Here is a 58,095-nt window from a genome sequence, read left to right on the forward strand (position 1 = left end):
AATCCGAATTAAACTGTAAAGCTGCATTTAATCGCTGTGTGACCTATAACTAGCCACCCACATTAAACATTGTACCTTCAACACACTACATAGGGGGGGCTGTGTGCATCAGACCTCATCACAAAGACCCTCCTCCCATCTGCCGCTGTGTGCGGACCAGTCACGCAGACCCTGGGAAAAGTGGTGGTTGGGGGGAAGATTACTATCCGGCTAGATAACCCTCCCTCTTGCCCTTCCAATACAGCTGTCACAGCGTGCCAGGCGTGGCCCAAGTGCTTTTGTTGCCGAAAGAGCGCCCTGAATGCGCAGCCCCCTGTGCGCAGATGGTGTGCGGCGAGCTTGCATACACACTGGGGAGGATTAAACATTTAAACTTGCTTTTCGCTTTAGTAACTGCATTTTGTGGTGTGCAGATGTGGTTCCCTTCCCTATTTTTGGTTCAGGTGCTACAGGACAGCAGAGCTGCATTATAATAACAGAGGTGCTGTGTCCCCCACCCCCCATTCCAAAAACAAGCAAATATGAAAGTGAAGTCATTGTCATTGTGTGACACTGCAGCACAGCACATGGTGGCACAACGAAATGTGTCCTCTGCTTTTAACCATCACCCTTGGTCAGCAGTGGGCAGCCATGACAGGAGCAGCGTGTGGGGACGGTGCTTTTCTCAGTGGCAACTTGGTGGATCGGGATTCGAACCGGCAACCTTTTGATTGCGAGACCGCTTTCTTAACTGCTAGGTTATTAATTTTTTTGTGGCGAACCACATCTCTGCTCAAACAGAAGGATGTAAAAGCATCACTCTTGTTTGTGATGGGCTCGTCAGGGATTTGAACCCGGAACCTCTCGCACCCTAAGTGAGAATCATACCCCTAGACACACACACACGCACAGGAAGCTGCTGTGTTTAATCTATCTTGAGCTGTTTAACACACCGTGGCTCTTCGGCATGCACTATATTTGGATGGTTTTGGTTGCGAATAATCAAACTCTTCTGGGTTCGAGTTAGATCGCATTTCCTGCGTAAACCAGTCACACGGATCCACCCAGCGACTGCCGCCACTGCAACAAACGTACGAGGCAAGCTTAACTCCCCACGCTTTTCGTAAAGGTGGCTTGTGAAATCCAGCAAATCTACGCTTGAGCACAGTGAAGGACAAAGGCAATTACGGATGACGCCGGTCGCCTGTTCCAAGAGACGGGGACTTTGCTGTGAAGGTCTTCATGGGCATGTGCAGCAGATTGACCCCCTGCTGAAGTTGTTGGGTAGTCTCCTGGTCCGGCCACAGTGTGTTTGGCCCATACAGACTGATTAAGTGCAGAACCAAAATTCCTTTCAAGGTCAAGCCGTCAGCCTGTTCTTCACACACCTTGATAGAGCTACCCTTACTTTATCCTGGTTTTAAGCCCACAATACATCAAATGCTTTTGGTTCAAGTTCAAGCATTGTTGTCATTTCAGCTACATACATGTTAGACAATACATAGTCAAACAAATGTTACATTCTGAGATAAAGTGCAAGAGTGCGACATCGACAAGCTGCATAAAGTGCAAGTAATAGTAACATAATAATGTAGTACACTTAAACATGCAATGTTTGCAAACCCGTGTCTATATCTGGACCATTTACGTGTGCAATGTTCCTCCCTGATATAAAAATGGAGCAGCATTCACCCTGATGCACTGCATGCTATCGATGGCATTTTCATGTTCCCGACTGGGTGTGAATCACAGGACTTGTCTGTCTTTAAATGTTCATTCCCAATATTTAAGGACTTGTCCGTCTTCAAATGCTCATTCAAAATCACACGCCACTGTCATGTTCTTGGAAATAAACATGGGGCGGAGTCACGGTTGGTACAGGCCGCATCATGCGGTCTTTCATATTCATGGAGTAGGACCATTTCATTCAATACAGGCATAAACATATTTTACAAGAATGAAAGCATCTGTTCGGGCTTGTTGGAAGGAAGCCTTCAAACTTTTGTTTTGGCTCCACTAACATGCTTCATAAAATATTCAGGTTGCTTTTTGAACTGCAGCAATCACCGAGCTTTGTGTCCCTTTATTTTTAATGTTAAAAGTTCCCAGCCTGCTTTATGTGGCCTCGGCAAGCCTAGAGATCAAATTCGGTCTTGTGCGCCGAGAGCTCTGCTTTGGACATCTCTACCCTTTAATTTTTCCAGCCCCTGCAAGCCAAGACTGTCCATGCAGAGGACAGGGGATTACTGATCATTTGATTGTCCTTTTGCAGACATTTATTTATCTATATATTTATGTGTAGTCCACAAAATGGGTTACAAACTATAATAAGCATTAAGTAATAGTTTTCATTCTTCTCAGGTTGAACGTGGGGATGATGTTGACAGTGTATTACTTGGTGAAGCCTGGTTAAATGGGGAGGGTTGTGTCAATGCACCTCCTGAAGCAGACTTCTGCGTGTGCATCCCTTGTACAACACGATTGTCTTTTGTCCTCTGCAGTGTTCTAGCATTTAAGGGGCGCAAAAACAATTATATGTGTTAAGCCCTTGGGAAACAAAGCCACACTCTGCCCATTGCCAGCTTAAAGAATAAAGTGTTATCCACTGGCATGGGCAAGCACACCTGGATATGTGCTAAAAGAAACGGATAGACTTAAGCCGAAAAAAAAAAAAATCTCTTCTAACCCAGACGTCATGCTCCAGGAAGGGGATTATGTTCTCTACATTTAACAAAATCCAGAACAACACGCATACAGTCAATACTGAGAATTGTTTTTCCGCTAGCATTCAGATATTGTTCCATTTTTTTTTTGCTTTATTGGGCTCACACAATATTACTAATAATAAATGTTTTCTTGGAAATTGAATACCAATAAGTTTTTGCAGGACCATATACAATTCCATCTTAGCTAAATTCAGTTTTTGTTCTTCCTGGGAGTGGTTTGAAATTTCATTTTGAAAGTTAAATAATTAAATGAGGTCAAATTGCATTTGAAAGAATTAGCCATTGTTTCTGAAAAATCCTATGTGGTGTCATCTTTCACATGCACTCACTTGAAAATGGGGATGAAGTCCAACTGGGATGTTATTTTTACCGTTTTTTTCTCAAGTTTCAGTTCAGAAACTGCTTTAGGGGGTGTGGCTGTGCCATTTCAGGCCCGTTCCTTTAATTTAAAGAATTATGTGGCCCTTGTCCTCCCACATTCTTAAGTATCGTATGATAGCACAATTGGCCACCTGCTTTTGAACAATCGCTTGAGGTAATATGTGACACATACAGTCACATTCCGCAGTACAGCTACATTCAGCTTCTGAAATTTTCACTGGGTGGAGACATGGGTGGAGCCACGTGCTGGCCTCCCCCTTTCCCACCCCCTATGTCCAGTAGTGACTTTGTAGCTAAATTGATCCATTTTTCAGACTCATTATGACAAATCTAGTGACATTTTTGTAGCTAGTTTTTCGTATCCGTATTTGGTACAGAGCATCGCTTGACGCGAACGTGCATATGCAAATAAACGCATTCCATTGAAATTGCCAATGCCATTTAGTGAAATCTAGCAACTTTCTGTGTAAATTTCTGTACATTAAGCATTATGTTGTTTTTGTGCTCAGTTTTATGTGTATATTTTTGTATTTTAATTTATAATACTGCACTTCTAAAGTATTTATTACAGTTCATATTTATTCATAATAATAAACAACATATATTCGAATAATATAATTATACAGATCAGTCATGTTTGAGAATAGATATTTCAAAAGTAAAAGTACTGTCTGGTTAGTTAGTTCCTTCTCCACTCCTCCTCCAGCTATGTTTAACTAGAGGCAGTGGTGGCCCAGCGGGTAGGGACACGGACCAGTAATCAGAATGTTGCCAGCTGAAATCCGAACCGTCAAGGTGCCACTGAGCAAAGCACCGTCCCCACACACTGCTCCCCTGTCATGGCTTCCCACTGCTCACTAAGGGTGATGTTAAAAGCAGAGGACACGTTTCGTGGTGTCACCGATGTGCTGTGCTGCAGTGTCTCACAATGACAATCACTTCACTTTCACTAGGATGCAAGACTGTGTCTCTTCTTTTTGAGAATATGCAAATATACTTGTGATATTTCCAAACACGCTTATTTAATCTGCACCATTCATTATGGATTAAAACAGTTTACAAATGAACAACTGCACATGTTATATCTCCATTATGACTTTATTTTTTAAACAAACAAAAAAACTAAAGACAAAACATAACAAGAAAAAATGCTGCAATAGAAAGTTGCTGCTTTGCAGCTACACAGTTAGCTGAAGAGCTTGTGTGTTTTGATTCGTTAATATTTGTCCAAAAAAAAAAAAAAAAAAAAAAAGCACAGAAGCCAAGCGTTGGTTTATACCCTTCGTGAAACAGTGCTTATGTCACTGTACACATCGTACAGTTCTGCTAAAAGGACAATAAATAGGAACTGTCAAATGTTTAACTGCATTATATGGAAAAAAAAACATATTTGAAAACTCCTCAAGTGATGCCATTACAACTGTGCATGTCGACTCGACATAATGTCTAGGTAGCCGTTACATTGATTATCCAGTCGCAATAGTGCAAGTTGAACATTAAGTTGGTAGTAGTTAAACACAGTAGTCTTCGATGTTCTTGATGTTATGGTACCAGGTTGGAGCTGAATGGAAAAACTGGAGAGAAATTTACCTCTCAACCTTTCATCAACACACACGTAAATACGCAGACAGAATAATTGTGGAAGAAATGCTTTCTTTAGAAGAAACCTGATTTAAATCAGCATGCAATGACACTTACACCGATAAATTATGCCAAAGGAAAAAAAGGTTTTCGGATTTTACTGAAGTCCAAAATTCGTTTATGGTTATATGATACAAATGAGAAACAGAAGACACCAAATTGCTTGTTCGGTTTTTAAAAAGATGTTTAGTGTCTATAATTCCACTCTTTACAGTGGTGAACACAGCTCTCATTATAAAAAAACACAATCTTCTGTACACAGCACACACACACACACACACACACACACACACACACAAAGTCTAGAAAAAGAATCCTTTTGTTAGAATTAAAAGTGCTTAAATAAGAAAATCTTCCTTTCCTTCGTTTCATTTATTACAACCACACCAAACAAAACTGAGATCTGCTTTTTTCAAAGGGAACCGTAACACTATTCATAAACCTGAGCTTTCTGTAACTTTCAGTTGCACGCTTGCTTTGTGCGCTTGAAGAAGGGGCGGGGCGGATCTTCTATTGCATATAGACATACGGGTTGGCTTTGTGCTGCCCGGCGCTCATCGCACAGTTTGGCATGAGGTTCCTCTGCAGCACGCCCTGGCCCGGTTCGTAGCTGCTGCTGGTGTGCCACGGTGGCGAGTCCATGGGCTCCCGCTTGATGGAGTGCAGAAGCCCGTGACCTTTGATCTCGTAGCCCAGCTTGTAGTCCTGGTGAGGGTAGCCTTTGTGCTCCATGCCGCCTGTATTATATGCGTGCCCGTCAACGCAGTTGCCGCTTTGGCTGCTGCAGAGTGGGTCGGTGTGCGGCAGCCTCTGCGGAGGACTGAACTGTGCCGCCGGCGGCTCTTTGTTCAGGACGCACTTTAGAGCCCGCCCCGCCCTGCCGTATAAGTTCTGGTAGTGTCCGTTGAAACCCGTGGTACCCATGCCAGCCTTGTCCCTCTGGCAGGGTGAGTATTGATCGTAATATTGGTCCTCGGCCTTCATCTGCAGGACACCGCTGCTGTCGTAGCCGTTGCCATAGCAGTCATCGCTGCCGTAGCGATGGTCCAGGTGCTGCCGGCAGCTCCACGGCCGGCCGTAGGCATCGCAACCGTTCTCTGAGTCAGAGTCCTGCTCCACCTTTATAGGCATCTGGGTCAGCAAGCGTCCATCGTAACACTTGCCATGATCCTCGTAGCCGTTCTCACTCTTAATGCCATCAACACAGTAGGCATCTGCTTCATCACCGGCACTCTGCAGAGTCCCATATAGCTTGGGCATATACACGTCAGTCCTGGCACCATGGTAACCCGGTGACATCCTGTATGACTTGCTAAAATGCCCAGCTTTACCCAGCCGCCCACTGCTAGAGGACATGTTGACGCCCTGGCCGACCCGGATGGCACCGGTGCCGGCTCTTACCACCCATCCGTTCTCCAGACTGTGGCCTTTTGTGACGCCCATTGAGGTTTTGCAGAAATTGAGTGGCTCGTCCTGCCCACTGAAGAAACCTTCTGCCTTGCACTTGAGGCCCTCTTTGGAAAGAGGGTTCCAAAGGGCGTGGTGGCGCAGCAGCTCGGTGGGGCAGTTCGCCAGCAGAGCCTCTCCTCCCTCGCCCATCGTCGCTGCTGCAGTGTTCCTTCTCAGATGTTCCTCTCGATCACTGGATTAGAAAAGGATTAGAAAAACAGTCACTTAATCATCCTTCATTTTATAACTTGCTTTTTCGTAATTTCATTTAAAAAGCAAACATTATACATTATTGTATTGTTAAGCCTATGTGATTGTAGTGCACATTGTAATAATCAGATACTGCATTTTTCATTTCATGAGCTATCAGCTGTAATAATGATATAATGAATATAGCATATGTTAAATGATGAAAACTAATATTTGGAAACTGACCAAGTTACTGTCTTGGTTAGGGTTCACTGACTATTTGGTCATGCCTATTCTAAATGGTCTATATCTAATCCAGTCCTATCAAACGCAGATGTCCAGATAAAAAGAGTCCCCCCCTCCACCATCATGTGATCCATGAGGCTGCAGAGATGTAGTTTAGAAGGAACAGCAACGGTCCACTGGCTGTTAGCAGTTACATCTGAGTTGTTCAGATGTCCATCACTCAGGTCCTGGTGTGAGAACAGTGACTCATTCTGGGCAGACCTCAGGCCAAACTAGCAGCTATAAATCAGAGAGACTCGCTACTTCATGTACTACAAAACATCTCCTTTCTTCATTGTATTGGTAGCACAAAGCACACAGCTGATATTACTTCTCATCATTTACATTTTTACGGCATTTATCAGACGCCCTTATCCAGAGCGACTTACAATCAGTAGTTACAGGGACAGTCCCCCCCAGGAGCAACTTAGGGTTAAGTGTCTTGCTTAGGGACACAATGGTAGTAAGTGGTTCATAGGCGAGTGTGTTACCCACTAGGCTACTACCACCCTCATCAAATGTGCGGGCACCTTTAACAGAGGATCTTAATGCTGCCACTCACATATTTACGAATATTGATTAATTTTATTAACCAACCATGGTATCTTTTTCTGCATTTCTTTTCATTTCTTTTAATTTTATTAGCCATAAACTGTAGTTCTACAATGCATGCATGTGTAGAATTTGAGACTTCAGGTGACCTTGTGCTTGCCTTTCTGGATGGGTGCTGGCTGAATATTGTACTATGGCCTAAAACAACCCATCACTGTGTGAAGAATGGTTCCACAGTTAAAATATTTGTCCCCTTTGCAGATGCTAAATGGAATATAAATTGAATTGTGGAAAGAAAATGTCCAAAGAAAAAAAAGTGAGGTCATGGCATTACCTGTGCTCCAGCGTGGCAATGAACCCACTGTTGCCACCCTTCTGCTTGCCCCGCATCATCATGCCCTTCAGCTTCATTTCTGTAATGGAGGGCAGCAGCAGCGGTACTGCCACACAGAACAGCGCCAGCTGGGGAGGCAACGTGGTGCCCGATGTTGTCTTCTTCTTCTGCCCGTGAAGGAACTTGAGCCGTCCCTGGAACTGCATTGTCTAAGCAACAGAGGACCACTGTGAGCACAATGTCAATTTTCCTCGAACAATACGTTTCACACATTCTCTGATGGCCACCATCAGAACCAAACAAAACTGCTTCAGTGGCAATGCAAAAAATGTACTTCAGTCAGCCTGATTCGTACTTGTGGACAGTTCATTTTTTCCACTTTTTTTCCAGATGCCAAGAATGCCATTCACACTCATCGCACCATAGATTCAGCCCAGCTTCATAAATTTCCCTGTTGACCCCATTTGAGCCAAGCGTGCTACAATGGCTTTCCTTCAATGGCCAAAAAAATACACTACCTACAGAAAGTTACAAACAGATCCTCACTGTTAATGGGAGAGTAAATGGGACAGGTTGAATCCACACATCCTTTGGTCATTTCAAGCATTTTTAGTTCTTATTTCTACCGTGAAGCCTTTGTGCTTTAGTTTTGCACACAATGCAGCACGCCACACCCATTTTTGGGTCACACATGTTCACTCTAGTGGAATTATTGACCCCTCAGGGAGTGGTGTCCTAATTGGTTGGTAACATTCTCTCTCTCTCTCGTTAGTGCATGTGGTAGCTTTAGGTGCGTGAGAGGTCAAATGTACGGCACTTACGAGGAAGCCTGAGGTGCTGTCCAGCAGACATCGGACTCTGGAAATGAAGCAGCGGTTGAGGAAGGAGGAAAGTTCCGGAAGAACGCCATCCGCCTCTTGGGAATGGAAAAGGTTGCTAACCATGAAGTCCTCACCTGTGAAATTGGGGACACCGCTTTTTAACAATTTGAGCCTTTTTCTGCGCTTTCTCCCCCCAAAACTGCACACATGACATGAACAATCTGTGATTAGATTTTTGAACAGGGAGTAATAAAATAATATGAATTACATGCACAGACTGACAATTAGGCAGAGGATCGTCACCGTTTTCAATATTACGACACCGTTTAAGACTAATGGCTGTGGTTTCCTGCAGTCACTCGGCCTCTACTGCTGTTCAGATGCAGAATCCCTCCGAAGGGAGCAGTGTGCTGTGTGGATGGTAATTATTTACACACCAGTTCCCGCTGCTAAATGGTGATCCTGGGCGGCCGCCTGCTGCGCGGGGTTCATCGCCCAGTGGAGCTGTCGCCTGAACTCCTGCCGGTCGTCCACATGAATATAATCAAAGACGTTTTGGTGCATCACATCCGTCTGCATTGGGGACAGGGAGATGAAGACATGACACGTCAGCGCTGTGACCCATTAAGCCTCCCGTGTGAAAGAGCAGCACAGGGTCTCCATTGTGTCGGCAAATAGCGGCGCCCTCGCGCTTAACCTCTCCGCCAGTTCAGTGAGCAAAGCTGACACCTCACACGTAGCCACCACGACACCAATGACTGCTGGCCAGGGGGGGCAGGACTGCCAACTGGCCCACTTCTGTTTGAAGCTGTTGCTATGAGAATGGGATGGATATGTTGACAGTTAAGGCCAAATTCAAGACCGGTCCACTAATGCTGCAGCAATTTTGTCTTTGTGTCTGTATCTTGTATAGAATTGCCCACCTTGTCCTTTTTGCCCGTCTGACTTAAATTTTTTTTTTTTTTATTGAGTTGCCTGTTATTGCGATTTTCAGCTCTCATGCTCCCTACTTCTGCCTTGTTACCCGGATGTATATATTTTTTTATTGTTCTTGCAGTTTTGTGTTCCATTATCTGTGCAACAGGAGCACTCGGATGAGATTTTCTGCTGTGACATAAACGAGAAGTAGAAGTGCAGACACTGAACAACATATTACTTTCAAAAAGTGTTACACAGATCAGAGCAACACAGTGAAATTCAATGGACTTAAATTACAGTGTCGCTCTGATAAGATTTATCTTTTCATGACACGGACACTTTCTCTGGTGTGGGCACAATGACTGCTGTTCATGACTTGGGTCGTGTGATATCCACCATAGATGCGGCACTGCGATTGACAGCCCTTCTGAATAAACTGGACAGCAGCACACAAGCTGCGACGGTTTTACGCATTTCTGGTTTATCTTACAGTGCGTCTGACAGTCAACGGTTGACTCTAACTTCTGCACTCAGACGTACGAGCTCGGCCCCGGGGCCTCGGGTCATGAGGGCTGCCCTTGTTTGTTAAACATTGCGTGACACCGGCAGCCGAGCACAAGTGTGGCCCTGCCCAGCTCCCCTAAAAAAGGAAGAACAAGAGAAAAAAAAAAAAAAAAAACAGGCCACATTCGTAATTCCTTTCTCTTTCCAGCAATAGCTTTGCTTTCTGTCAGGAATGACAGATTCACTTTAAAATATTCAACCTTCCCCCATAATTTCCACATTCGAGGCACGCAAGGGTTTTGAATATTTGCCTTGCAAAACAATTCTGCCGAGCGAACGCACGGCAGCGCCACCACGGTTTCCACTGTCAGACAGATCGGGTGACAATTGAATGAAAAAAAAAATCTCATAAAAAAAAAAGGGGGGGGGATTCTGAGTTGCTGTCTCAAGTGAACTTTTAATTGATTTATTTTTTGACCAGATCAAACAAGCAACGCTCTCCTTCACCCTCTGTCTGGACTTTCTTGTGGTCCTGCTCTCAAAATATCCTCAGCCCGATGTCCTTTTTCAGCAACTTTTAGGCCACGCCTTTTCTCTTGTTTGCCGCACATTTTTGTTATATGCGAACGAGGTTAACACTTCGGTGAGAAACTCGTTGAATTGTGTGTTGAATTGAATCGTTGAACTGATCCGCCGGTGCACAAGCATCCCGGCACACTAACCTGCCGAGTTTCTTACTCGCAAACAGGCAGCACATCGTGTGGTGAATGCGAAACGCGTGAACATGCCCGGTGGCCACGGGAAGGGGGATTAATACGTAAATGAATACCTTCAGACGCCCCTGCGCTGACTGAATGAGTGTCGGTGAAGATGGGCCGCTGGGGGAAACGCTTCTAAGTCAGGCGAGGTGCTCCCGCCGTGGCGAAGGGGTTTTGTGGCATGCACTTAAGTGGATCCTTCAGACCACTTAACGTGTTCATTTCATTTTAATGACGGTTTTATTGCCGCAGCCACCTCGCAAGCCAAGCAGCAGAGGCAGAGCGGCGAGCCGGAATGATCGCTGTTGACTCAACCCGCTTCCTGGTCTTGTGAGAGCCTGACCTGTGATGATGTAAGGTGCTTTATGCATGGATTTCGCCAGGAAAGAGATTTAAGCAGCAGGGCATGGGCAGGCCTGGCTGATCTCATCAATAATTAATAGTGCTGGCAGAAGACCTGTTTGAGGCTGGTTGGAGCTGACCTGGGATGTTACCTCCTGACCTGATGCAATGGCCTGAAAATCCAGATTATGACCTCACGCTCACCTCCTAGTCATCTGGAGGAAATGCTCAGGTGAGGATCATCCACTGGACAAAAACTAAGGTGACAGGTGCCATCAAAAAAAGTCGACGGCAGACACTGAAGTGTTGCACCACCGTGGGCTACGGCTGAGGAGAGGACAGAGCAAGCATCTCCAACTGTGGACACACGGTAGTTTACAGAATGCCTGCTCCTGTCACAAACACATTCACTTCTGGGGGCAGTTGAATGTAAACTCACATGTCAACTATTGCAAAATTCACTTGTGAAGTATGCACTGAGGTATATTTATACTAATGCTAATTAGCTAAATATATGTCACCTTATAGGTCAAAGGTCAGGTTAGATGGTGCTCTTACTGTTAATAGAATGTGCTATAACAGCCAGGTTGAAGTTTAGCACAAACTGGGTCAGACTCAAGCCAGCCATACATTGTGATATCCTAACTATAGTGCTTGCTGTAAAATAACTCAGGTTTTTTGCAGTTTTTCCCTCCTGTGTGGCTGAACCGTAGAGTGTTTGTGTGTGTGTGTGTGGGTGGGTGTGTAAACCTTTCATTTTATGGATTTAGGAGAGATTTGAAGTGAGAGCACATGCAGTGGTCCATACCTGATGGAAGCCCAGGTAGTCTACAATGGTCGACGAAGCATAGAAAACCATTCCATCACTGCTCACCACCAGGGCAAACCCATTCAGCGACTAGAAACAGAAGAGAGAAGAAGTCATGAAATATTTGTAACTGTTGAACAGCATCAGCATCCAAGCATCTAGCCAATGTGATGAAGCCGCGGGGCGCTGACATGATTGATTTAAAATGCGGATGTTTGTCCTTGATCAAAATGAGACTGGATGCAATTGCTCACTACAAAACCCGGCAAACCACTCTGCCCTTCAAAGCTGCACTCCAGAGGTTTTTAATATTGTGAGTACACTGCGCAGTAGGCAAACTAGCAAATGTCCAATGAATTGGAATCTCAGTAGAACGTTTACAACAGGCCTCTTCCTCATTTCAGGCACTTGGGAGGGGGGGGGTTAAGGCGGTCGGTGGAAGTTGAGGAGCCGGTTCCACAAACTGCAATTTATTAAGTTTTCCCAACGGCTTTGTTCTGAGGCCAAGTTGCTGGTGATCGCGTGACTTGCGCTGCGCTACAGCCAGCTCCTGTCACCTCCGCTTTACCGTGAGGCAGGCCAGGTCAGCGCAGATGGCTTGCCTCCATGGCTGCCGTGGCTACCTCCTGGCCCCAGGTCACCTGCTGCTGTCAGTCGTCTCTCTGTCTGTGTGTGTGTGTGTGTGGGTGTGTGTACAGACAATGTAACAACAAACTCTCTCTCTCTCTCTCTCTCTCTCTCACACACACACACACACACACACACACACACACACACACACACACACACACACACACACACACATATATAAAAATTACAGAGGAAAATAACAAGAAATCTAACATTAAGAGTAGAATGAAAACATGCGAGCAGATGCATGTAGCAAGTGCATGGAGGTGTTTGTAGTGTGTATACAGATGTGTGTAGAGATTTCAGTGTATGTGAGATGTTTCAGACTGCAGTAGCACTGTGTTTGGGGAGCTGTCTAATTCACCTTCTACTATTTCACTGCACATAAACACACACATGCATGCAGATGCAATTGTGCATTCATGTCCACTCATAAACACTGACACTCATATACAATGATGACTGGAACAGAACCAAAAAAACAGTTGCAGTCTTCAGCACTGAGCAACAACTTCATTTTTTTCTAGAAAACAGAATTGTTCAATTGTAAACTCACAAACCACAAAATACTTTGCTTCCTCATATCATTTCCTCCACTGTAACTGAGGCCACTACATTAAACTTGTAGATCATTTTATAGTTTTTTTTTTTTTTTTTTAGTTGGGATAATACAGGAGGGTTAAAAAAAAAAGTAATTGTAAAAAATAAACATGCTTTTGGCAGCACATGCTGTAATAAAACATATATACATTCAAATTGTCAAATGCTGTACTTCTATCCACCCGTTGTTGATCATTAACATGACATTAAATAAGTCAGTACTTTCAAGGGGCAATAGAGGAAGAATGAGGAATAATATGAACAGTGAATGTTCAAAACGACACTTTTACTATTACCTTACGCTGCATCAAACAGGCACGTGTACTTCAGTGTAAGCTATACTGATAGTATTAAGTGTTTCAGTTCAATATGCCACTGCAATGATATTAACAAAATAATACCACACATACTTACCATACTTACAATAATAAAAAATAACAATGCAAAAAGTTGAACATTTGAGGCTCCAAATCAGGGAGCTTTTGCTGTGATGGCAGCATTTCACACTCTTGGCCATTTAGAGAGCGGCAGCTCAGACGGTCAAAAATGTAATGGCTGAATTTTGGAAAGACTTCAGATGTAGTATTAGGGGACCTTTAATGAGCATCTCATGAAGTGGCTTTTTATGATGACAACGGAGAACAAAGAAGTCATGAAGGTAAAGACATATTTTGCTTCCTCCTTTTACTAAAATACAAAATATTTCTTCAAAATTGCCTCCACCCTCGACTCCATAACTGCCACAGAGTAGGTGTGGCCACGTTTGACTTGTAGTGTATGCGACGCCGTAAACACTCCTGCTTGTACGGGACGAAATGCGCAATGAACCTCAAGCAACGGTTGCATCCACTCATTCATTCATACATGCATGTTTGCTGGCGGGCATGCCATCATTCATTTCTATTGTCAATGAAAGCACACATTTGAGTATGTCCTGCTTTGAAATGCTCCGTTAAATAAATAAATGCACTGGAGCCAGTTGCAGCAGTCCTAGATATATGATGCATGATCACTCTAAGTGAAGTGATTGTCACTTGTGATACACAGCAGCACAGCACACGGTGCACACAGTGAAATTAGTCCTCTGCATTTAACCCATCACCCTGAGTGAGCAATGGGCAGCCATGACAGGCGCCCGGGGAGCAGTGTGTGGGGACGGTGCTTTGCTCAGTTGTAGCTTGGCGGCTCGGGATTCGAACCGGCAACCTTCTGATTACGGGGCCGCTTCCTTAACCGCTGCGCCTCCACTGCCCCACTTTGGTAAGCAGGTGCAACTTTCCATGATCAAATCCATCTGGAATTCGGTGACCCATAAAACTGGAAAACAACGCTTCCTAAACTCTGTGCACCATGTGTTTTAAGGAAATTTAGGAAGCGTTGCTTTTCCAGTTTTATGGTTCTTTTTTCCTTAGGTCACCAAGGAAAAAAGGCAAATGTGCCCTCTGTGTATTAGGAGGCTGGGCTGATCATCATAGGAGTCCTGACTGACACAGCAATGGTGGCTTCCCACCCCCCCCCACACATCTTTCCACGCCAGCGCAGCACACATCCTGGTGCTTTTTCCTGAATTTGCATTGTCACGCGCACATCAAACACAGTCGGTCAGGGTCATTGTATGCCGAGAAAAGTGGTTTTGAGTCATTCGCTGGGAATATATATATATTTAAAAAAAGAAAGAAAAAAAAAGAAACTAAGGGTTGACTCTCTGGCATCCTTGTGGAATCCAGACCACACAAACCCTCGGGCCCCTCCAGGGGCGGAGTCACCATGGAAACCTCCTCACAATGGCAAAAGGGCTGGAGGTAGCTCTGCCTCGAGTCACGCAATGAGGGCAACTGTCTGCCATGGTCAATTGAGACTTTTATTCACTCTGTGTGTGTGTGTGTGTGTGTGTGTGTGTGTGCGTATTAACTCAACATCACAGTAATGTGAATGAAGAGTGAGTTTATTCATTCTGATTCATGCACTTTACATAAAACAGTACTATATCAGTGATTTCAACTAGTTGGTATGCACTGTGCACACACATTCTATTTGCTCTCAGCCTATGAGGCTGTATAACCTTAATTAAGCAAAAGTTAAAAAAAAAAAAATTACACATTTACAGTCTTTTTTTCACTTTATTACAGAGTAGAAAGTTTAAAAATAATACATTAATTTCACATTTATACACTCACCTCCAGCAGCAGCTCACTCTCGGTGACACAGGGCTCTGACGGCAGAGTGTCCTTCCGTGCATCCTGGGAGGACGGCGGGCTGACGTGCTTTCGGGACGGTTTATCCTGACTGGCTAAAACGAAACAATGGAAGAAAGAGCGCCATGTTAGCGTGATGAACAGTTATAAGGCTGTTCTGCTTCACCAACACAGTGGTGACAACATTCGACCAAATCATTTGTAACATGGACCACAATAGTAACACACTGACACACATTAAGATGGCTTTAACTTTTTTTTAATAATAAACACAAGCTGAGGGGGTTATTGAGGGAACTTTGAGAAAATTACAGGGTTTCTCTGCCGAAGAACCACTATGCCAGAACACATCCATGGACGATTATTAAAAATGACACATGCTGCAAATGTCTTCATTTAAATTCAGTTCAAAACTGCCAAGTCCTCACACTGTTGAAATATTTATTTTTTCAATTTGAGAAAAACTTTCTCAAAGTAACATGTTGAACATTTTTTTGGCTCCAAGTACACAAGCATTAGGACAAAATGTCTTAAATGTGCAAAGTGTTCATTTTCAGTACTTTATAGGATCAACCGCCACATGGGCTACTCTTTATTTTGGAAAAAACATTTTAAACTGGCCTTCATAGCATCTGATTTTCTGATCTGATTGGCACAAAATGGCACACACATTAGCAATAACATTTCCCAGTGCTTCTTAAAGCCCCAGTGCCCCCACTGATAAAGAAACGATATGCCTACACCCAGAGAAAATAGCCCAATAGCTGTACAACACCATTTGAATTTTAGATTTTACTTTAAACACTAAAGCGAGTCTTCCCTACAAATAAGACCACTTAATTCCTTTCATTTTTAGACCAAAACACTGGTCCCTTTTTCTAAGATTTATGCATGTTATGAAACTCATATGTAATTTAGATGAGCAGTCTGAAGCATGGATTGAATACAACACCATTTGAATTTACACTGTGGGTGATTAATGATGAAAATTAAGCTAGATTAACTAGATATAAGTTTGATGTCATTATCTAAGAGCCAACCTTTAACAGTCAAAACCCACAATTTCCACCATTCACCACTTAATACCCCAAAGACACCAGCTTTTGCGGAAAGCAAAAGCAGAAATCCATTTGGGTTTTGTGATGACCAATAAGTCACAAGACAATGGGCGGGTCCATCAGCTCTAGCACCTTTTTTCACTGTGGCTCTACTCAGTCATTGACGTGGCCAGTGGACACACATATCTGAAATGTCAAGTGAACACATGTGCCCAATAAAAAGTCTTCTTCAGCTGTAAGAGTTTCTACGGTGATGAATAACATTGATAGTGGAAGTGATTATTTGTCATATGTGATGCACACACATATACATCATCAACATGTCAGCAAGTAATATAAATATAAGCTCAAATAAGCATTTTCCTTCCTTTTTTGTGGACATTTTGTCCCCACTAAGATCTAAGTACAACACACATGCATGTTTATTCCTGTTATTCCTCACGCAGCCCCTATTCATATTAGTATTTTTTTTTTTTTACTTTTGTCGATTGTTTTTATTTATTTATTTATTTTTACAACTCTTTCATGACATAACAAAATGGGATTTTTTTTTAAGCATGGCCCCATCCCCAGGGGTCTGGAGCTCTGCCCCTGAGCAACCGTCCCCACCAGTTACCATCACTGTTGCAATCGCCAAGTAGTTGAGGAAATTAATTGTGACATACTCTTCTCTGCCAGTGTGTGTGTGTGTCTGTGCATATACATCATTCTACTTTGTGTACATGAAATTACTCCTTCTTCAAAATCACCCCCTGCTCTCTTGTTGTCCTAAAAAAAAACTCAAAGAGGATGTAGTGGGGATGATGAATTATTGAGGCCACACTTCCCAACTCAACGGCAACTTTCATTTATTTCCTTTAGGTCTTCCCGCCCCCAGGCAAGCATACAAAAGCTCACGGGTGCATGCTGAGATGTTGTTACCAAGCACTGAGTGTTTGGTGACAACAGGAAGGACCTTGGTGGCAGTGGAGTTAGCTCCAGCCAGTGTCTCAGCAGCGGGTAATGCAAACAGACGCATGCCACCACATCTAGCAGAAGATGCCAGATGATGGGGGAGGTGTGTGTGTGTTTTTGAGGTGGCCTAACTCCAAGATAGGGAACTTGAGTTCCTTATCAAGTTCCCAATGAAAATGTTTTATGCAGAACCTCAACATTTTGTTCATTTTGGTGCACTTGGTCCACAATGACCAGAAAAAAGATGTCTATATCTCACCAGAGTCCCATGAGTCCTTCTATTTGTACTTGTGTGTGTGTGTGTGTGTGGAGTTGAAAAATAAACTGATGAATATACCCTACAGAGGGGCAAAAAAGTAGTTGGCAGCCACCAACTGCAAGTTGCAATTTTGTTGTTTTTTTGTTTGTCTCAAAAATATTAATATATATTCTTTCTTTCTTTCATTCAGTAATTTGTTTATTTATTTGTTGGTTTTTGTTCTATTTATCAATTTATTTATGTAAACCAGGTTGAGGGAGATTGTGAGTGATTCCATTTTCTAATAATTGCTTCTCTCCAAGCTGATTGCCTGTTGTAGATGGGCTCGTCCCAGTCTTGTGCAGGTGTCCAATCTGGTCCCTGGTGTTCTTATACAGATCTCTGGTGTTGGCCATGGTAGAGGTTGGAGTCTGATTGTTTGAAGGTGTGGACAGGTGTCTTTTACACAGATAAACAGGCGCCATTAATACAGGTAACGAGTGAAGGATAGAAAAGCTTAATAATGCAGAAGTAACAGGTCTGTAAGGGCCAGAATTTGTGCTTGTGGGGGCTAGATACTTATTTTCTGCACCATTATACAAATAAATGATTAAAAATCATACATATCTGAATTTTTATTTAATTCTCTCACAGTTGAAGTGTACCTATGATTACAGACCTCTCTTATCTTTTTAAGCGGGACAACTTGCACAATCCGTGGCTGCCAAATACTCAGAGAGAACCTAGATCCACATTGAGCATTTAGATTTTTACGGGATGGATATAATTGAATCCTTGTCATGTCTTAAATACATCTCCTGACATGGTTTCCTGGCCAGCTCATCCCCAGGAGGCCATCTTGTGTGAACTGGCATCACATAGCTTTATGACAAAGGGAACAGCGTAACCGCACACATCCCACACATATACCAGAAAATATGCAAAGTAAGAACTGAACTAGTGTGGCAGATAAAAGAGAGTAGTACACATGCAAATGAGCTTGTTCTCTATTTATATTTCAGTTTTCATATGTTTATTTACTACCACAAAAAAAAATAAATAAAATAATTCCAGTAACACCCCCCAGCCACCCGCAACATCAGTACCCGCCCCCCACGGCCTTATTTCCACCAGACTTTAAATGCCACATGCCAAATCATTAATTCACCCATCTCCTTGTGACAGACCGGTCTGCGTTTCTGGCTCACCATTCATCCAATGAGCAGCGAGGGGAAAGTGTCTGACTCCAGGGATGTTTCATTTGCGTGGATCTCAGTGGCTTTGTTTCTGACTTGACGGGTGCTGAACCTGACATGCACGTGTCATATGGCCGAGGAGGTCACATAATCTACGGCAGTGGGCACCTATCTGTTTTGTACTGTAGAGAGTTTTCTCCAGAACAGCCATCCCATGTGCATCATAAGCCTATAACAAATTGCAGTCGTTTGTTGCGTTGTCAGACCTCTTTTGCACTTCCTTCCCTGACTTCCAGTCCCTCATAAGGGGTTAAAAAAATCCTATTTTTTTCCTGAATTCCTCTGTCCTCATAAGATCTCTGTGCGGGCCTCTATAGACTTTTAAAACCTTTTCATCTGTATGTAAGGTTTTATGGCCTCAGCCTGGCTCCACCACCCTTAATAAACATGGCCGTGGTGCCATCTTTTGACAGGGATCATCTTGTTTAACAAATTCCAGACGTGTACAGAAGGGCTTCCTTCCTTACATGCACACGCTTACACACACACACACACACACACACACAACTCACACTTTAACCAGCTCATGGAATCCAGCAGAGAGCAGAGACAAGCCGAGGAGGAAGGGGGGAGAAAGGGGAGGAGAGAAAAGGAACACAGAGGGAGGAGCAAGGGGAGGGGGCTTGGCGTGGAAGGGCTGGGAACTGGTTGACCAAAAGCGGCGTTGTCACGCGAGCGAGCTGTCTGTCAATCCCCCTGCGTCCCTGACAGGCTGCTGGCATGCGGCCAGGCCCTTGCGTGCAAGCCGACAAGCCACATTAGCCTATAAAGAATTTCATAATAACAACAGCTGGTAAATATTGATGACTGCTGGCAGCCGCTGAATGCTCTCTGCAAAGGTTAAGCCTGCACTGTAATGGAACTTAATTCATCGTCATACTTTATATCTCTTTCTTTTTTTTTACTCCCCTTCTCTCTCTTTTTTTAATTCTTTATTCATGAACCATGAAATTGAGGACATTCTGACTAAAAGAAGGAAGGCAGCGGTGACTGTACATCCTAGAACATCGAAACCAGGAGTTCCACATTTTTGTCTCTTGGATTGTTTTCAATTTGGGGTCCATGAGACTTTATTTGAAAAATTAATCCTAATTCCAGAATGCTAAATTTACAAATTTTTTTTGGATTGTTGAATTGTTGTAGAATACTTCTCTATCATTAATCGTTTTACTCATCGGTACAACAGGGTCAAACATGATTCTAAACCAGTACTAAAGTAGCCATGCTGATCAGTTCATTGAATGCCTTTTTATTTTCCCCTGTACCGGATTCTAAAAGGCACCAAACTATACATTTGAGTTTTTAACATATGAATTGCTAAAATATCCTTGTATTTTGCTTCAAAAAAGTATTTTCTGTCTGAATGTCCACATGCTATTTGGTTAGAGCCAGTGCACAATAAGACAGTATAATCCGTAGTCAGATGAAACATCCTCAAGGGAACCTAAATAAAGCAAGACTCATAATCAGGCGTACACAAATGTCGGACGGGGTCACACACAACAATCCCAATCAGGAACGGCAAAAGCGAATATGTCACTGCAGATTATCCAAGATAGATAACAGAGGGGTCGAAAAGTTTTCTCTCCCATTTCCTTTTGCCCCCTCCTTTGCACACACCCAAAAACTTCCACTTTATATACAAATGAATAAAAAAAAAACTGTGTACAATGTGGAGATACGGCAACATAAATGCTTTTGTTCCTGTGATTGCCGTTTTGCTGCTAACATCTCATTGGTACGATCATATCGGCCTTCTGTACTATAAATATCCATGTGTACATTGATGGCTGCAGCTACGAAGAACTTGCATCAAAAACCATTATTTCCTAGCAGGTCGTAGACTGTGGCTGAAAAGAAGAGCAGGCTAACAGTAGAATACAACAGGCGGGACAACAGTGCGTTTCATAAAAATGCAAACGAGACGGAAATTTACTAGTAAGCATAACAGAGCTCCAGGAGGTTGCAGGGATCGTATAAAGAGTTACAGGAAAGGTGCATTGTGTGTGATGTGTGAAAGGAAACACTCTTCCCTGTGTGAACTGGTCGGGCGTCTTGGTTTACACTTGGGTGTTTGATGTGTATTATGTAGATAAACCCCTCTTCTCCAAATTTGTATTATTCCAAGGAAAACGGTGAGCAGAGATTTAAAAAAAAGTTACAAAGACCCCGGGTCTGCAATCGAGTTACATTTCATGAGGCTCAGGATGCGGATTTTTCAATCGACCTCTACGTGAATACAGTCTGAGGTGATGACAGTGATATGCATCCAAACGCTCGAGTCACCAACCAATTAAAAGACAGCAGGGCAAAGGGTGATTTAAGGGACTTGAGGAGCATATTGTTGGCCTTGAGCACTCTTTGAGAACACGGGCCGCTTCCTTTCAAACAGACAGACTCCTTCCTTTCACAGCCAGGGCGAAATATAAAAGCGGAAGAATGGGTTTGTTCATGGGCTCTTCCTCGCCCGGATGACCCAGAGCCGCGATGACGGCTGTCGCTGGCAAGGGTGGTGACAGGCGTTGTTGCAATTTATCGCCTGAATCTGAGCAACCCCCTTCCCCCACCGTTGACATTCACGTGTCACGGGTAAGCCTCCTGATGTAACTGCAATATCTGCACTTGTAACTGCGCTGGAAGCGAGTGGCGGGATTCCGCATTGTTATACAACCCCGTCTGCTGACCTCACACACAGCCTGCCAACATCGCCTCGGTCTCTGTGTGTGTCTGTGTCCAGGCATTTCAACCTAGATTACTTCTTTCATTCAGGCCACATCCAGAATGGTGGTGCAGGGCGCTAGAGCGCGACCAATTTCTCAATGGTGCGACGAATAAAATTGGAGGTCGCACCAGTGTGAACAGGCACTGGGTGGAAAAAATTAACAACAGACGCATATTATGTCCATGTTGTATTCTAAATCAATCAGAGATTGTAAAGGTCAGGGCCTGCCTCTGATTGGCCATGGTCCAGATATTGGTACGTCTGAAAGTGTCAGACAGACAAAGGTGAAGTAGCCTGGACCCATCAGATAGACAGAGTGGATGTAGCCACGGATAAGAACTTTAATCAGCCATTAAAAGTTAGAACCAACATGACTGTACCAACATACTTCACGTTTATACATTTTTGAACATCGTTTTTCATGGTTACAGTTTTTTTTTTTTCAACAATGTCAGCTTTCAATGCCAGTGCAACCAGAATGTAATCGACAGAAGCTAGTGTCCGTTTCACTGCATCAGCATTTACATTCGCACTAATCGAAACACTGACCTGTCCACTAATTTACTGCGCAAGCCCGAGCCCAAATAAATCCTGAAAAAGCATCTATAAAATACATAACATGCAGCAATATATGTAGTGTCCCCTCTCCCCTCTGCCTTTCAGCAACAGGCAGCAGCATACAGATCAAAAGGCCGAGATGATAATCAAGTTCAAGCACTTTTCATTTAGATTTTCATTTATCTTGTTTTAATTTCAGCTCAGTGAAGCACTTTAAGCAACCAAAGCTTTCAAAGCACATCATTCTAAGCTTTTATGGAGATGTTGAAGGGCAGAAATCATCTCTTTCATATAATTATATATTTTGTGAGATGTAGTCATGTATGTCACAAAAGGATAATTTTTAAAAGTGAAGTAAAAGTGAAGTGATTGTGAAACACTGCAGAGCACACGGTGACACAACAAAATGTTTCCTCTGCTTTTAACCATCACCCTTGGTGATCAGTGGGCATCTATGACAGGCGCCCGGGGAGCAGAGTGTGGGGACGGTGCTTTGCTCGGTGGCACCTCAAACCAGCAAACTACAGGTCCGACTCCTTTCCCACGAGGCTACCACTGCCCCTACTGATTAATAATGCACCCTGTGCAAGAAAATTTACTCCTTCAGAAGTAGTACTATGAATATGACCTTTGTACTAAATCTAGTGCAGTCTTGTGCAGCTTTAGTCACATTTACTCAGTTTTTAAGATGTTATATAGTGCCACCACATGTTATTTCCCAAGAGTTTTATAAAGGCATTGTTCATTATACTGCATGATTTAAATAACCCATGTGCTCCTGTAGTTAACCTATAACATCTTCCTACTACGGCTACAAACAGCTTCTATCCCAGATGTCCCCCAGGTGTAGTGCATAGGTCTAAGCACATCACTGTGGCGATGGATTACATTTCCTAAAGACTAGTGTAATTCCATCCCCTCATAACATCACCTTCAGTGCTTGATAAAGGGAAAGAGGTCATCCGGAGGCAGATCAGAGTCCATCTTGGTAAACTGCCCAAATCACACACTGGATAATACAGGCACACCCTCTGCAATTATCGTTTGAAACATTAGGAGCTATGGTATCTTATTCCTCTTCACCACTAAGAACATCTGACCAGTGTTTAGCATAGTGCAATTAACTGGTGCTGACAATCAAAGGATGTTTTCAACTGGAAATGTTACTAATTTTACCAGAAGTTGTCCATAAAAGGCTACTTGGAGACTCTAGCTGGGACGAATTTGCTGCTTGGTCTGAAGCAGCCCCTTCCCAATACCTACATTTTCCTTCAGATGGAATTTCGAAAAAGGAATGTTACTGCACCCTGTTATTCGGAGCAGTGTAACTGTAGCACATACTGCTGTTCCACTGGATATAGAAGGAAAGTAATCTGCTAAAAAGATTATCAGCCTTCACAGCCCATTGAGAGAAATAATCACGAGCAGATGGCAGAGGCAGGTAAACGCCATCTGGGAGTGTTGGGCCTTGCTAAAGTACTTGCAACGCACGCAACCGCAATCTGAACGTTCCTTTAGATTCCTTCAGCCCACCGAGGGAAGTTACACCGACTTGAGTCCCACTTCATTGTATGAAGGCAGAATGAGCGACGACTGGAGATCAGCCCAGTTGGCATTGACATTAATCAAACTCCGGCTGGGTGGAAAGAAACGCACACTGCCTGGACCGTGTCCAGCGCATCTCGCCGCGCACAGCTGAGTTTCCCCGATCATCAGAGTGCCTACAACACTGACGAACCGTCACCCAACACCGCTGGCCAGGCCCCATCTGAGAATGAGGCGCTAATGGTCGTCATGAATTAGACATGGTATGGATCACTGCTATCACTTGATCCTTCAACCTGTGGACACGTTAGCCATCCAGAGGCTGGTTAATTACTGTTACTATGGCACCTATCTGTCACAGTGTGGTCACAGCGTGCTGCCTTTGATGGATATTAGTTGGCCTATTTATCTTGATTCCAAGTGTTCTCCTGTATCAAAATAAAGAACTAAAGAAAACAGGGGTACATTCCTTGGAATCATATCTGTGCAACAGAAATGGTCTCTTTCTTGCAAATGAATGTGGCCAAATTTTGTTTTTTTTTGGGAAAGACAGACCAAGGGTCAAAAACATTCTTGCAGTTCCAAGTAGGTCTACCACCACAGTACACTAGCTATCTAAACAAGTTAAATTTATCTCTGGTATCTATTTTTTGTCAAATAGTACACAGAATAGATTCTAAAGCTGTGTTGTGTCTAAAATGGGTCAATTTGGGCTACTGAATATGGGCCATTCCCCCTTATTTAAACAATTCTATGCTAGTGATGCTAGTTTACTAATGGTCGCTAACTGTAGTTTTTCTACTCCATGCGTTTCTTATGTCTCTGAGTGGCCAAGTCCCAATCCCACCACGCCATGTGATGATCTCATTACAGTGTGGTCCAGGGATCGAATCCTACATCCACTTACCCCGAGCCCTTGGCCTTTGCACGAAAGCCTCGGGGGAATCTGCCATCACTTTAATGCTCACATCTTGAAGCACCATCCGTTAGTAGCCGTGCCAGACAGCATGGCGTAGGCAGTGGATATTCAGTTATGAATACAGCGCAAAACTATTACATCTGAAGCCTCGGCATATTGCTTTCTCTGTGTTTGTTATTGTTGACGTCTGTCTGGGAGATGGAAAGCTTTAGAATGTGTGGAAGGCTGCCACGTCGTGCACGCTGAGTCTACCTCTGCCGGTCCTTTAGTTCTGGACAGCGGTGCATTGCTGTTTGTTTGCGTGGATTACCGCGACTAGGCAGAGCAGCAGAAGTGCAGTGTTATTTGGAATATGCCACTGGCAGAAACGGGCTTGAGTCCCCAGATGAGTCACGGAGGTATGTGTCGGAGCCGCGGCTCTGCAGGCCCGGGCCGCCAACGCTTTTGTATGTGGCCTGGCCTGCACAGCTGTATCCTGAAGAGGGAGGGAAGCAGATGAAAAGTCGGCCGACCTTGAGCTGGCAAGGCGATGACCCACCGGCAGCTACTGACACGGAAAGGGCCCTTGGAAAGCTGGCGGCCATTCAGCTTCCAACTGCTTTTGGCCTGGGCGCCCTTCTACCCCCTTCCCTCACAATGGTAAATGCTGTAATTATCTTCAGTATTCAATAAAGCCCTCAGTTTTTCTGGCAACAGTTAGATGCTTCAAACGTTTCTTTTTTTATATATATATATATATTGTGCTCGGCCTGCAATCCAATCACTCCTAATCTTGAACTCAACTGGCGGGGAGGAGGATATTTCTCAAGCCCCTGAGACCCCGCTGCAGGTGCACCGTGACTTTAAATCACAAGATCATATGAAAATAAAACAGCACAAAGTATAAGAAATCCCATGCATGGTCATAAAAAAGAACTAAGCCATGCCGATTGCACAATTTACATTCTGAAGTTGATATATTCTGAGACAAACAGTTGTGAAACCTGTATACATGCACATTATTGTTTTTCTTGCTATGATTAAATAATGATATAACATGACATGAAACAGCAGTGACGGAAGGGAAGGGATGTACTGGACAAAAAAGCAGAGACAAACTGCAAAATGTCCAAATAATAATTCATCAACCAGTCTGTCAGACTGAACCACTGAGGGACAGCAGATTAACCTTGAAACAGAAACAGAAATTACTTAAAACATGACACCTCATAAAAAAACCTGCGTTAAGGTAGAATAAAGGAGGCCATTACATCAGCAGAGGATTTGGGCCTTTGAAGTCATCAGGACATCCTGCTTGAGATATCCCTGTTGCATGAGGGATCAAAAAGCAGGGAAACTGGATAAGTGGCACGTGTGGACTAATTCACAACAAACTTTTCCACCAGTGGTAATTATCGTCAGGTCCGTAATGAACTTCTTAAAGTGTTCTGACCAAATAAACAGGTTTCGGTGGCTTGCAGGCAGTCAAACACTGCGGCTTGCCTCTCTGGAACCGAGCCCAGCACTGGGCAGAACCACTTGGTTGTGTGCCCTGAACTGCCTAGGGGACACACTGCGTCCCACTGGTGGGACACAATCGTCCATTCAGTGTCATTATGTGACAAAAGCCTGCTGTTGTGAAGTAATGCTTTTATCACTGATTTGATGGCCGTATGAGTCATAACTACAGGGATGGAAAAATACAGGGAAGATTTGAAAAAGTTGATGAGAAGATGAGAAAAATTTATAATTAAGTAAAATTAAGCATTTAAAATTGTTTTGTTTATTTTCACCACTTAACAGTCTTATTTAAAAACATGACATATTTAATTTATTTATTTCTGACATATTTAAATAATACAAATGGCTTAATAGATATTCTTTTTTTTTCTTCTTCTTTTTTTTTTTTACAATAATTCATATGTAAATCAATAGGATATTTAATATAGGTTATTCATCACTACAATTGAAATAAATATGAAAAAGGCTCTCTTGTCCAGGAAACATTTTGCAGAAATATATAAATATGACATCACTATGTCTCTTAAGTAAAATTAACATAAGATAAATAACTTTTGCTGTATAATTTTGCATGCCAGATGGATTTGATGCTGACTAATTATGGCTTTCAGAGCAATTCATATTATGCAAAATCTATTTTTTAAATCTTGCAGTGGTGTAAGGTTAATGGAGCTGAACCTCAGAATGTCTTAAGGTTCCTTATATATTAAGTACAAATATGTATGTCTTCAGTGAATCACTCTGTACATCGCTGTGTGCCTATTTCCTCCCCCGTTTCCTAAGCAGCAGAAGTTTGATTTATGACACAGCCACAGGAATTTCTCTCAAATGACTTCAGTATGTTTGCAGAGGCAGAGAACACTGCTGATTTCACAAAGTATTAGCCATATGAAAACACCCCTTCTGTCACTGTGAGCCACTCACGCAACCCTCCGTAACAGCGAGCTGGATCCATGCTGGTTTGTTTGACTTGGTCAGGGATGTGTGTACGCACCTGAGGCTGTGATAGGCTGCGCGGTTCACCATCTCCTCTCTGATTTTAGCAGTTGGGTGGACTGGGATACGTCCACCAGCAAAGCAAAAGCACATGTGCAAAATATCTCAACAGATCTGTCAAGGCCTGTTGGGGAAAGAAGGGTCCCATCACCTGTTCTACCAAGAGAGTTCATAATGCACACACACACACACAAAACCTTGTTGCTGTATTGAAGGTCAAAGGCAGGACTTGTCCAATAATCTAAAGGTGCAAGATCCTCCACACTTCAGTCTTCAAGGAACTTGGCAACCTTGTCTACAAAACAGCCTTCAGCATAAAACTGCATATATCAGTGCAAAACTGCACAATTAGAAACAAAAGTAGCCTAGTGGTAGTAGCCTAATGGGTAACACACTCGCCTATGAACCAGAAGACCCGGGTTCAAATCCCACTTACTACCATTGTGTCCCTGAGCAAGACACTTAACCCTAAGTTGCTCCAGGGGAGACTGTCCCTGTAACTACTGATTGTAAATCGCTCTGGATTAGGGCGTCTGAAAAGAGTGGCACTTCAGTGGGCCCAGCTCCTTTAATTATGCTACCAAAATGAGGATCGCGCAGCTGCTCGCGTCCCCCTTCGCTCAGCTGTGCGCTTGTCTGTTTGCAGCGCTGTGTGTGGTCCCCCGGACCTTTACTGACTGATTAGGTTCCACCTCTGCTGTGGCCCTTGCTTTATATGCTGCAGCGCAGCATCGAAGGCTTAAAACGACCCACATCTGGGACCGCTGATGTTCGGGTTTTGAGTCTCCGATGTGCAGCGCTGAAGCTCCTCGAGCTATGACCACAAAAACCCATAAGATCCAGAGTTTCATTATTTAAACCCGCTGAAATGTCATAGACAGACTGAGCAAAAACATGATTGCGCATATCTTTAACTCGCTTGTCTTTAAAGCCAGAACAACCTATGTGGTCAACATATGTAATTTTGTTTTGGGGAATGATTAGATATTACAGCCGCAAGTAACAGATAACAACCTGGCACACAATGTATCAGTTATGAAGCATATGAAGTTGTCATATGATATTAAATATTAGACACACTTGCCCATTATCCCCCACATGTGCAACCCTAATTGTCAATATTCTATTGTCAGATTTTGCCTAAGGATGACTTTGGATTATATTGGTTGCAGAAATGGTAAGTAAGTACTGACCTACTGGAGCTATACAGATGTATGTCTGTGATAAATAAAAAAAATAATCTGGGCGTCCTCAATTAGGAAAGAATGTGAAAATGACAGCTAAGGTAATGGTGAACATGGCAAGAGAACAGTAACATAAATATCTGTGGAGAACATTATTTATACCAGAGCATGCTGTATGCTAACGTATGAGTCTACTTACTGTCCCAGGATATGTAAAGCAAAAAAATGAGTCCAGAAGATCACAGTAAGAACTATAAAGCACACAGACTAAAACCATAAGCCCTCAATGAGCCTCATGGCTCCACATAAGACGTGTGACAGAGAAAGAAAGATGAAGAACAACACCTTCATGGGAAAGGTCCAGATGTTGGTCCCCATTTGGCTGGCCTGGTCAGATTTCACTGTGGCCTTTGGTGGACCCAACTGGACTACGGAAAGGTCTTAGTAAAGTAGGCTCAGCCCCGACTCACTCCTGACTCCATATGGGCAGCGTATGGCCCTTGCTTTAAGGGATCAGGCTCAAGGAGCCCTTCTTCCCCATTGAGAAAAAAAGAGAGAGATGGAGGTCCAACACAACATCACTGCTTGTAGAGCATGGAGTGACATTTAGCCTCTAGATTTTGCAAATGGCTCCATGTTAAATGTTGTCAACCACCACTAATGGATTTACTGATGATCATAAAATGCAGGAAACAGCTGGACTGAACAAAACCCTGTACTGAGCATAAATGTATTTGACTGGACCTACAGAACTTCATGTCAAATTTGCTTTGACGATGGTTCTTGCTCTGAAGGACATACATATACCGAAAGCCGCCATGTGTAGGCAACATTTACATTTTTGACATTTATCAGATGCCCTTATCCAGGGCGACTTACAATCAGTAGTTATAGGGACAGTCCCCCCCTGGAGACACTCAGGGTTAAGTGTCTTGCTCAGGGACACAAGGGTAGTAAGAGGGGTTTGAACCCATGACTTTGTGGTCTTCTGATTCATAGGTGAGTGTGTTACCCACTAGTTCTGAAGGAGAATCCAAGGGATGTTACACACTTTCCCCTATTTGATTATGTGTGTTAGTTCAGCTAGAACCTTCCAGCTGCATGGTGGGAATAACACTGCATATACCCCACCGCTGTGTGACCATATCATCCCTTTGAAGGTCAAAGCAGCAGGTCTACACCGAAAGCATTTCAGAGCTGGGTAGGTGCTGTGTCGAGTGTGTGAGCCACAGAGATTGATGGCAGTGAGGGTTAAAAAAAAAGATTAAGAGTAAAGAGATTCATGACATCCCACACAACACACACATAGTGCTAGCTTAAGCATGCAGGTGGTATCTTTGAGTGTGTGTGTGTGTGTGTGTGTGTGTGTGTGAGAGTGAGAGAGAGAGAGAGAGAGAGAGACAATGTGATTACACCTGATCTGTGTTAGCTGTGACAGCTTTATATCGGGGGGTTGTGAGGGAGGTGGCCAGGTGGGAGGGGTTGGAGGTTACAGCTCTGGGATTCCCAGAGCGTGCTAGGCAAATCCTGAAACTGCACGGATTCCCGGGGCATGGCGTGCAGGGGGGCGGAGACTTTAGGTCCACTCCTACTTTGCAGCTGTGTGTGCAGCTGGCAACCTGCCCTCCCTTCTAACCCCCCAATCCGATGCAAACCTACCAGTCCGGCCATCCCACCAAGGCCTGATGCATCCTTGGGATTTAACTAAAGCGTCTTTGTGTGGCTAAATTTACTTTTATCTCTGATTTTTTGTTTTTATCCCAAGCAAGTAGTGTTCAGGGTGGTAGTAGCCTAGTGGGTAACACACTCGCCTATGAACCAGAAGACCCGGGTTCGAATCCCACTTACTACCATTGTGTCCCTGAGCAAGACACTTAACCCTAAGTTGCTCCAGGGGGACTGTCCCTGTAACTACTGATTGTAAGTCGCTCTGGATAAGGGCGTCTGATAAATGCTGTAAATGTAAATGTTCAGTTTTGATTTGTTTCATTCCCACATGAAAAATAGTAAAAAACTGCACAGCCTATAAATGCCATGACAATGTAATTGGATTTTTTTTTTGGGGGGGGGGGGGGGGATTTTTTGAGGAAAAGCTCATGGAAGCTCCAGTGAGTGATCTCTGAAGAACACGTCCGGCTTGGCAGTAAGGAAAGGAGCCATTACATCTCAATCAATGGAGAAAAAACACACGTAATTGCCAGTGAATGACAAGTCCACACCTGCTTCTGCCCAACTTCTAAAGGATATTTTTGTACTGTGACTGTGTGTGGCTGCAATTATGTCTGAAAGAAAGTCCCCTGTCAAAGAAAGAGCCGTTTGGGGCCCTATTTTCACTGGCCTAAAAACAACGTAAGTCACAGGGAATGTTTGTTAATGTAACATCATCTAAATAAACAGAAGTGGCTGCTTGCTAGTTATCTGCATCTTGCACAGAAGGAACTACCCACCCAACACTATTTCTGACAGCCAGAATTGAAGCGTTCTGATCGTTGTACTAATGAATGTGACTATGCACTATGTTTTAGAACGCCCCAGGGAAATATTGCTCTTTGTGTGTTTGGCTAAAACTCGAGACTCAGGAAAACTGAATATTAATCCCAACAAAGTCTCTTTATGGTTCTGGCAACAGAACCATATACAGAACCAATGCCCAGAACCGCCAAACCATTCCTGCAGTCTTTGAACCCATCCCTACCCCAGGTCAGCACTGATGGAGGAAAGTGAAGACAGCAATGCGACGGGTGCCAGACACTGCTGTAATTGGCCGTTCCAGAACCTATAAAAAAACACCCCTGAGAAACCTGTGAATGTTCCCGTCTTTTGTCCCATGATTAAATGCTCCGGTGCCAACACAAGCAACACAACAGAGGTCTTCAGACGAAAAGGTGCCTGGGGCCTGAAGGAGGGAAGAAGTGTACAGCGCCGGCGCTGACAGTCTGATTTCACTGAGAGGAAGGTGCCAGATAGTGCTCTTTGCTGCCATGGGGCCGTTTGGTTCATATCATTCCCAAGTTCGATGAAAAGTTTCTGCATGAACACAACTTTAAAGGCCATTAAAACCTTTTCTTTTAATTAATGTTAATGAGACATTGTGCCAGATGATTTCAGGTTGTAATTTGTTTGGTTTTGGGGGAGTCGCCTATGTTATTGATGTTATTGAGGATAAACTATTAGTTCTGTGAAAATATACTCTGCCTCACAGGGTCCCGTGTTCTATTTATTAGACCTGTAGAGCAAGGCTTCATTACAGGGGCAGGAAATCTGGTGGACACATCCTAATGTGCGTCTTTACAGTGGCCTGTGTATTGGCCTGTGGAATGAATCACATTCTTCTGAAAGGATGTTAATTTATACAGTTAATACTTTATTGGGGTGGAAGATATACCTTTTTGCATTAAGAGAACAAATAATATTACACAGTATTACAATAGTGCATCTAAAAATGTAAATTACTGAAGACAATGATACTGGTGACCAGTGGAGCCCAAGCAGAGTTGTTGTGAAGAACTGTACAGAGAAAAACAAAGCCCACTGGGACAACACTTCCTATCATTGTTCTTTGAACATCTTGATTCCCAAAATATTGAGGCCAAGATGAGCTCAGTGCCTCATATATCAACCCAAACCATAAAGTCAAAGAAAAGAAAGCTGCAGGGGAGTTGCACTATGGGAATTGGGCATGTAAATCCTTTAAGTTTTATGATGTGTCTTTGAGTTTGGGTTTTAGGTGTAATAAAAGAAACTTTTGTAAGTAAAAGAAACCTAGAAGTCCACCCAAACAGCAAATATAAATAAATAAAAAATAACTCACGGGTGCTACTCTTTTAAAAGAAAAGAGTCATAAAATGATTTTATAGAATGTCCACAGGTGAGGTGGCCACAGGTTAGTTCCACAAGCCCCATGGGCTAGGAAACCAATGCACAGACACAGGCAGGGAAGCCACGGCCTTAAGCACCACAGTCCGACAGTGAAGAGAACTCCATGGCCTAAAGCTCTGTCTTTTAAGGGCCACACTGGTAGTAAATGGCATTTGAACCACTGGCTTCATGACAAGTAAGTGGCAGTATTTCAGTAAGAATTTTGCTCCACATGGGCTTATTGTGTTAATTGTTTATGTAACAACCTCTATGTCCTAATTAAAATATTAAAATTGAAATGACTGCCCATATGAGGACAAGCAAGAGAGTGCTATTTTACATTCTCTGCCTATAATGGAGTTGGGAGAGGCTGCTCAGGCTCAGATTTGACGCCCTTATCTCTGTTGTTCATTATTTAATCTTGTCCAGAGGTTCAGAACTTTATTAGCAGTGGCATCCTTCCTGAAACCAATTAACTTTAAACATATTTTTTTTTTAAAGAAAGAACATGGTTAAGTGACTGTTTGTACCTTCCTGGATAATAAAGAAGATGAAATGTCCCTTTTGTGTACCTAGGCGCAGACAGTTGTCCCCTTCATGACCAAAGTTTTTCCATATGTCCTGCTGGTGCTTTTATTAGCCCTGATAAATGGCTGCCATTCAGATTTATGTGGTTATATTCCCAGAGCGGCTGCTGCTTGCAGCATACAGCTGTTATGAATGTGTTTATTTGTCAGGTTTTTTTCGTAAGGCTTCGGTGCCCTGATAGGCCAACACCACAACTAAGGGCTAAAATCAAAAAGTGGTGTGAACCATGACTGCAGGACGGGGGTCAAAATGGCTGTGAAAAATGGGTAACTGTTCGATTCACACAAACAAATGCAAATAAAGAGGTGTTTCTGCCTGGATATCTGCAGTAATCTCTGAGGGAGCAGCGTGTTGACCGGATGGCCGCCGGAGTCGCTCTCTGGGCGAAACGCATCGTTTCCGGCGCACTGCACTCGCAGAACGAGCGGAAAAGTCCGCTCGTCTTGCCGCGCTGGAGTTGAGCTGTAATTGTTTCGATGCTGGAGCCGCACAGGGGATGCGGCGGCGGCACCGAGGCCTGCCGGGGTATCTGTCGGATCGCGGGCCCATCGCATGCTGTTGTCTCCATCCTGCGCTGACTCACTCCCTCCCACTGGTGCCCTCCCTACCCTATCACAGTCTGTGCCATTCTACAGTCTTTCCCGTTAACCGCGCTCTCCCAGCATGCACTGCTCATCATAGCTGCCCCGTTTCCCAAGCAGGACATTTGCAAGCTTGTTTCCACCGTTCGACGTCTGTCCTCCACAGTGTCCCGCTTGAGCTCTCTGGGAAAGCATCATCTCGCACACTCTGTTACGCCAGTAGATTCAAATGTTTTCTAATTACCATCTGCAAATGGATTTAGAGCCATGAATACAGCACAGACACATAATTGAGTACTCTGCCAAAAACTGCCATTTTAAGTTATCTGTTTTCAAACAGGGGCTACGTGCTAAGCTGCTAGCTGCTAGTGTTTGCTAGTGTAAGGTCAAAGGTGTCCTCAGGATTTCAATAAATACATAGATAAAACAAGGAAGAAAGGCGATCTTTAATGGTGTATGTGCATGTGAGGCACTGAAGGGCCCAGGATTAATTCATTGAGAATGAGGAAGTAGCGTGCGTAAGAGCTGTCAATCCCATTTTAAACTCTGTTCTGCCTGACAGAAAGAATAACACACAACAAAAGGAAAGTTAGCTTCTCCTCTTTAAAATACAGATGAAGGTAAATCATGACCTTAAATTAGCAAACTAGCCCCATGCACTTAGCCCGTTTGGAAATAGCCGATCGTCTTAACAGCAGATATTGTGTAAAACAGACTTTTTGGAATTCCAATGACACACATGTCAATTTCAGCCTATCTTTACTCTGTTCACTATTTTCTTTTACCTTTTTTTTTATTAAATGTGTTACCTAGGCATAGGGTGTATTTATTATCACACCTTTCTCTGTCATTTCCAAGAGCAAAATAGAACCAACGGCAAATATGGGAATATGACCAAATGGACCAAATTGCTTGATTCGGACAATTGGATCGAGTCAGTGTGCTCCCGCTGACATAAAAAAGAAGCTTATGTTTTTTTTCCATCCCATTTTGTTCACCAACGCACAATATCTATTTTTACTTTAGAATTCTCTGTATTTCCGTTGCCTCGATAGACAGAGGCTACAAAAGCAGTGGGATAAAGATCAGGTGTTTTCTGTCCCATGCTGTGCTCCTCCACTTGCCTACTTTTACAGGATTTGTGTGTGCGCACCACTGGGCCACGCTGTGTGGAAGTGTGTGTACTGGGTACGCATATGGACTGTGTGCGTGTGTGTGTGTCTGTGTGTGAGGAGAGAGAGAGAGCGAGAGAGAGAGAGAGGGAGGAAGCGCGCTCATTTCTGCAGGCCTGGTCTCCTCCACTGTGTGTTCAACAGATCGTTTTCATAACCACTTCTCTGAGGTCAGAGCCGAGTCTGCTGCAGTCACGCAATCCCCCGCCTGCTGGGCTGCTCTCCACCACTACGACAGCAGGAGACTCTTAAAGGGACACGGCACCCTTTCCGGCACGGCGCTTACCACAGACAGGCAGCATTCAGCCACAGTTCACAACGCTCTGAGACTCTACAAAAAAAGTAAAAAAGTCTTTCTGCAAAAGTAAAAATATTTAATATGACGCATGCATTGCAATCAAAAACTACATACATACTTGAGTTACACTTTAACGTGTTAATGGTAACAGATTGAAACTAAATATCATCAGTGTATTTGTGTTGTTCTTAAAAGTCTACTGGAGTCTCAACTTTCTGGCAGCTTGTGGTACAGACATGGATGCGATATGACTCTAGCCAGATTTTACTTCTAAAATGACAAAATGTTCGAAAGGAGGACGAGACACACGCACAAACACCCACACAGAGTGGTGGTCTGAGATAAACCGCCTAAACCTGCCTGCCGGTGCCGGTCACCTCTCTTTCCACTTGTGTGACGGTGTCAGTGCCCGCCGGTGTGGGAGTAAATTAGCCCTCTGAGACGACGGCAGGGCTCTCGTGCGAAGACAGGGGCATTTTGACTCTCGTTTTGGACGGGGCCATGACATGCTAATGACCGTCTGGAATTCGGGCATTCCTACGGGGCAGCAACAAAGCTGGGCATTATGGGCACGCCATTCATTTGTTTGTCTGGGCTTCTTCTGTTTGGGAGGCTGTCAGGCCCTTCGCTCAAAGCCTCAAAACCAAACCACTGCTCATCTGAATAGGTTTGAGCTGCAGAAAGTGAGGTAGGCCTGTTGTAAATTTAATTCGCCATTGCCATTTTGGAAGCTCTTGCGCACAGACACCGTGGCCAGTGTCACATATGGGCGAATGAAGTCACCTAATTAAATCCAAAACCCTTGACCCTGAAAATCCGGGGAGGGAAATAAATATCTACAACGTAGAGCTTGCACCATGCAAGTGGCTGGTTTTGCTTGAAGCATGCTATCATTTTAACGGCTCGTCCGCACGAACCCCTCTCAGATGCCATTTTCTGTTTCCTTAAACGCAGCAAAAATGAAAGCCAAACATTTTCATTTGTCCAGTCCCGGCGTGCACGGGCCAGTGACATTATGCTCCGATGCAGGACAATTGGCGCGCCAATTGTTTTGGTTAACAGAAGTGGCTTCCGTGGCATTTGCATTACATTTTTTTGAGACTTCGGCCTGCACCTTTTCAGCGTGTTTTTAACCACATCACACTGCCACACTTGGCAACAGATATCCAGCCCCCTGCGGTTGCTGATCAAACCGTCGCACGCAAGTGGCTCGGTGGAGCAAAAAAAAAACAGAAAGAAGAAGAAGAAGAAAAAAAGATCTTTGTAAATACAGCCTTGCTACTTGGAAGCGCTGGTAAGAGGTTTTCATCGATCCAGAGTCTGACTCACTGAGGGAAAATGAAAAAAAAAAAAAAAAGAGAGAAGTGCAAGTGTGCGGGGGTTTTGCGGAACAACACATTATCGCCCGGTACGGTTTTGTCAACAGCCGGACGAATTTAACGCGGAGCCACTTAATTCTAAAACACATTTGATGCCAACTAAAGTATTTTGTGCATGTGACATGAAAGAAGATGTTATAGTTGTGTAGTAATGAGAGGGGGAGACTGTGCGGCAGGGCGGGAAAGTGGACGCTACGGACTTCCTGTACATCCCGATTGGACAAAGCTTGTGGCTGCTTTTCAATTGTGTGTCCTAAACAATGCCCAAGGCCTCATGAGTCACTTCCTCCGCTGTGTGTGTGTCACACAATGCATCTAACACACCTGCTCGAGCAATGCAAAGCCTACTCTCACCTATGAAGTCTTTTCAATTCTGTGCATTTACGCTGGGGTGGGGTGGTAGTAGCCTAGTGGGTAACACACTCGCCTATGAACCAGAAGACCCAGGTTCAAATCCCACTTACTACCATTGTGTCCCTGAGCAAGACACTTAACCCTAAGTTGCTCCAGGGGGACTGTCCCTGTAACTACTGATTGTAAGTCGCTCTGGATAAGGGCGTCTGATAAATGCTGTAAATGTAAATGTAATGTGAATGCAACTAGCTACCAAAGAAGCTTTCATGAACTCAGTTCAGAATTAGTCCCAAGATACAAGACGTTATCAATAATGTTCACTATAGCCGTGTGTTATTCAGTAGTGTGTGTCTGTGAGTGTGCACGTGTGCTTCAGGTGTGACAGAGCAGCGTTTGCCAGATCCTTTGGGGCAGGGTGTTGACTTGACATTGTAGCCGTTGGTGTAAGCCGGCACAATTACGGTGAAGGTGCTGTCAGAAGTGCAAATTACAGCCGACTTGTCTTATCAGACCGAGCATCGTGTGTGTGTGTGTGTGTGTGTGTGTGTGTGTGTGTCAGTGTATAATATATCCACAGCTTCTCTGTACAGTACAGTAGCGACTAGTGTGTGCCAACTTCACATCAATATGCATGTTTTGGGAGACGAGCCAACATCTCTTTCACCATTCCAAACTAATTTGACTTTGTTTATTTGAAAGCGTTGGTGAAAATCTTTTGATGCTGACTGTTGACTGATAAACCAGTATTGTCACGTGTATAAATATTATGAATGCTGTTCTGCTGAAATGTATTTATGGAGTGACTCTAAGAATGGTAGAATATCTGTCTTGCTTAATTTTCATTAGTGTTGGAGAAAAAAAACATACATTTAATTTCATACATCTCTCTTGTCATGGTTGCAAAAGTTGCCATGCAGTTATCTGCAGGACTGACTGTTTGAAAAGTAAGAAGTAACTCTTTTATCACCAATAGACAACAAATGCTCTATTTCTGGTAACTAAAGGTAAATAATGGTAAATAAACTGTATGTTTCCCAACATGTTGTTTTGTGATGGTAAAAAAAAAGCTGTAAATGTTTTGATTGATCTGTTGCATAAATAGTCCGTAAAAAATATTTTCTTGCCATATGCCAAGCTAAAACTGCTAGCTTAATGTGGCATATATGAAAATAATGTAATTTTTCTATGTTACTGGAAGTTATTACAAGACCTTTTCTTTTTATATGCTGCAAGTCAAGTCAGTGAAGTAATTGTTTTAGGTTTAATTGAGATTACATGCAATGCATGATCAAAAATGTGTCATTTTCAAGTTGTATAATGACAACATATTTTTAAATATGCAAAAAAAAAGAAAAAAAGAAGAACTTTTAGTTGTTTGAACTTTATGTATTTTCAAGGCATGTGACAAGGCACAGAGTTAAAATTAACTAATTTATGACTTTCAAGGTCATCTCCCCACTGTTTACTCAACATTGCGTGAGAAGACTTGAGTATCCTGGAGATCCAATTGCCCACTCAGAGGCAGGCTGCATCTTTATGAATGTGCCCTTTGAGCTGCCGGGGCTGTAGACAGGCTGTATTTATCTAATAACGGGGATGATGCTACTTCAAAAGGCAGTGCATCTCTTCAGCTGAAGTTGGAACAGCCGGCCTTGACTAGGTTGCTTAGTCATGTTTGTGAAATGGTGGCATACAGTGACCTTAAATTTCTGTCTGTGTGGGTGTTTGTGTGTGCGTGTGCAGCAGGCATAGTGAGGCCATTATGGGCAGGAAAAGTATTTATAAAGCACCATTCAAATGTATTTTTGGAGCGTTTGCTGATTGGATAGTTTATAGTGATCCTGCCACTACGGTTGCATACTATTACCCTTAGTTGCTTAACATCGGAAACAAACCAGAGCAGAGGAATTAACCCCCTTGGCTTCAGATGTGGACATTTCTGGAACAGAAAATGTAAATTTATATAGCCAATTATAGTGGGCCCATGACAGGGGCAGCTTCTATATCGGTTGGTCTGGATTTTTTTACTTATTTCTCATCCTGGAATCTCCACCTTTGTCGAACATCGGTTCAGTGGATTTGAGTGTAAAGGTTAGATTATAAATACAGAATATTCATAAGGTTCCAAATCCTCAGTGACCAAAACTAGAAAAAAAAAAAGAGCAAATTTGAAATGGACGATTCAAATAAAATTCCTATCAACTCCAACTACAAAAAACAAAACACAGAAATAACTGCAGGGAACCATCAAATCTAGTACTCTGGTACTCACATCTGTGTAGGGGAAGATGCACAGGGCCCAATGGGGTGATGCATATTTAAACCTTGGGTATCTGGTGAAAACAAACACTTGTGCTATTAGCGCGGAGAATTTCCCTGCTCCGCACGCAACCCGTAAGGCCGATACGGGAGCGAGGCTGCAGCAGCTGCCGAACATGAGTGTAACATACTGCTCCCGCGCCAGCCAATTTAAACATGATACTCCAGGCAGTGTAAACAGAGCCTCGCATTGAATTCCACGTTTGCACATCACCGCCGCATGCGTGTGGAGATCCTCTCCATTACGTACTGTAAGGTCGTTTTTTTTTTTTTATAGAAACGAGAGAGGGGGAGAGAAACAAATCTGAGAGAAAGAGGAGAGGCTGCCTTTGCTGGTTGTAATAGTAGTAACACCTCTGCATGCGGGTCATTAAATACCTAAATATTATGCATTTATGCTATGCACAGGCACATCCATGAAGATCAATGGTCCAAAAAGTAAATTTTTTTGTCATCGGTTTTCCATGGCAACTGTCCAGTTTCCAGTTTTCTTTGTTCATTCAAGGACTCAAAGTGCTTACTACATACAGTACATCTGTGAAGATTCTCAGTCATGCAGGTGAATTTGTCTGAAAGTTGAGTTCTTTAAGGTAGAGACATTTCATTCTGCATCCACAGAACTTTGTCAATCTAAGGGAAGTTGGCTAGTGCCCGCAAATTTATCTGAATCGCGGATCGAACCCAATCGAGATGGTTTGGGGTGAGCTGGACCGCAGAGTGAAGGCAAAGTGACCAAAAAGTGCTAAACACCTCTGGGAACTCCTTCAAGACTGTTGGAAAAGCATTTCAGGTGACGACCTCTTGAAGCTCATTGAGAGAATGCTAAGAGTGTGCAAAGCAGTAATCAGAGCAAAGGGTGGCTATTTTGAAGAAACTAGAATATAAAATATGTTTTCAGTTATTTCACCCTTCACCCTTTTGTTAAGAGAATCTACCAATGTAAATGGTCATGAAAATAAAGAAAACATTGAATGAGAATGTGTGTGCAAACTTTTGGCCTGTACTGTAGTTCTCACCATTTCTGTCATTTCTCAGACAGATTTTAAAAAGCTGAAGGGTTTGAAGAAGATGTTATACTTCTTAGCATGCTCAAACTAATTTTGTTTACCTTTTGATGTATTAAATTATAATATTTGTTTCCCTCCTAAATGAACATCTTGGGACAACTTATGACCAAATTCATATGATATCTATGGAAGCCTCTTATTGTAAATACTACAATGTTTGCACAAGATTTTAGTAGATATTATGGGACAGGGAAGTGTGTTTCTGACCCCTTCCAAGGTCAAGAAAGGCGATGGTACTGCTTAATTAATTGAAACAACCATCACATTGAACAACAGCTAATGATGCACATTTGGAGCTGAAAGTTTACGTTTATAACTTTACAGGAGAAGGAGGATTAATGCTGAGCTGCTTCATCTCTGCATATTTCTGAGGCTGAACCTAAACCTAAAAAGACAGATATGGACACAGCACTGTAAACAGAGGAACTAAAGGTTTTTTGGTCTAAATCATTTTGGGATCAGTCGCTGTTGGCAGCTGGTCAGTTGGCCCAACATGACATGAGAGCATGAGAACCTGGGTCCAGTTAGGTCATGCTATTAATTTCAAGTCAGTGGCATTTGGTAACAAATGAGTTTGACTGAATTGAACTCCTAATTATAGTGATCCAAAATATGTTTTATTGGGACTGGTGAAAAAATTTTGTGCAGTCATTCATTCATTACTAATATAATATCGCTTTATCCCATTTATTTCAGTAGTCTGAAAATTACCAAAATTAATTGGCTCCATTCTGCTTTTTGAGTAAATAGTCTTTACTACTTCAGAGAATTCTCAACATGCTTGGCTCACCACAGTGAATGAAAGTCAGCAAGAGAAACTCTATATTGTATAAGGCTTAACAATTAGACAAATTGTATCCTACTGATCTAGCATCTAGTTTCACAAAATCTATTTCCCTTCATAAATCTGTTTATTTGCATCAATTAATTAATCAGGCGAAACAGCCAGAAGAAAAAAGTTTCATTAAGATCTTCCATGTGCGTCTTACATGAATTAAACTGCACACATGTTCACTCAGAGCAGCAGGGGAGTTCGTTCCCTCACACATTCATCCCCTTTTCTCTTTTGCAAAACAATGCCACTGTATTCATCCTAGGCAGCTAACTAATGCAGCTCTTGTTGCCTGTGTTGCACCTTGCATTCATGCATTGTTTTCATGTCACTTTTATGCATTTTATTTTTATATATTTATTGGTCTTGCTCATTTTTTTTCACTTAGAATCTGCAACTACTACTACTGCTGTGGTGTCCTTGGTAGAGCAGTGATTGGTCTATTGGTCTATTTTTCTTTTTGCGCTTAACCATTAGGAGCCTAAAATGCTCCTTGCGATCGCACCCAGCAGGGCCCCCAGTGACATGATGTCATAAAAAAAAAAAACCTGCCAGGCCAGTCCCCCGACTCCTTGAATCCCGTGGCATTAGAGCCGGCGTGCCTGTGTTTACTGTGGAACGCTTAAGACATACCTTCCTTTCTTCTGGGTTACAAATTATGCCTCCGGGCCTCCGGGCCGTGCCAAGGAGTAGTCACGCAAAGAGCTCGGCAGCGAAGAACTGGAGCATTCATTACCCCCACAAGCTGTCCTCTGCCACTTCTCATTCACAGCAATTACTCCCTTATGCGGCTGGAACGCTCGCTGCAGCAGCGATTCCCTGCTTTTTTCCTCCATCCTCCTCTCGCTCCCACTGGAACAGTAATAATCTCACCTTCGCCCAGTCAGAACTCCAGCTCGTCTCCAGAAGCCGATCAATCCTATTCTTTTACTCACAATTACTCTTATTTGACGGCTGATATGCGGATCGTATTCGCAGTCATTCCTCTGGCACACATTAAATAATTAAGAGAGCTCGTTAGTTTGGTGGATTGCGTGGCAGATAAGAGCTCCTCATATAAACACTGCCAAGTGGTTTGCTGCCATGTATTTAGTCTGATCAATTATTTTCTTGTAATTTTTTGTTTTAGTTGAAACAACAGCTGCCGGCATGCAGGAAAGGCTTAATTTTCAAAAATGGTACACTGGCAAATGAACAGAATTTGCTAGCAATTACATGTTTGGTAAGTGTCAGGAAAAAAAGTTTATGATACAGAGACACTGTATTAAAACCATTGGTTTATTTGTTTTAAAGTCATAATCATCGACACAATGATAGCACGATATGAAAACAAAAAAAAAAATCCCCCCAACTATTAACACTAATATAACTTTAACTAAAATCATTGACTTCTGATTTTCAGAATTTCTAAGTATTTCATTTGCTATTTCATGAACAGCTGATGGTCCATGCTATCCCAGCATGATTTGTTTACAGGATCAGGTTTCACAAATTTGCTTAAATATAATTAGGAACAAACAAATCTACAATCTTAAATAACATATTGTAGTAGTACTATTAGTAGTAATGGTAGAGCTTTATTGTCATCTCAACCATAGACATATAGTGGGACAATGACATCCTCAGGACCAAAGTGCAATATTCAACACAACAAATAGCACTTCAGATTATAGAATAAAAGGAGGGTGAATAGATATTGGCATGGGTATTACTTAATATATCTAAAAAAGTACTTTTGTCTTGTGTACATATATTCTACTTTCTAACTTTGTACGTGCTGTAAGATGGGTTGAAAAATTAACCCATTTGTTCATTTGTAACCCACTTTTTCTCTGCATATTTGGAATATTACTTCACAAATTTATATATAGGATGAAAGAAAATATTAAACATTTCAAAATGCTCAAAACATCAGTCTAACTTATCAGCACAGTTCACACTTCCTAATTGTTATATTAAAGCTCTAATTTTAGATGACCATTGATTGCATTACCATCGCTCAGCAGCACTGACCTCTTTGCACCACAGATTAATTTGGGTCACACGGGTGCAACGCTTCTGCTTGTCTGCTCACAACATCAAGCTGTCGGCCTGACTCTGATTTCAACTGACGTGGCTTAACTGCAGTGTTGGGCCAACAAAGGTCTTGCCTCTTCACATGGGGCCTGCCGGGGCCAGCGCTACAGCGACCCACGCTGCGCTCCCAGTCGGGCCCTTGTGGACAGTGACACTTTCTGCTGGGGTCCCCCGCTGTGCACTGGGGTAATTCACTTATGGCCTTTTGTGAAGGAGCGCTTTGTTGAAATGGAGGCGCTCAGGCGAGGTGGCACGAGAGGCCAGACGAGACAAAGGACGTGTCACGCCCCTGATACCGATGGCTAATGAGGACGATATCAGGACGTGGCATGCTTGCCTATCGCCTCATTCTGTTTGTGTTTTTCACTTCAAATGATAAAATAAAAAGTAATGATGTTGTTTCTGCAACAAACATAAAGAATTCCTAGTTCTTCATGCACACAATGAGTGTCCGAAGTTATTCTCGTTCATGGATGGATGCTTGATTTCCACTCTGCATTGTAGTTGTCTTATGTAATTGAGTCACGTAATGTAGTGGAATTTAATTCAGATTAATATTCATTCAGGCCACAGGCAGTCAGCTGTGATGGCTGGAGCATGCAGGCGCAAGAGGGAATTTTACTTAAAGGCACAAGGCATGCCAACCAGAGAAAGGTAAAATATGACATTAAAACCATGTAAAATGATATATGATTGGACAGTGTGGTGCAGTGGGGTGGAGGTGCTCAGTACTTGGTGGATTAAAAGCCAACACAGAAACATGAGTGCATTTTTCTGTGACGTTCAGCCTTCCCTGGAAGCCCCTGGAAGGTGCACCCGAGGCGAGGAGGGTGTGTGATTGGGGCTTCAATATTACCAGGCAGCGGCGTTGATGGGCAGAGCGATTGTTCGAGCACAGTGCGAGGTGTTCCCCACATGTTCCCGTGTTGCCCTGAAGTCCTGACCTGTGCTGTGCGTGAGTGTGTGTTTTCCCGATGTAATGCTATACAGGAGTGAGAGGGATCACCAGTGGGACGTTCATCATCTCTACGAAGGCGTAGGACTTGTGGAGACTGACAAAAGGACAACCGTGTATGGCAGCCTGGGCTGACACGCACCAGCACCTAAGAGGACAGTTTCCCCAGTATTTCCCCTGCGTCCGAAAAAAAAACAATTTTTCCTCTTCCTCTGTGTCCATTGTCCCTCCCCACACCCCATTCATTACAATTTCTCCTACCTTTTTTAGTCATTCATTCAAAAAAGAAACAATAAAAATAGTGTTGCACGCCCTCACGCTAAACCAGGGACTCTCAGCTATACCAAAAAATACACTAAATTTAAATGCATTTGGAAACCCTTCAATATTACTTGGGCCCAAATCCACTCACCCACTTCTCACTTTATTTCAAGTATTTACCTCATCATTAATGAGTAGATATTAAACATAAGCCGAATATTAAACATTTGAATATTTAAGTGGTGCCGATTTTAGTGGTGCATTAAATTGACTGTCGCTGCTTCTTTTTCTGCCCTAATCGGATGACCTCTATCATTTAAGGTTAAACACAATTAGCAATCCGTGGTTGAGTTTTCAAGACTGATGAGCGCACTACTGAGTATTGAATAAAGTTCCATACCAAACGGCTATATCACGTTTTTGACTTGTGTAGTGTAATTTATGTGCTACAGTAAATAATGCCCTTGTGACTAATATTTGCCCAGACACAGTGACACAATGCCTCAATAATAAAGCCTCCTCCATCCAGCAAGTCTGTACAGTCGGTTTTATTATGCTGCGCTGGTTCCAGGAAAGGTTCACTACTGTTATCATAACAACCGGCATTATTATGGGACAGCCACCGGCTTCAACCAACGCAGGTACGCGTCCGCTCGGCGCGTCGCAACTCAACGCGACAGCGTGATGCAAAACACCGTCTCCGCCGCCGACGCTGTCGTCTCCGGCAGACGCGACCCCCGTCAAATCCGCATTTCATTCCCGAACCCGGGTCCTCGGTTTAGCTAAGCAAATGGTGCATCCACGGCTCGAGCAGACATGAAAGGGGAAGAGCGGGCAAAGAGGATAAATCCAGGACGGACAGCCACGCTGATGCAACTCCCGGCAACTTCTCTGGAAATGACTTGATCAGCTTTGGCATATGGAAATGCGGGGAGGCGGCACGGATCACTTTTACTTCGGCCTGATGTAACAACAAATACCGAAATCTATTTGCACATATTTGGTTAAGTGAAAGTGCTGCTGACGAAAATGAAAGGATTAGCTCGGCATTGTAGGTTTTACTTTTAATCCCTTAATGACCATCAGCCAAGGAGCCAAATGGCAAAAAAAAAAGACACAAAAACACTAAGCCACCGAGTTGGAAACCTCTTTGTCGAGCACGGCCGCAAGGCCCGTAGCGTGTTGCCAGTGCACTCTTGCCCAAAGGCCCAAAAGTTGCAGCGGTAACAAGGACACAGTTCCACAACTTTCTCCATGACTGAGCAGATTTTTTTCCGATGTGGGGTAGAGAGGACACGGCCTGTGGCATGCGGGCGAACTTTCGAAAGCGGACGCGGCCGGTAAACTGACGTGGAGATGACGTGCGTGGATCTAAGGACCTCAGGTTTCCGTGGATGAGCTCCCGGGCCCTCTTCCCTATTCTGGGCCCTTATTTAGAGCTGACTGGTGGAAAGGACAGAGCAGACGCATCTTGAGCAAGTTCATTTCCTCAGCAGGCCATGGACCTCCAGACCGACACTCGAGCGAGGCACGCACCCCCAATGCTGAGCGCAGTTTGAACAAAGGGCATGCTTTGAAAAGAAAGGAAATGCATGCACACATCCGTATGATCAATTTGACCGATCTTTCCAAAATCATTATTCTAAAAAGTGTTACCAAACAGACAAAAAAAAAAACTTTATCAGACATAATGCACGGGGAGCATTCGCTTTTTCAATATAGATGTTGGATTCTTGTTTTCTTATTTATTAATGAAATGATTTGTTTGCACTGGCTTACATATTGATGATTGAACAGAAGCCGGGACAAAACACTTTCAAATGATACAGTCTGAGATTTAAGAGCATGAAAACCTCAGGCTCATTGGCAGACATTATTAATTGGTTGGGGTTGGAGTGTACAGACCTTCTAGAGCCACTGAAACACGTGTGGCTGCCAAAGTTTAAAATAAGCATGAAACGTGATACACTGGCTGGGGGAATCTGATGTATGACAATAGGAATGACCTTGCACTTTTACACGTTTTCAGCTGCGACTGCGAGCGGGGTGGAAGGACGGCTGTGGTGTAAATGCGCCCCGGGCCGAGGGCGTGTCCATTACGCGTGGTTCGGAGACAGCCGGCGCTCGGGGTGGATCAGTGGCTCACACTGTCTGTGTCATCTGTGTCAGTCGACAGCGAACACGTGACAGACAGGCCGGAGCGGGGGTCCGCGCCCTGCTCAGGCTCAACAGATGACGTTGGGCAAACTCTCGCCCTCTCCAAATCAAAAAAAGACGAACAGACATGCATACGCATAGCAGCACACTCACACACTCATGAGACAGAGACATGTCTCTGTTCCCCCTCTAGATTGCAGGCACATGATCCTCTGTCAAACCTCAATCTAATCAAGACAGGAAATGCACCAGTTTGCACTCTAACCGAGACCAGTCCAGCGTTATCCAGTCTCAGCCTTCAAATCGAATTTCACGTCGCGGTAGTTCAGCGTGCATATATTACCGGAAAAGAACACAAAAAAACTGACACATGACTGTATGTCTTCATAGCATCGCTTTATTGGAATTTGAGCCCTGCTCGGGGGAGGCCGAGTGTCCCTGTACAGAACCAGCCCCCGCCCTGGCGGTATCGGCAGTTTCAAGATGTGGGGATCACCAGCCGAGACCTCAATTTATCTCTGCCTAGTGCCAGGTTTAGATTTCACAACTCATCTCCGGTCTTTCAACAGGATGTCGCTTTGCAAAGAGCTGTGAACTGACGGCCTTCAGCTTGTATATTTCTTAGGTTTTGACCCACTGTTGAAGGGTGGGGTCCCAAACTGGGCACAACGCACACATCAGGTCATTTGGTTTATAATAAAATGGTTACACATGGACGAAAAATGTATTTCTATTTGTAAAGCACAGGACACCCGATTGCTCTTCAATTCTATTTTTGTGCAACTTTTGCTGTGGTCATTTCTAAGATGACAATTACAATTAAAAAAAAAATTGTGCTGAGCTGAGGGAGTATACTGCGTGCACCACAGTGGTGTTTGCCTGACAAACTAGATCTTCTGGGAGTGAGATGCATCACCCTCACACTGAACACAGACCGTGAGGATGTGAGGATGTGAGGATGCTGCATGCGACTAAAGGGCTTTTTTTTTTCACAAGCCGCCTGATTATGATCATGAGCCGCAACCAACATGCTACTGACCAATCTGTAGCAGCTATAACGTGCTTTGTAGCACTTCAAATTGCCTCTTCATAAAACTTCATTTACTATATTAGCAACAAATTTCGTACTTTTCAAGCAGTATGGTTGAAAATCCGCTTTCAACAGACGTTTACTTATCTTACTTTCGTAATTTACAGGTAACAAGTTCGTCTAGAAAAATGAGTGAAATTGATTTCAGATAAACTGATTTTCTGCATAAAAACAAGTCATTTTTTGAAAAAAGGGCAACTACATTGCAAAAGGGTGCACATATTCCAATGTTCCCCCAACACTTTGTTCATAGGACCAAGAACTGGACATGGCGCTAAAAGCTCTTCCTGCCTTCATAGCGTGCGCTCCGATTTACCCTGCAGCGATCAGGAGCTTGCAGCAGGTTAGTGGGGATTAGATGCCTCGGGCAGATACAGAGGCCTGCTCTTCATTAGCAAACCCCACTGGAGCCCTCACATATGACATTCATAACGGAGCCTATTGATTTCCAGCCCTGTCTGAACATTAATACGCCTGACCAAGATGAATATCGGATAACGGGAGGGTGCAAAAAAAAAAATTCAAGGCCCAATGGACAATGAGCACTTGTGGCTGCCTGAAGACTCAGCATGGAGTAAATAGTGTGACCAAAATCTTTTTGACAAAATGTATCGACTAAAGTATGGGCGAAATAATGTGGACTTGCTCATGAATGCATTATTATTGACAGATTTCTGAAACTCGTGAATTGCTGCTAAGTCTTAATTGCATTACATGATCTGTTTAAACTACGTCTGACAAGGTCGTGAGGGGTAATCAACTCATCAAAGCTGCCCTATACATTTCAAGCTTTATCCAGCTCAACAAAAGAAGGGACAGGACGTTCAAGTTGCAGAGAGAAAACAATGAAAAGTACAGGAGCTCCGCTGCCACTGGACACACTACTCTGCATCAATAATTTGTCTTCGGAGGACATTGATATTTAAAGGGACGTGCTCAAAGAGTTGGCTGACGGAAACCGAGGAGAATGAAATGACAATGGGCATGGAAACACAAAAGCTGGTTCGGACCGCTGAGTAAATATTTAACGAGCCGATTAATTACAGTAGTGGCTCAGGCCGAGCGTGAACCAGCAGGTTGATTACTGAGCAAGACCCTGAGGATAAACGCCTAGCATCACGATTTCAGATCAGAGCATCACCATATGAAACTGTCCAAGATCAGGATATCTCCATCACAGAAACATGATTACACTGATCTAGAAGAGCGTTAGGCAGCTCCTTATTATTTTGGTATTCTACTGTAAAACGTCCTGTGTGTGTTTAATAAAGTCTCATCTCATCTGTGTATCTCCATTTTGGTACCATCACCAGCCTGACCCAGGATCAGGGCAGAATATCAGCATGACCACAAATACACAGTCCCAGTATCAGTTCCAGCTCGTGGCTCACTGTACACTGACATGTTTTAATGTAGGGGTAGCCACCATATAGTAATTCGATTGTCTGATGAGCCTCCACACCCTGGAGCTGATCTAATGGTGACCCCAAAAACCTGCATGCACAGCAGTCCTTTGCAAGCAAGCAGTTAAGGCCTACGCTTTAACGTACTTTATTACATATATATGTGTGCGTGTATGTATGTATGTCTACATACACACACACACACATTTACATTTACAGCATTTGTCGTGTTGTAGCCTTTATGTAACTTAATTCCCCCTCTTCATGAATCTATCAGTACCCCATAATGACAGCATAAACAAAAAATAGTTTGCTAATTTATAAAAAAAAAAAAATGAAACATCACATGTCACATCACAAATATTCAGACCCTTCGCTCAGTACTTAGTGGAAGCACCTTTCTGAGCTCATGGAGCCATGAGTCTTCTTGGGAATGATGCATCAAGTTGCCACAATCCCAATCATGCTGTATATATGGCCTGTGCCTAAGGTAACTTGCTTATATTTAGAGTGAACCTAGGGATCAAGTTTCATGGCTGCACATCATTTAGGTCATTACATCAGTTACTGTCCCATGCAAGAGCTGCACGGCGCGAGTGAGCTGAGCAGCGTCCTTTGGTGGAAGTGAACAAATCTGAGCGTCTCCAGACAGGTTTAAGTGACTCACTTTGTACCTGATTTACTTCTGCCACCAGCGTCCTGGCCTCCAGGCTTTTGTGGCCTGGCTCAATAGATTTTCTAAAGACCCTCTAGTGGTGATTTCAGGCATGTGAGATGTTCTGAGGCAACATTTAGAACATTTAAAACATTTAGACTTTTCACAGCATGCATACGCAGACAATAAATGTCTTTCTACTCTAATTGACTCGCAAAATCACAACCTCTCTATTGGCGTTAAAAAAAAAACTTTCATTCCAACATTTTCTGCTTTCCATGGCCTGTTTGGATCATCATATCTGGTGCTCAGTTAAGACCATAATTAGCTTTATGGACACAAAAACCATTAAAGCCAAAACAATATCCAGCTAAGGACCTTGGCGGAGCATTTTCAGAGAAATATTCGCAATCCCCGCTAATGATAAAATTGCATCTGTCTGCGCATTTGAAAGTAGGCAGGCGTTTAAGAGTCAGTGCCGTGGCCTGGAGCCACTCTCTCTGTTTTGACATGAAGTGCTGTGGAGGCGGCTCTCCGCAAAATGTTTTTGGGTGTTTTTGTGAAGTGCCCGATAAATTATTGAGGGCCGCTCGGATGCCAACCGACGCGACGAGCGAATCAGAGGCGAGAGAGGCGGAAGAGCCAGAGCGAGCAAAACCGCGACGGTATGAGTGCAGCTGCCAAGAGGGAAGGACAGAAAGGGGAAGGAAATGAAAAATGACGATGATCTTCATTTGATTTAATTCAGTCCAAATGCTCTGGCCTGCAAATCTGCCATGCGAATGGGGCAGGTATATTCAGGGCTGTGCAAAATACTGAATAATGTAAATACATTCAGTTACAGTACATAAAAAGCAATGTATTCAGAATACGTTACATATACAAATAAAATGCATGTGCAAAACAGCTGTGCTGTATAATATATTAGTAGTAGTAGTATTGCTGTTGTTGTTATTTTTCAAGACTTCTCAATTTGTTAAGTACATTTTGCATATCAGCGTCAACATGAATGAGAAAACGTGGAATGAATTCATATCGGCATCAGATCACGCCTGTTCCATGACATCCATATGCTACATAAATGTCTAGTATGTGAGTATGTGTGTGTGCAGGCAGTCTGACACTCACACTCTCTACACACTTAAGTGTTTTATAGGGCCTTGTATCATCTACAGTGCATTAAAGATCGAGGTGACACTTGCGGGGTGGTCACTATAAGGGATCGTGACACTGACCACTCACACACAATGTTATGTATGACTGGGGAGGCGGCGCTGAGACGTCTTCTTACCAGGGTGATGCTCTGCTGCTATTTAAGCCCTACGGCATTATTGATGATAAGTGTATTAAGTATTAAGAGAGATTATGCTGAAGTAAGCATAACAGGTTGTTTATACACCTAAAGAAGGCCTTAAATTGCCCTTAAGATGATACTTTACACAAACACACACATGATCACACACTCGTTGACGTAACTGGCCACCTCAGTGCACAGATGCAGAAGTTGCAGGAAGCTGTTCTTCTACGGCTAAACTGGAAGCAACCGCTCCAGCGCCAACACACCAATCGAGCACAGCTCCAGGCTCGGGAGAAGGAGGACGGCAGACAGATCAATTCAGACCTACGGCATGTCACATTGTCTCTCGAAGGCCAGTTATGCACACACACGTTGACACTACTGACAGACCGGGTCTGGTCCGGTGTTGCCGTTTTCATATCCCTTCTTATTAACGACGATGGGCCACTGTGTAGCACTGCTGCAGAAGTCGTGTGCCGTTGACGATCAGTTCAGCACCGGGGTCAAAGTGCGTGAGTGGAGGTCAAGTACCCACAACGCAGCAGGTCCAGAGTTCATTGTTCCCGAGACGCTCTGGTGCTTATTGGTGGGTGGGAGCAAGGAGATGCCTTACCGTGAAAGAAGCTCTTGACCCTGAGGTAGCTGACGCTTAGGCGCAGAACGGAGAGTTTATCCAGCTTGGAGATGATGTCGGGGGGGAAGGGCAGCAGGCTGGCCAGCCGGTCCAGCTCCGCGTTCAGCCGGTCCCGGTGCCGCTTGGACGGGTTGGATTTCTCAGTCACCGATGCAGGTTTTCTGGAAGCCGAGAGAAGCCGAAAATTCTGCTTAAAGAGACAGATTTACAAGACGCCATGTCCTGTTTTATGTATGAACTGGGGGATAAATGTTAAATATTACATACTGGTTTACTGAGTACTTATGCATGCCTGTAAAGGTGCTGGGAGGGTTTGGGCATAAGTTATGGTGGTTGTAGCCTAGTGGGTAACAGTCTTGTCTGTAAGTCACAGGTTCAAACCCCACTTACTACCATTGTGTCCCTGAGCAAGACACTTAACCCTGAGTGTCTCCGGGGGGGGACTGATAAATGCCATGAAATGTAAATGTGGAAAGGATGCAGTGATTTTGATGATACTGTTACATTCACTGTAAATGTAATGTAATGGGTATGAAAGTTTATATGGTGACTACGTCAATTAGGCATTATATGTAATATAATTACATACAGAAAGCACATAGTATCATGTATTTAATTTGTTTTTATTCATTAATAATATTTTATATTATGCAGGTTAGGCCCAAACTTCTTGCCTGTAGTGAACATATCATTATATATCATGAAAATTTTACTTTGTTTATTAGGATTTGTAATTTATATCAGGAATTTTTAAAGACACTAAGGGTCCTATAATAATGGCCATTATAACATTATAACAGCAGAGAAGAAAAGACCGTCCTCTCTATGCAGACAACAGGTGACAGGACTGACACCTCCCTGCGTCTGCGGAACCCCAAACCAACAGCGATGACGACACTGTCAGCTGACGGTGGCCGACCGTGGCCTTCGGAGTCCGACTACCTTCCAATGAAACTCTGCAGTCCACATTTCGCTTGCAGACCCGGTGGCTCTCAGCCCAGGTGACACTCTCTGCTGAAACTTGTTCTTTCGGGTGACAGATGCCGTGTTGCTTAACCAAACACTGTCTGCAAACTGCCGCTTTTGTGGTGAAGTTGTGGTTCTCACATTGGCCCCTATGGAGTATTTTGGTTTATTGTAATTAAACTCACCTCTAAGGCTGCATTACATAAAGATCATTGTAAAACAATTAAGTTCTTAATACACACTGAGTGATGCTGCCCCTTCTGAAAGGCTAAATAACTTTTATTCCCATTAGACTAGACATATGAAAAAAAAACGTCCTCGACGCGCTGAGTCACATCACCATCAGACCAATTTACCAGCACTGATCACACAAAGCCACCACAGAAATAAAAGCAAGAAATGAAATATTCCACAGCGATGCGCACAGAAGCGTTTTGCATGCACATACGATGAACATTGGTCTGAAACATTCTCTTTCTGTACAAACAGGCCTCTTTACTCCAGCTCTGGAGAACAGTGCAGCTGCTCCAGTGAGCGTGTGTGTGCTTGTGCAAACACCAAGGCTGGGAATGATGCTTTATGTTATAAAACACCATGTTAAAATTTTGTGACAGCTCAAATGACGCTGATGCCTGTAAATGAATTGAATCGTGGCGCATGAATACGTGCAAACGTAACGATGTATCCATCCCCCCCCCCCCAAAAAAAAATAACGAACCAAAAAATACATTTTCAAAAGCTTCATTTCTGAGCTTTAAGGAAAAAAAAACCAAACAACTCTGAGAGGCTTAACTGTTTCTGAATGGGTTTCCTCCTCTTCCTGCCGGCGTACATGCAGTCCCCCGGAGGAATCATGGTCTCGGGCTGGGCGAGGGGAACAGGTGCGCTGAGAAAGTAAACAAACAAACAAACAAACAAACAAACAACTGTCAGGTTGCGGACCACACCAGACACACGTCCGCAGCAATAAAACTGACACGGGAAAAAAGTCGCTTTCAGCACACAAATAAAAAAGCAGGTAAAGCATGGATGCATGGACATATATAAATGAACCGACTCGTATAATTCAGTTGGTAACAGTTCGTTCATGATGATTCATGTCATGAATGATTCTGATGTTCTGAAGCGGGCAGGTGTTGTTGTTTTGGCTATAACTATTGATCGTACTAAAATACATAAAATAAATAGAGATAAAAATAAAAAGGGACTCACCGAGAAGATGAAGAGGTGATTCTCGGCTCCAGAATAAAAATGTATTTATGTGGACCGAGCGTGCAGAAGTGCAGCGATAAATGGACAGTTATTCCATCCGAAAGAGCCCGGGTCCGGGTCCGGGTCCGGGTTCGGGTTCGGGGCTGATGTTTTGATCAGCTCGCGCTGCTCGGGGCAGATGTGGCTGATGCTTTATACCCAAATCGAGCCTCTCGCTCACTTCCTCGCGTTTCAGGTGACGGATTCCTCTGAATGACAAGTCGGGCGCTTCGCACGCGATTCTGAGCCTCGCAAACTGCGCGCGCGCGCACACACACACACACACACACACACACACACACACACACACACACACACACTTCTGGTTTTCAGGGCAGCGTGAGGGGAGGGATCACACGCGAAGCTTCTCCGCCGCAAATCTCCCGTGGAGCCCGGCCGGCTGGCCGGAGCGGGACGCGCGGAGTCTCCGGGGACAGGATCCGACGCCGGCGTCCCCGCAGTCCGAGGAAATGTCGCGGCGACACCGGGACGCGCGGGGGTCACCGGCGTGAACGTGGGTGAAGGGCGGCGTGGGACACGCGTAACGTCGTGTAACGTGCGTAACGTGCGCGTGGCGCGGGTTCACCTGGAGGTCGCGCCGAGCCTACTGTAACGCAAAAATACTGTAACGCAAAAATACTGTAGCGCAAAAATACTGTAGCGCAAAAATACTGTAGCGCAAAAATACCGTAACGCAAAAATACTGTAACGCAAGAACGAAGCGAGTCCAGTCCGTTTAAACACCTTCTTGTTGCTGCGAAAGACGATTTATTAAGCAGGGAAGTTCTGTAGGAAGTTAAAAGTCCGCTAATCTGGTGCGTTGCATCCCCCGAGCGTCCGTGGAAAATTGATTTTATAAATGCTTTTTTATTTTTTAAAACGACGGCTTTACGCCGATGCGTCAGTGTTTTGACGGGTCAGGTCAAAGGGCAAAAAAATACTATCAGTCGCCGGCGCTACCGCGCAAATCCCGTCGCATCCTTTCCACGGTCCCCCACGCAGATTAGCCCCGGTTTAAGCGTCAGTAAACCCCGGATGTGGGCGAGGCGCGCCTTCGCACGCAATCTGGACCACTCTGCGCGTACACGCCACTTCACGGGCAAAGCGATCGTTGCAAGTTCTGCAGAAGACGTGGAATTCGTTCTTAATCGCACGCACACACACTAACTAAATAAAGTTCAGACCGAAGCTAAGAATAGAGTTTTGACCCCGTTTGGCTTTTGCCTCGGCCACCCCGGGATTTGGGAGAGTCCAAATGAAATAAGTAATTAATTAAAGGAGTAATCCAGACTTGGGGAGGAGGGACGCCAGTCAGCGATAAATCAGCTGCCGTGGTTCATAAATAACTTCAGCTGCACTCACAGTGTCAATACTTTTTTCTTCTTCTTCTTTTTTTTTCAAGAAAACGTGGACGTGCATCTGAAATGCTTCACAACCTGTGAACCAGAAGACCCGGGTTCAAATCCCACTTACTACCATTGTGTCCCTGAGCAAGACACTTAAATTGCTCCAGGGGGGGACTGTCCCTGTAACTACTGATTGTAAGTCACTCTGGATAAGGGCGTCTGGTAAATGCTGTAAATGTAAATTCCCAAGAGTTCATTAACTCACTTGTGTAAAGACTGACTTGGTAAGAAAAAAGTAAAGGTGAGCAAAAGTTTCTGATGCTTTAAATGCATGTGATAATATACTTTATTTTCATCTTTAATGGTTTGTATCCGAGATGTGTGTCAAGTTGAGGGATCTTTAGGTGTTACCCAACAAGAAGGGGTACAGGAGGTGGAAATGGAGTAAACAAAGCAAAATAAAAAGACAGTAAAATATGAACATGCTCTGGAATGACGATATTAATGACTTAGACATGCATATAAGAATAAATCGATATCACTATGGCCTGACATTGTTCATTTGACTGAGAGTGTGTGACCTATTAATCTGCAACAAGGAAATAAACACTCATGTGTACACAGACTTTAACTATTAAAAGGTTGCCAGTGCTCGTCCTGCCAGCGCTTTTTGGCTGTTCCCCCTGACTTCACACATGCAAAGGAATCCCCAGTGCAAATCATACAAGGAGATGTTTACTGGCATAGATACTGGATAACTGCAGATACTGGAGTAATCTCTCTCTCTCTCGTTCTCTCTCGCTGTAAATGGTTTTGCATTTTTTTATTGATCAGCTCGATCTCACGTCTATCTCATGTCTATGTTCAGCAGTATTTCCGCATGTCTTGACTCAGCGCAACTCAATGCAAGTTACTCTCAAGCAAGTTTCCCTGTGCAATGAAAAGAAATCAGATAGATTAAAAGAACGGATATAGATTATATGGATGAAACACGTCCACTTCCAGCATTGAATACAAAAGAGCTCAAATACAAACGATAGAAAAGGCACAAGCGAAAGTCCAAACAAGAAGCCAAACTCCAGACACCAACACAGGAGTCCCGTGTCCAAGTGACATGTTCAGGATTTAGCTTTTTAGTTCTTAGTCCTGCAACTATGTCTGATAGCTAATTTTCCATGCTGTATGAGCATTCTAACAGAACTTACTTTTATAAACTGTAAACACAATCCTGCTTCTCAGCGCTACAACTGGACTCGCCTACATGGAACTCGGCAACGGCCTGCATACCCATAGCCCTTTGTGAGCCGTAGTCATCACTGTTTGGTGTATTAGGACACAACCCAAAGCTGGCATTAGCATTGGAATATTTACATTAAGATCCTCAAACGTTTTAAATGGTTTTATAACAGTAAAATTGGTCATAATTTATCCGGAAATGTGTAAACCTCAACCATGCATTCCCAATAACTTTTTTTTTTTATGAGTATGGCTCAAAGCATCAGCAGTGTGCTTCCCACATGTCAGAAAAGTGTAATTTATACCACATGCCACTGTGAAGCATCTTCATCTGAATTCATTTTGTCTGAGTTGCATGAGACAGCGAGTGGAGGATGGAAAGGAAGCACATCTGACATGGGATTATCGTTTTCATCCACAATAAGGCCTTTGTGCAACCTCTGCTGCAGATCTACTGTCATCAAGAAGTCAAATGCTGACCTTGACTATAGATTTGGAAGTAAGGAAGATCATGAACATTACACATTGTCTGAGGGCTGCATATTTCGGCACTCATCAGTCACTTTCAAGAATTGCTACCAGAGCCTATCCCAGGACACTGGATGTAGGGTGGAAAGCACACACACACACACACACACACACACCATTCATTCACACCTATTGACAATTCATACTCGCCACACACACAAGACCTGAGCCGGGATTCCAACTCACAACCTTGGAAGTGTGAGGACACGTTACTAGTCATCAGAAAACCACAGAAGTCAGGGGCAGGGCGCAAAGCGAAACTAACTAACATGTCATTCTTCTTCTGCGGTGATCCAGATCGAGGGTTTGTTAGGGAAATTTCACCCCTCTTAATTCTCAAAGCCGAGAGTGCGAGAGGTACAGCAACAAAATAGATGGAAGTTTATTTTTCAGTCAGCATGGCCAGGGTGATGAACCATGATCCTGCTGTTTGCCCACATTATAAGGACTGGCTGTTTTTTTTAAATATGTCTTAATGTATATCTTTTATATATTTATCATTTATCACATTTTTCTTCTCGTCTGCAGAAAACCCTCAGTCTCATTAGCCTCATTAACACCCAACAATTTCCAACAATATGACAAATTTATAACACCCAACATCCAACAATATGACAATTTCCTGCAGCTTTTACATTTCAAAATTTTCTTGTTTTCCGTTCAATCCCATTAGCAAGGTCATAATAACATTTAGACTGAATACCTGAAATCAGGCAGAAAAAGACATACAGAAGGGTGAGAGTGGGGAGACAGATTACTGTGACTTCAATAAATAAACCTAAAAGAAAACACACTCTGTAAATGCAGGGGATTCCTGCAATGCCCTTGCGGACAGAGAGCATTCGCTGAGCGTGACAATTTCATCATCCACGGCTCAATGTTAAGCTGGTGCTAAAATGGCTTATGCAGCTTATACTCTACCTTCAATGGAGTGGTTCTCTAACCTTACAGGATTCTCACAACCTGTGTGCATGAGATTGGAGATTCGAGCAGCTTCTCTTTGACCTGTGCCAAAATGACACAGGGAAGCACACACACACTTTTCACAGTACCATATTATACTTAATATGACATTAAGTTTACAGAAATACACCAACAAATTATATCTGACTCCCAGAAGACAAACTTTAATGTTAACATAAAAGTGTAAAATGATTGCACCGTCCCCACACACTGCTTCCCAGGCACCTGTCATGGCTGCCCACTGCCCACCAAGGGTGATGGTTAAAAGCAAAGGACACATTTCATTGTGTCACCATGTGCTGTGCTGCAGTGTTTCACAATGACAATCTCTTCACTTTTAAGTATACATTTAATATACGGGATGAAAAAGGACATAAGCTGCATTTTTGGTCAGTTAATTCTAAAGAGTTGAGACAGGAAGGTCAGATCTGATATGATACAAATGATATGATACAAAACTATTTTCTTGTATCTATGTTGATTCGTGTCTTTTATGAAGTGAAAAAAGTAATTGTTTTGTCTTGTGGTACACAGCACAGCACAGCACCCAACAAAATGTGTCCTCTGCTTTTAACCATCACCCTTTTTGAGCAGTGGGCAGCAATGACAGGCGCCCGGGGAACAGCGTGTGGGGACGGTCACTTGATCAAGGGGACCTCAACCCTTCGGTTATGAGTCTGATTCTGGTGCTGAGTTTCAGAAGCAACTTATGAAACTACATGATATGTCATATGTACCTGGCACAATTTGTTTTACAGAATTATAAATGTAATCAATATAAAAATCT

The 58,095-nt window shown here is 43.5% G+C and overlaps 1 protein-coding gene across 2 annotated transcripts; it reads right to left on the reverse strand.

Moving 5' to 3' along the window:
- Positions 1-4,327: 4,327 nt before the first annotated feature.
- On the reverse strand, positions 4,328-53,522 carry LOC114776777 (uncharacterized). 2 transcript variants are annotated; one of them, XM_028966880.1, is made up of 9 exons: positions 53,197-53,522; positions 52,778-52,870; positions 50,998-51,179; positions 15,095-15,207; positions 11,688-11,777; positions 8,795-8,930; positions 8,358-8,491; positions 7,537-7,745; positions 4,329-6,369 (listed from the first exon to the last, which is right to left on the reverse strand). In XM_028966880.1, the coding sequence occupies exons 2-9, from the start codon at positions 52,837-52,839 to the stop codon at positions 5,238-5,240; spliced, it is 2,058 nt and encodes a 685-aa protein (XP_028822713.1). In that variant the 5' UTR covers positions 52,840-52,870; positions 53,197-53,522; the 3' UTR covers positions 4,329-5,237. The 2 variants fall into 2 exon arrangements, with proteins under 2 accessions (XP_028822716.1, XP_028822713.1); XM_028966883.1 differs by lacking the exons at positions 15,095-15,207; positions 50,998-51,179; positions 52,778-52,870; positions 53,197-53,522 and adding an exon at positions 12,256-12,450 and having other exon boundaries at positions 4,328-6,369.
- Positions 53,523-58,095: the final 4,573 nt, after the last annotated feature.

The sequence above is a fragment of the Denticeps clupeoides genome, chromosome 2, assembly GCF_900700375.1.
Source record: "Denticeps clupeoides chromosome 2, fDenClu1.1, whole genome shotgun sequence".
In the NCBI taxonomy this organism is placed as follows: Eukaryota; Metazoa; Chordata; class Actinopteri; order Clupeiformes; family Denticipitidae; genus Denticeps; species Denticeps clupeoides.

Excerpts from the sequence above, each read along its gene's own strand:
- LOC114776777 (XM_028966880.1), bottom strand. The coding sequence starts at position 52,839 with ATGATTCCTCCGGGGGACTGCATGTACGCCGGCAGGAAGAGGAGGAAA. Across the intron at positions 15,208-50,997 it reads GGTCAAGAGCTTCTTTCACG|CCAGTCAGGATAAACCGTCC; the intron begins GTAAGGCATCTC and ends GTTTCGTTTTAG. Across the intron at positions 8,492-8,794 it reads CCATTTAGCAGCGGGAACTG|GTGAGGACTTCATGGTTAGC; the intron begins GTGTGTAAATAA and ends CCAATTTCACAG.